This window comes from Helianthus annuus, chromosome 16, assembly GCF_002127325.2.
Source record: "Helianthus annuus cultivar XRQ/B chromosome 16, HanXRQr2.0-SUNRISE, whole genome shotgun sequence".
NCBI classification, from domain to species: Eukaryota; Viridiplantae; Streptophyta; class Magnoliopsida; order Asterales; family Asteraceae; genus Helianthus; species Helianthus annuus.
The window spans coordinates 191,287,487-191,359,575 of record NC_035448.2 but is presented as its reverse complement, the minus strand read 5'-3'; the positions used below and the strand labels follow the sequence as shown (position 1 = coordinate 191,359,575).

The window sequence follows — 72,089 nt, the reverse complement described above, 5'->3', positions numbered from 1 at the left end:
TTATTTTTCTTAGTTTAAAACATTTTTCTCACTTTTTGATTTGATTAGACGTTGAGGATAAACCGGTATTAAAAGCTCTTGTGTCCTTGGACGACCTCGGTATCTTACCAACACTATACTACGTCCACGATGGGTGCACTTGCCCATATGTGTGTTTAGTGTTAGTAAATATCGTGTTTTATAAATTTAAAACTTGGCTAAAAGTGTAAAAAGGGGCTTAAATATACATCTAAAATATATACACACCGACACACATCAATAAACCAGTTTTCAAAAATAATTGTAATGTTCCTATGGCCTTCACTTCTAATTCCCGATCATCCCCAACTTTAAGTGTTCTTTGGTTTCTTCCCAGCTTCCGGATTGAAAGGAATCCCTGAGTAGAGTTAGTTACATGAACCATAGAACCAGAATCAAACCACCAAGAATTAGCAGGAACATTTAAATTAAAGGACTCAAGTATCATGAAAAAATCGTTACCTTTCTTAGCCAGCCACTCCTTGAAGTCAGGGCATTCCTTTTGCTTATGTCATGTTTTCTTACAGAACTTGCAATAGGGTTTGCCTAAGGAGCTCTTAGAGCTGGAAGGTGCACTTGTATTAGGATTGGGCTTTTGGACTTTGGAAGCATCCTTTCTTTGATGATTGTGCTTCCTCTTCTTAGAGTTGGAGGTTGTGAAGTTAGCAACATCAGTAGTGCGATCCATCTTCATACGCTCTTCCTCCTGCACGCACATAGCGACCAGCTCACTCATCGTCCATTTGTCCTTCTGAGTGTTGTAATTGATCTTGAATGCTTCATAGGATGAAGGAAGCGAAGTGATGATGAAGTGAACAAGAAAACCATCACTGATTTCCATCTCTAGCCCTTTCAGCTCATTTGCCATGTCATGCATCATCATGATGTGCTCGCGAATGCCGCTCCTCCCATCATACTTAGTCGTCACCAGCTTGAGGATAAGAGTGCTAGCGTGTGCTTTTGATGTTCCTTTGAATTGAGCCTCCACAGAAGCCAGGTAGGTTTTAGCATCCTCAAATCAGCTTTGGCCAGAACCGTAATCATTTAAGTATGTGTGTAAAGTAATCGTGACAAATCAGCTTTGGCCAGAAATGAGACAATCACTTTAGTTATGTACTTGTCAAGCATGCTAAACATAAATGAATTAAATCAGCTTTGGCCAGAATTAAGACATTTCACGTTTGTAATGCATACTCAACATAGCTTTTATAATACTTGAACAATAAATAGATGTATTAAATCAGCTTTGGCCAGAATTAATACATCAGAAGCTCATTCAAGTTAAGCTATTTTGGTTTCGTAAAAATTATCTGATTCTGATTTAGTTAATTAAGTGTTAACAACACCAAGTATTTAATAGCAAACCACCTGAAACTTAGTTCACATGAAACAGCCTAAGGTAATGGGGTCTCGAGTGAGGTCTCGAGTTAGGTCTCGACTGCGTTATGAGATCTCGAGTCAGTTATGAGGTCTCGAGTCGCAACCTTGGTCTCGAGTCGCAACCTTATGGTCTCGAGTTGTGACCTTGCGGTCTCGAGTCGAGACCTTTGTCTCGAGTCGAGATCTGATGGTCTCGAGTTGTAAAGATTTTAGGCCCTTTATCGAGATCTCAGTGGTCTCGAGTCAAGACTGTTATCTCGAGTTATAAAGTTGTGAGAACCTGATGATTTCGAGTCGAGACCTTATGGTCTCGAGTCGAGACTGATGGTCTCGAGCCCACTGTTAATAGCTGTCATTGTGATAATAACTGAAAACTCGAACTATTAGGGATTGTGGGATAATGTTTCCTATTTTGTTGCTGATCTAAACTTATCAAAGATTTCGAAAATTATAACTGATTATCTTTTAACAGTTTCCGAAATTTTTAACAGATAAAATTCAGATCAAAAACAGTAAAACACACATTAATCCGGGTTATATTCCAAAACTTAATGAATTTTCGAGTTTTCTTAGAACAATATGATGAACCCTAAAAATTAAAATATAATTCTGGGATCCGAAATCTAAATTTTAAGACTTTTGTTAACAGATTTCGGATATTAGGTTTGCCCATTATGGTCTCGAGTCAATTTTATCAAATATACTTTTCCGAAACAGTGATTTCGGTTCGTTGGAACTCGAAACCAGCCACGATTTTTTATAAACTTTCAAAATTCTGTTTTCCAGATTTTGATCCCAGAATAATGGATACGAAAACAGAACTGATTTATCAACATATGCTCTGATACCACATGTTGATCAGTTCTGTTTTAAACATTATGGAAAACATGAATTACATACCTGTTACAGCAGACAAGCCAGCAGAGAATCCAGTCAGAGATGCAGCCATTGAGTTCGACATACTCGTCAGGATGATCTGGTTCCTCCTTAGGGTGTAAAGTTATGATGGTGATGAAACCGAGACTAGGGAAGAATCGGTTGGGAGAGAGAGCCGAGAATAGATGTTATGAGGGTTGTAATTTTGTAACTTGTCTAACCCTTAAACTCTCTAATAATCTCCTTATATATACACCCAAGAGGAAACCTAATTAGTTAATAAGGGTAATATGGTCCATCAACAATTACCAACTAATTATTAATAGGTTATTAATATATTTTGATCTAATATAATATAAATGATTATAATGGCTAAAAGATTAAATATTATATTAATAATATTTTTAATCTCACATGCCAAAGTGAGAACGCGGAAACAACAGCGGTTACCGCAGGCAGCGATGCGGCGCGGCACTGCATCCTGCCTACGAGGCAAGTGGGACTGACACTGCAGTGCAAGTGGGACCAATGATAGTCGCCTGTCAGCCCATACGTAAGCAACAGACTGACACCGCAGTAGGACGTGGCTTCATCTCCACAGCCGACAAGCCTAACACACCTGCAGAAGGGCGGCGCGTCATCAGTCTGTCAACTCAACCATCCTCTTTCACTTCTCGGCTATAAATACCCATCCCAAACCAGGTTTGAGGTATCTCTTCACAACTGTCTCACAACTACTACTATCACACACTTTGCTTCCCAAGCAAATTACTGATTCTTACGCCGGAGAGTGGTAACAAGGAGCACCCTCCACCCTTTCTCCTTGTTACGAGTCACGGTGTGTTTTCCTTGTGCAGGAGGCAGCCCAACTGACGGTCTAGCCACCGATCCTCGGAAAGAAGGGATTAACTCTACTTGACAAGACCAGTGAATTAACCTCTCTTGGTTAACCACTGTTTCATCAGATTCCTATATCATATTTGCGTATAATGATAGACCACAAACCCCATATATATCTCTAACAATCCTAAAGCTCAAATTAGCTATATGAAAAAGAATTCAAAATTTCAAGCTTCTTTCGAGTGATGCATATTTAATCTATAATATAATAAAGTATTGCGTGTAACTGTGAACAGGGCCGTCTTCGAAAATGTTTGAAAATCTTTAAGCCCTAAGCGAACAGAAATACGGGTCTCTTAAATATATTTTTTTAAAAAAATAATATATATAAAAAAATTAAATATATGAAAATGAATTAATGTAACTTGAAAAAATTAGAACCCGTGTATTCTTATTATTAAAGTGACTTTCAAACTATCAAACCAGGATGGTATTTTTCCGATTCATTATTTATATATTCTAACTTTACAGTGACTACTACAAAAAACAAAAAAACAAAAAAAATTGAGCCCACGATGCGTTTCGACCCTGAGCCGTCACCCATCCCGCATACCCTTCGGACACTTCTCCTATGCAAATTCGTTGTTCACTTTTTTGTCGCTTTTTTGTTACAAAACTAGGACCCTTTCTTATACGTCGGAGTTTCATAGGAAAAGTGTCGGCATTTTCATTCGTAAGAAATACGTAGAAAATTTTGGTAGGAATAGTAACATTTTTCTAGTAGTGATAGTAATAGAAAAACATTGATAATTAACAATCGCTCCATAGCGTGAGTTGGTGTCAACTCGTTGTTATTATTTATTAAATTCTAAGCGTGGACTTTTTCATACACTTGCAACATGATATGATTAATCATGGTACCTATTTATTATTTATTATTAGTATTAGGAACAAAGGTCATTCGTTTGTATACACAAACACATATACACAACTAAAGTCATTTGTGTGTGTGTGATCATACATTTTGTTTATTACAATTTTGTTTTGTTGGGTCAATGAAAAACTCAAACCCAATATTTCGTTTATGCTCCAATTAATAGCTTTATTGGTTTTAGGGTAAATTACTTTTTGAGTTCTTGTGTTTTAGTGGTTTTAACTAGTTGAGTCCAAAAGCAAAAAGTTTAACAATCTGAGTCCTTATAAGCATTTTCATTAACCATTTGAGTCCTTTTGAGTTTAATTTTGTTCATTTTATAACGATTTGAGTCCAAAAAATTGGACTCAAAAGGTTAAAATTTGGATTCAAAAGGACTCAAATGGTTAATGAAAATGCTTACAGGGACTCAGGTCGTTAAACTTTTTGCTTTTGGACTCAACTAGTTAAAACCACTAAAACATAAGGACTCAAAAAGTAATTTACGCTTGGTTTTATAACATGCATTTCAACTGTTAGTTTCAAACATAACGGGCGGTTGGACCGTGTCCTTGATTTTAGTGGAGCCCAAGAATCCTCGTTTTGTGAACACTTATGGCGGTAGAAACATTATATTTCCTAATTCATTTTTTTAAAGAAAAAATTGAATTACTAAGACTATGGTGTATGGGGCTTAGATTGGGGCGTGGGTTAGGGGTGACATGCTAGCTGGCTGGCTCCTATTCGCTGACCCAGCCATGTCATAGCGTGCCATATTGACCATTTGAAAGTTTGAATTTTAAATTCAAACCGTTTGGCTACCCCAAACCGCCACCCGGGTCCCAACATCCCCTATAAAAATAACCCCCAACCCCACCGGCTACCCCATCCCAAACCCGTCGCTATCCACCGGCTGCCCCACTTCCAAACCGTTGCTATCCACCGGCTACCCCACTTCCAAACCCGTCACTATCCACCGCTATCCACCCAACCCGAAGAAGATGGCATCTTGGACCCACGAGGAAGAATTGACTCTCGTTACAAGCGTCGTTGACACTATGAAAGCTCGACAACCCGGCCAAACACGATATTGGCCGGAAGCATTCGCAACCTACAAACATAATGTCCGTCACGACCGCCACAACCTCAACGCGTGCCAACATAAATGGCGCGAGCTACGGCCCAAGCTCGATCGTTTCAAGGCTTACTACGAAGCCGTTCCGAGCGGCGATTTAAGCTACGAGGATCGGGTGGCGGTGGCGAATATTGAATTTCTAGGCAAGGAGCGAAAGGTGTTCGACAAGATCGCCCTTTTTGAAATTTATATAACGCTCTAGGTTTGTTATTTTGTAATTTTTAGGTATTATGTAATTTTTAGAATTAGGTAATTTTTAAAATTTTAACGAAATTGTAGGGTTTTTTTATAAATGTTGTGTGAATTTTATAAAAAAAAATTCTAATTTTTTTTTAATAATCTGCCACGCGGTGCACCCAACCCAAGCCCAACCCACGCCCCGCCACACCCCGTGCACACGTCACTAGACGGTGGGGGGGGGGGCTCCCATTCCACGTGTCAACTCATGCCCCAACCCAAGCCCCACCATACCCCACGGTCTAACGAAAAAAAAAAAAACCGGATTAGTGGAGTATCATTGTATCACCAATGGAATTCAATATGAAAATTCAATAAATCTTCTACTAGACTATAATGCATGTATATCAATTTATAAGGAAATTCTATAAATATGAGAAAATATCTCTTGAGAGAACCGAACTCAGGACCTAATGGTCCCTAACCATCACCAAAATGTTACTAGGCTAAATTCATTTAGGAGGGATAATCACATATGTTAAGAATCCAAAGAAATCGATTTTACATTAAGACCATATATTAAAAAAATACGCATGATAAAAAAAATCCATGTCGGGCTTGAAATCAGTAGCGGAGCTTAACTAAAAGTTTCGAGGGTGCGTAAAGTGATGGGACCCAAATTTTTTTTTTTCCTATCGTTATGTTTTGGGTCGGGTCGGGTCGGGTTGGCTATTCGATTCAAGTCGGGTCAAATAATAATAGTTCCAAATAAAACAAAGTGTATATTTACAAAACCACCCATCATTTATATACAAAGTTTATAAATATTCGGGGGGGGGGGGATCCTATATAAACTTAAAATTTTTGGACGAAAAATCGGAACTTATACACTTCTAACCGAAACATTGGGGTGGGCAGGTGCCCCCCCGGGCACCCACAATACTTCGCCACTGCTTGAAATCTAGCTCGATGCCAAATGCAACTTACGGTGCGGGTAGATACAGAGAAATGTGATGCCACATTGCTTATAGATCCATATTTTAGTTTCCCATTAATACTTTGCTCCAATAAGGCTTCATATATGGTTCGAAGTTGGGAATTAGTCAAGTTGGGTTTAGTGTTTGAGTTGGTAAGTACTCCAACATTAATGTCCATTAAACACGGAGTATAAAGAAAATGAATACGAAAGCAAACTTAGTGAAGAACTCTGACATTAATGCTCCAACAGACCAATGAGTTTGTATACAATTGAAATGGTTACTTTATTAATGAAAAAAAAGTTGGCGCGGTAAATATGGAATTTTGTTTGGCGGTATATATGGAGTCAAAATAATAATATATAGTAGGTTTGTTTCTAAAAATTTCAATTGTTAATCTTACAAAAATAGTTTTGGTGGTCAAATGAAAATTCAGTGGCCCAAAAAGTTTTTCTTTGAATAAAAAGTTGTTAGTGTACAACTTAAGTGGGGCCAACAGAAATTTGTTTATATTTTTTACATAATTGATATTTTCATATATGTCAAGGGTCTTATTGTCATTTGGTAAGGAAAAAAAAAGCAATCATTCAATCTATGTTAAACTTTGTGTTTTTCAAACCATGACACTTTTTTTCCCGAGTCTCATTTAACAGGGGAGAGGAAAGAAAAGAGAAGAAATATAAAAAAAATCATGTTCTCGAGTTTTTTTAAGGATAGGAGGGGAGGGAAAATGAGGGTAAAGGGAAAAAATTTTGTCCATATATTCATTCTCTCAAATTGAAGAGATTAGGAGAGAAAATATTATTAGTTACTAAATTGCCCTCATATCTAATTAAAATGTTCAATGTTTTAAAATCCGGTTCTTATATCGTACCGGATTTGGTTCAGAAACGGTTTAACCGGGTGTATCGGGCAGTTCAACCGGGTGTACCGGGCGGTTTAACCGGTTCTACCGGATGGTTTAACCGGTACAACCGGCCGGTTTGAACCGGTTTTTAAAACATTGAAAATATTTTATGTTTAAAGGGTATAATGGTAAAATTGTTATTTTCTTTTCTTTTCCTCCTAACTCGGGAACACATAAAATGTTTAATTTCTTCTCTTTTCCTTTATTTTTCATTAAACTCGGGAACACGACAAAAATCATATCTTTTCCTTCCTTTTCTCTCTTAATATATTTTCCTTCCCCTTCCCCTGTTAAATGAGACTCGGGAACACAAGGTTAAAGAGGGACGGAGGGAGTAATACGTCTGTTTGGTATGGGGTAATGGAATGGATGGGAGAGTGGAATGGACGAGGTAATGGTATTGATTATTACCATTCCATGTCTTGTTTGGTTACCATGTGAGAATGGAATGAACCATTACTTTTTGTGGTTTGGTATGCTAGAAAAGACGAAGGAATAAAATCGGATGGCGGTGGTCAATGATGGGCGACGATGGTGGGTGATGATAGGTGGCAGTTGTAGCGGCGGTGGTGGTGGTGGGTGGAGACGGCAGTGAGTGGAGACGGCGACGGATGGTGACAACAGTGGTGGTGGTGGGTGACGGTGAAGGTGGGTGGCAGCGGTGGTTAGAGGTGGTAGCGGTGGCGACGATGGTGGAAGGTGGTAGCGGTGGTGGTGGTTGATAGCGATGACGGAGGTGGGTGGCGACGGCGGCGGTGATCGGAGGTGGCAGCGGCGATGATCGAAGGTGAGTGGTGGCGGTGATTGGAGGTGGCAACGACGATGGTGGATGGCGGCGGTGGCGGGGATGGAGGTGGGTGGCGGCGGATGACAGTGGTGGTGGGTGGGGGTAACGGTAGTGAGTTGTGGTGTTGTTAATGAAGGGTGAAGAGGGAATGAAATGAAAAAAAAAACAGGAGGGAGGGATGAAATGATTTTGAGGGAATGGAATGCATTTTGGAATAGGGGATTCCATTCCATCGATCAACCAAACACTCTTTTCTTCATTCCCTCTCAATGGTCCATTCCATTCCACCTCTCATTACTGCATACCAAACGCTACGTTAAGAGTAGTTAACTTTTACATTATAAGAAACTATAATTCCATGCGTATATTTTTGTATGATAGCGAATGTGTTTAACTTCTTGCCTACGCTTTATAATTAGTGCTAGATGTTGAAAGAATAATATATTGTATCATTCAAATATCTTTCTGTTATGTTTGTTCTAACCAATTTTTGGTAAGTTGTTATAACAGGTTCTATATTGGAGGGGCTTGTTGTAACTTTCCATATCTTATCGTGCATCTGTGAAAGTGTAAGGGCCTGGATGAAACATAAGATATTTTGAGTATAAAAGGGTGCTTCTCTCTCTTGTTCCAGATTCTTCATCTCCTTCACTCGCTCAAATCACTTTCACTTTTTGTATTACTTGTATTGTACCGATCTGCTTGTGTTGTTGGTGAGATCTCATCTGTGAGATCAAGCAGTGTAGATCAGGTTGTATTTTTCTTATTCTTGTCTTGTATTGCTGTAGATCAACTGATTAAATCAGTTGATCTGAACATTTGTTCATATAGATCTTACAGTTAGTAAGATCATTGGGTATTGGGGGTATTTTTTGGTTTGGGTGAATAATAAGATTTTGGTCACCGTTTTGTCGCTATTGTTGTGTTCTTGTTCTGTGTGTTTGATACCATAAATTTCTACATGGTATCAGAGCTAAATAAGCTCTTGATTGATTGTTCTTCCGCTGGTTCATATCTCTTATTGTGTTTCTTGTAGGTTATCTTAGGGTTTCTGATCTCAAGAAACCCTAGTTGGTCGATCTTGGGCGTGATATCGAGTTAGGGTTTGTGAAACCCTAATCGGAGGATTTGCTTGGTTCTGTTCTCGGGATCTGTGTGAAGATCTGCGTTGGTCTTTGTGGTTGTTTTTTTACCACAGAGCAAACTAACCAGATTTCTTGTGTTGTCTTCTGATCTTAATCTTGTAACCCTAGAAGGTTACGGATTAGATCTGCTATTGGAGGGAGTTAAACGCTTCTGTAAGAGTGTTCTAACTTTCTTTTGTTCTTATATTGTGTTGATCTGTTATATTTTGTTCTCTAGTTGTGTTTATCCTGTTGTTTGTTAGTAGGTTGTTGTCTTGTTTGGTTGTTGCTCCTGTGATACGCTTGTCCAGGCACCTTTTGAGTGACGAACCTGGAATCTGGCCTCTGTCACAGTTAGCTTTTTTTGGTTTGTTGTTTTGTGTCCTACTTGTTGTTGATTGACTGTTGCTTGTTTGTTGAGTATTGATTTTGATCATGGGGGATACTAGTACTTCTGCTACCATGATTAGTAAGCTTGATATTGGAGACCCTTTGTACCTTCACCCTAGTGACTCTAGTACCTTAACTATTGTTAGTATAAAGCTAAAAGGAACTGAAAATTACCCTGTCTGGTCTAATGCTATGAGACTTGCTTTAGAAGCGAAAAATAAATATGGGTTTATTGATGGTAAGTGTATAAAACCAAAAGATGATCAGGTCTTAGCAAATCAATGGGAAAGGTGTAATTCAGTGGTGATTACTTGGTTGTTAAACTCTATTTCTGAGGAGTTATTTCTGGGGCAAGTTTTTTCTAAACTTGCCTCAGAAGTCTGGACTGATTTAAAAGAGTCATTTGATAAAGTGGATGGTTCTGTTGTGTATGATTTGTATAAAAGAATAAATGGTATTTCTCAAAATGGAAGCACTGTTGCTGAATACTATAACAGACTGACAACCATGTGGAAGCAGTTTGATGCAATGGTGCAGCTTCCTACATGTTCTTGTCAGGCTGCTAAAGATTACAACGATTTTTCTACTCTCATTAAACTAATGCAGTTTCTTATGGGGCTTGATGATGTTTATCAGCCTGTAAGAACAAACTTATTAACAAGAGAACCATTCCCTTCAGTTAAGGTTGCATTTTCTATTGTGTCCAGAGAGGAGTCTCATAGGTTGTCTTCAAATGGGTCTAAAGGTCAAAATGTATCGTTTGTAACTAAGTCTGGTCAATCATTTGATTCTAGGAAGAAAAATACTAGAGGTCCTAACCCTAGCCTAAAATGTTCTCATTGTAATATGCTTGGTCATACGGTTGACCGATGTTATGAGATTATTGGATATCCTCCTGGTTTTAGGAAAAGACCAGGTGGACAGGTTCCTAGGTCTAATGTGTCTAATAATAATAATAAAAACAATACTACTGTTGGGTCTTCAAATTCTGTTGGTACTGCTATGCCTTTCACTTCTGAGCAGATTTCTAAGTTGTTGAGTCTTGTTGGGGAGAATTCTGGTGGTGAACAGGCTAAATCTAATATGGGAGGTGAGTCTTCTGTCACTTGTAGTTTTGCTACTGGTTTTGTTAGTTGTTCTAGTTCTAGTATGTTTGAATTTGAGTATAGTTGGATTGTTGATTCTGGTGCTAATCAGCACATGGTCAAGTCTGATAAAGGTATGTTTGATTGGGTTGATGTGTCTGACTATAATTTGAAAGTCAGTCATCCAAACGGAACTGATGTTAAAGTGTGTAAAATTGGTAAAATAAAACTTGTTAATAATGTCATTCTTGAAGATGTGTTCTATGTTCCTGGTTATAGTGTGAATTTGTTGTCTGTCTTTAGATTAGCTAAAGACAATAAGATAGGAGTTTTGTTTAATGAAAATCATTGTTTGCTTCAGGATTTGAGATCCAAGAAGGTCCTGGTGACTGGTAGTCAGGACAATGGTTTATACTTTGTTGGGAAACATGGTAATTCTGCTAATGTGTGTTTGAATAGTGTGTTTAAGTCAAATTTGTGGCCAAGGGGTTTAATCAAAGGGAAGGTTTGGATTTTGGGGAAACATTTTCACCCGTCGTGAAAATGGTAACTGTGAGATGTATTATTGCCCTTGCTGTTCAGAATGATTGGCCTTTGTTTCAGCTTGACATTAATAATGCCTTCTTGTATGGCACTATTAATGAAGATGTTTACATGTGTTTACCTCAGGGTTATTACTCTCCTGATGAGTCTAGGGTTTGTAAGTTAGTAAAGTCGTTGTATGGGCTGAAACAGGCGTACCCATTCGATATCTCAATCGGATGGTTAGGCGTACCTGATGGCGGTAGCGAGGGGTCCGTATCCTCGTCGACGTCCATCTCGTGACCACCAGAAAAGTGGTCCTCCGGTCCAAGTGGGTTATGACCCCCTGGCTCATCCACAAAAGCATCAGGGTTATATAAACCCTGGTAGACTGGTGCTGGATACTGGTGCGGTGACTGATGCAAAGGTATGTAGGATACATGCGAACCATGGGGCCCATTCTCCGAGTGGGGCCCAAACGAGTGGGGTAAAGACGGTGAAGTGCTTGCGGATACCGAGTGTCTAGCAGGCTCGGCGAAAGACCTCCAAAGGTCGTTGGCGGCTGTGTTGTGCGTGGCGGATGGAGCTCGCCTATGTGAGGGCCCTGCCTCATGGTCGTGAGACGTAGCAAATCCTCCTCGACCTCTCATACGGGGCGGCATAGTGATCCTGTCAAAAGTCAAACAAGTTGCACAACAAATATATAAGACAAAGCAAAATAATAAAAATAAATTAAACGAAATGTTGAACATTTCCTAAGTTCTTTGTCTAGACTCGAAAATCGAGGAATGTGCATTTGTGTAACTGAGATTAAACACAAAAGACTAGTGTTTAATTCACTCAGCGTTGGCTCTGATACCAACCTGTCACACCCCGATTTCCACGTGTCACCGGTGGGCCCGGTGTGGGGTACAGTGACGTAGTTGGCATCGTCATAGACAATCAACACAATATAATAATGCACAGCGGAAGCAGAATAGATACATTTCAACTTTAAATAAAGTGCAATAACAAATATCACAGTAGTTGAAATGGATCCACAGGCGGATCAAATAAAATAATGATAAAAATAGTTCAACAGATATATTGTCGTCCGAGCTTGCGAGACTATAGTGGACGCTCTTAGGAAACAACCAGCCTATTTCCGTATAGTACCTGCACTTAACCTTTTGGGAAAAATACGTCAGTTTACACTGGTAAATACAAATCGACTGACTCATTTTGAAAATGATTGAAAATTGATTTAAATGCACAAGGCATAAATGTTTTTATTAACTTGGGATAATTATATAATATAAACTTGTGAACGATTTACATGCACTCGTATCTTTGGTGGCCCGGGATCTGCTGTCCGGGCTAAGAATTAAATGACACACCACATTAAAGAGTTATACACGACGAGTGTACGCCTACACCCCGTGCTCTGGTCGTGGCCATCTCGTAAGATAATGCCAAGGATATCCGGGACACGGTCAATAACCCCCCAAAGCCTTTAAGTAAGACAAGACTGTTTAAACGAAGTCGCACAAGCTATTCAAGACTGTACACCCATAAGGAGCAGGACTTGTGCGCCCGATCAAGCGGTATTTTAAATACCGTACCCCAAGCCCGTATAGGGAAAATAAGTCAAAATGTATTTACCTGAGCAAGTATAAGTCACAAATGACAAGTGTTGGTAGCTTTTACCGGGCCTCCTAATCTGGAACAAAGGTTTATAATTAACCTATTAGATTCCTAACGGGTCTTTTGTTTAAGCCTAAGCTTTGACCGGTTAGTTTTAAGAATAATACGGTTTACGCACGATTAAGCGAAAGACCGGATAGAATGTGATTTAGACCCGACAAGTTTGAATACTTGTATATTATGGGTATACTAAATACATTCTGGATTTTGAAATAAAAATGATAACGTTTGACCCGTTTCGGTCAATTTACGCAAACTAGTTACGTAAACCGAATCGAACGCGAAAAGGGCGATACGGGTAGACAAATGATTCAAATGCAAGTTCCCTGATATATATGCTTTAAATATGATATAATATCAGTAAGTTATGTTCTATATTGCCCGGAATAATTTTAAACCCGATTTGTGCCTTAGAAGGGCATTTTGGTCATTTAAAAGATAATAAAAGAGTAAAATTAGAAATCTGAGTTTCGGGTCTGGTTCATACAGTAAATATACTTAATATAACATATTATATTAGTAGGGTATGACCCATATACCAAATTTATCATTTAAAACCAAACTATGCACCGTAGGGGTATTTTAGTAATTTCACAAGGGCTAAAAGTGCCAAAACTGGAAGTCTGAGTTCATATACTTATACTTACTGTTTTTATATGAAAATATGCTAAACACATCAGTAGGTATAGGTCTTATATGTTTAAAACAAGTATAACGCTCAATATGCGCTTAAAACGCTAAATATGCGATTTAAGGGCGTTTTCGTGTTTTCAAATTAAATCTGAGATTTTTATATTTCCAGAATACTTAAAATAATTTATTCATCATATAGAATCAGTAGAAAAAGGTTTCGGGTCAAAAGGATGTGTAAAACTCATTTTATGACTAAAACGGTCAAACCGACATAAGCCGAAATGACTAGGCGATCTAGGATCCGCTCAGCCAAAAATTAATTAAAAATCATCAAAATTCCCAGAATATTATATTACTTCTGTTGGTAAAGAGTTTCGTATCAAAACGTGGCCAGAAACGGGTTCTACGCGAAAAGGACCGTGTATGTAAATTTATAATATAGTTTTACGCTAATGGCCATAACTCACAATCTGGACCGCCAACTGATCCGAAATTTTCGGTGCAAGTTTATATATTAGAAATAAAGATTTCTACTCTTTCACATTTCCAAAAATCACGTTTTATATCAAAAAGGGCAAAATAGTCAACTTTATGCATAAATCGGAAACATGCATTCGAATCGGCTAAGCATAGACTTATGACATAAAATTTCCAGAAAGTTTAACTAAAATGCCAATGGTCAAAAATGCTCTAAAATACAGATCTCACACATGCATGTACGGATCCGAACCGATAGTTTACGAAAAAGTCGTTTATTAAGACTTTCGGTTCCAATCCGGGTTTACACTAAAGATCGTCGAGTTGACCGTGGTAAAATACATTCTTATATTCATAATAAAGCTTTCTATGAAGATCAAACAGATTGCATGTCATCTATATCATTATTCATGTCATTTTTCACAAAAATTGCTTCTGTTGACTTTTTAGAAATAGGTTTGACTCGACATTTAGCATGCATGTAGTGGGAATCAGAGAGTACCCTTTTGAGGGTTTGTTTCCCATAATATTACCAACATATATCAGGTTTCAATTCGAGAAATGACTGATTGAAACTTATTTAATCAGAAAGTCAAAGCTTATGAACAACCAGTTTGACTTTTAGCAATAATCACAACAAGAACGGATTAAAGATTGAATTGAGAGCTTACAAGAGTCCTATAGGTGTTTAGTGAACACTAGAATCAGCTTTGATGATCGGATTAACTCCAGAAGGTCTGCCTTGAAGGTTCTTGCAAGTGAGAGCTTTTGGTTACTATGAAAATGCTCAAGAAATGGCCTTGCAATCCGATTTAAAGCTGGAATTTGAGGCTTACTGTTTGCCTAGCCATGCATGGCATTTGATTGGAGCAAAAGGAGGCGAGTAACAGCTGTTTACAACCCAAAATCGGACCCAAATCAGCCCCAATGCGAATTTCTGTCGCTGGCAGACCCAGGCGGCCCGCTTGGGTCAGTCCAGGCGGGTCGCCTGACCCCCTGTTCAGCCAAACAAGTTTCAATTTTGGCAGAAATGGTCCCTGAGCTTGTACGCGATGTTTCGGCTACTTTTCTCGACCCGTAAATCCCCAAACTTAGTTTCTAAGAACCTTAGGACTTTTACCAACATGGAAATGTCTTCGGAACATTTTGCGCTCAACCGAAAAGCCCTGAAATTCGACGTTGACGCTTTTAGTCCTTTAAGTACGGTTTTGGCCATAACTTTCTCATACGTTGACGAAACCTCATGAAATTTTTACCACATATTCTAGTGAGTATATTTTAGCTTTACAAAGCTTCGGGTCTGCCAAAAGTTCACTCAGAGGTATAAATTAAACATGTTGACACTTTTGGCCCCTATAGTTTGAAATACTTCACTTTTGTGCAATTTCCGCGTCGTATGATCCATGAACCATCCGTTTAAGGTTATAAACATTATGTAGGGTTATCATAGAGCCTATTTATCCATTGTTGACACTTTGGACCCTTACGTTCCATAGTTTTCACTGTTTGTCACTTTTAGTCCTCCTAAAGTATGTTTTCACATACCGGAACCTTATGACACGTGTCAAGACATTATTGGACGAAATTTTTCGAGGTGTTACATCCTCACCCCCTTAAAATAAATCTCGACCCCGAGATTTATTCAAACAAATGGGGATATTTTTCTTTCATCGTGGATTCCACTTCCCACGTATATTCGGGTCCTCTACGGGCATCCCATTTGACCTTAACAATAGGCACGTGCTTCCGTCGAAGCTTCTTTACCTGTCGATCCTCAATCGACAAAGGTTTTTCCACAAATTTTAGACTTTCGTCTATGTGTATATCTGTATGCGGTATAACCAGTGAATCGTCAGCGAAACACTTCTTCAAATTACAGATATGGAACACATTATGAATGGCACTAAGTTCTTCAGGCAAGTTTAACTTGTAGGCGACTGCCCCGACACGTTCGATTATCTCGAAAGGTCCTATATATCTCGGGCTTAGCTTGCCTTTCTTTCCAAATCGCATTACACCTTTCCAAGGTGATACCTTAAGCAACACTTTTTCACCCACATCGAAGTGAAAATCCTTGCGCTTAGGATCCGCATAACTTTTCTGCCTATCCCTGGCAGCTTTCAAATGATCACGGATCTGAACGATCTTGTCTGTCGTCTCAAAGACGATATCTGGTCCAGACAACTGGACATCTCCAACTTCTGCCCAACAAATGGGCGATCTACACTTTCTACCGTATAGGGCCTCAAAAGGTGCAGCCTTTATGCTGGAATGGTAGCTATTGTTGTAGGAGAATTCAATCAGTGGTAAGTTCTTATCCCAACTACCACCTAAGTCGATCGCACATGCACGAAGCATGTCTTCCAAAGTTTGAATGGTACGCTCACTCTGACCATCAGTCTGAGGATGATAAGCCGTACTAAAATTCAAACGAGTGCCCAACGACTGTTGGAAACTTTTCCAAAAATGCGACGTATATCTAGTATCCCTATCAGAGATAATAGATATAGGTATACCATGTAGCGCTACTATCTTATCGACGTATAATTGAGCTAACATATCTGAGCTATACGTCTCTTTGATGGGTAGAAAATGAGCTGACTTAGTCAGTCTGTCTACTATGACCCATATGGTATCATTTCCCTTTTTCGTCTTCGGCAACTTGGTGATAAAATCCATTGTCACCATTTCCCATTTCCACTTGGGAATTTCAGGTTGCTGAAGCAAACCTGACGGCTTCTGATGCTCAGCCTTGACTTGCGCACAAGTCAAACATTTGGCCACATACTCGGCCACGGACTTTTTCAAACCAATCCACCAGTAGTTTGATTTCAAATCCTGGTACATCTTATCAGCTCCAGGATGAACGGAATATTTAGAGCTGTGGGCTTCCTGGAGGATAACATCCCGAAGTCCTCCATATACTGGAACCCATATTCGTCCGTTTAGGCGTAGCATTCCATCTTTATCGTAGGATAACTGCTCCTCAGTTACTCCTAACTTTTCTGCAGGATAGTTAGCTTCCAGCACAGCTTCCTTCTGTGCAGCTAACACCCTTTCATTCAAGTTATTTCTTATTTCAATGCGCTTGGCATTGATTCTGATCGGTTTCACCCTTTCCTTTCTGCTTAAGGCGTCGGCAACCACATTTGCCTTGCCTGGATGGTATCTTATCTCACAGTCATAGTCATTTAAAGTTTCCATCCATCGCCTTTGACGCATGTTCAATTCCTTCTGATTGAACAGATGCTGAAGACTCTTGTGGTCTGAATATATTATACACTTGGTTCCATACAAGTAGTGTCTCCATAACTTTAAAGCAAATACAACTGCACCCAATTCCAAATCGTGGGTGGTGTAGTTCTTCTCGTGCACCTTTAGCTGTCGAGAAGCGTAGGCAATGACTTTGCCTTTCTGCATGAGTACGCAACCCATGCCAGTATGTGATGCATCACAATACACCACAAATTCATCTATACCATCGGGCAACGTCAATACTGGCGCATTGCTCAACTTCTGCTTCAGAATGTCAAAGGATTCCTGCTGCTTAGGGCCCCAATCAAACTTAATCTTCTTACGGGTCAATGAGGTTAGGGGCGCAGCAATCCTTGAGAAGTTCTCGATGAATCTCCTATAATATCCTGCCAATCCGAGGAAACTGCGAATCTCGGTAGGAGTCTTCGGCTCCTGCCAGTTCATGACTGCTTCTACTTTAGCGGGATCTACTTGGATACCACGCTCGCTTACAATATGTCCAAGAAACTGGACTTCTCGAAGCCAAAATTCACACTTCGAAAATTTGGCATAAAGCTTCTCTTGATGCAGAAGTTTGAGAATACAACGAAGGTGTTTCTCATGATCAGCTTGGCTCTTCGAGTAGATAAGAATGTCATCAATGAAGACGATGACGAACTTATCTAAATAAGGTTTGCAGACGCGATTCATGAGATTCATGAACGCGGCTGGTGCGTTAGTGAGCCCAAAAGGCATCACTAGGAACTCGTAATGTCCATAACGAGTCCTAAACGCTGTCTTGTGCACATCTTCATCCTTGACCTTTAACTGATGATAACCTGACCTTAGGTCAATCTTGGAGAAATAGCTTGCTCCTTGCAACTGATCGAACAGATCGTCGATCCTGGGTAACGGATATCTATTCTTGATAGTGACCTTGTTAAGCTCACGGTAATCGATGCACAGACGCATCGATCCATCCTTCTTTTTAACGAACAATATTGGCGCTCCCCAAGGAGACGAGCTAGGTCTAATAAAACCTTTGGCTAAAAGCTCATCCAACTGCGTCCTCAACTCCTTCATCTCCGTTGGTGCCAATCTGTATGGTGCTCTTGCTACAGGTGCTGCACCTGGAATAATGTCTATCCGGAACTCCACTTGTCTATCCGGTGGCAACCCGGGTAGCTCTTCAGGAAATACTTCAGGATATTCCGAAATAACAGGGATATCCTCAATCTTCGGCTTCGGCTCATCTATGGTAACTTGTGCCATATAGATGATACATCCCTTCTGCATGCATCTGGATGCTTTGAGCATGGACACTTGCTCGGGCAATCCATGCTGGGTATCTCCTTGAATAGTAAGTGACTCACCAGACGGAGTCTTAACTATTACTTGCTTTCTATTGCACAGAATCTGGGCTTGGTTACTTGACAACCAATCCATGCCTATCACTATGTCGAATCCAGCTAACTTAAAGGGAAGCAAGGATAACGGGAAAGAATGATTCCTAATGGATATAACACATCCATCTAGAACAGTTGAGGCGGTTTCTATGGTTCCATCGGCTAATTCCACCTCATATTTCACACTTAAGGTTTTAACAGGAAGGTTCAACAGTTTACAAAACTTATCATCTACAAACGACTTATCGGCTCCTGAATCAAACAAGACTCTAGCAAAAACATCATTTACAAGAAACGTACCGGTAATGACGTTGTCGTCAAGGACTGCTTCCTTAGCGTCCATTCTGAAGACTCTCGCATTAGTCTTCTTCCCATCATCTGCTTTCCTCGCATTCTTTGGGCAATTTGGCCGGATATGCCCTTTCTCGTTGCAATCGAAACAAGTTGCATCCTTCATTTTCTTGCAATCCACAGCTTTATGATCTGTGGACTTGCAGATCCCACAACGTTTTTCTGAAGACTGGGATTTCGTCTCCAAACGACATCTCCCAAAGTGGTGCCTCCTGCAGATCTTGCATCTGGGTTTCTCACCCGACTGATGATCACTTTTCCTAGACCCCGACCCTTTCCTGTGGTCGTTGTTCCCTCTATGTCGCTTCTCAGACCTTCGTGAGGTGTCATCCTCACGTTTCCTTTTGTTCTCCTCCGAGCTCTTCATAGCTCTCAATCTTACCACATCCTGAGTGAGGGAGAGGGATAGATCTGCTACGGATCTAAATGTAGTAGGTCTTGAAGCTTTGACGCTTGCCTTTATCTCCGGTGCCAGACCCCCAATAAATCGAGCAATTCTTCGCGGCTCCGGGGTCACCAGATAAGGCACTAACCGAGATAAGGTGTTGAACGTAGTAAGATACGCTTGACAATCGAGATTCTTCATAACTAGAGACACAAAATCCGATTCAATTCTCTCAACCTCATGCTGCGGGCAGAAGTTCTCCTTAATCAGGGCCACAAACTGTTCCCATGACAAACCGTACAGTGTGGCCTTACCGGCAGCTTGTAGGAGTGACTTCCACCATGCTAACGCATCTCCCTTGAATGACTGGGACACGTACTTCACGACGTCCCTATCAGCACACCAGCTGATATCAACCACAGTATCCATCTCATCAATCCACGTCATACAATCGACGGCTCCCTTTTCCCCAGTGAAATGTCTGGGCTTGCAAGATACAAAATACTTGTACGTACAGGACCTGCTGTACGTGTCATGTTTCAGCTTAATCTCCTGCTTTGGGACGCTGCTGTGGTTGGAGGAGTGATTATCATCCTCAGCTTTCTTCGGCTCACTCTTTTTAGAGGGTGGCTTACTGTGAGCCTCAGAATGAGTCTTGGGCTTTGCGTGCGTTTCTGTTCGGGTCCTACTCCGAGTACCACTAGATTCCCTGAATTGCCTATCCATAGCTTTGGCAACAGCGTTATCTATCAGTGCTTGCAACTCTGCACCAGTAACGTGAATCTTTGCATTATCTGAGTGTTCCCCAGAATGACTGTTGGTCTCCTCCGATTTGGCCATTGTAGCTTTAAGCTACAATAAGGGACAAGGTCTAATTTAGAACCTAACAGTATTATCGTTCTAGACGATTTATTAACCATGGTATCAAGAACCTTAGCAGTTAATTTGATAAATTCCATTCAGGCTCATATTAGCAATCAAGGAATGAAAATATATATATATTGGCACCATAGGCCTAGTCACATGGACAATTACTAAATTATAAATTTAGATTTTTACAGGATTATAAATTGTATAATTAAACAAATAATCCTTTACTAGACAGAGAGTCATAAACCACAACTGTCACTATATGACATAGTCATAACCCGTAGGTATCAAGTCATTAATAGACTTGTATACAGATATAATCTGTAGATAAATTATTAAAAAGGGTGGCTTGTGTGATTTTACAGATCACGCTTGGCCAGGAATGTTAACATGTTTTCAGATGTTAACAGGGAGTTGAATCTTTTCAACCAGGTTTTACCATCATGGCCAGGCCTGTTAATAAGGCATTCAAGCTAGGTTATACCTTACTAAGATTCTTATAAAATGGCAAATCAAATAAAAATTGATATTTTCCATTATTTTAATATTGTATTCCTGCATATAAATAAAATGAGAAATTCAAATTAACCATTTCAAATTTCAAATAAAGTACTAGTACATCTTTGCCCTAAACGGGACTTTGAAATAACATGAATAACATGAATAACATGCCCACGCAGGGGCTAAACAACTAACAACAACAACAAAATAAAACAAACCCATGCAGGGGTTAACAGAACCACATACCCACGCAGGGGTAGAATAAGATAGATATACCCACGCAGGGGTAGAGTACAAGGATAGATGTCCACGCAGGGACATGAGTACATGAGACAAAAATCGAAGGATTCAATGATCCCTCTTGCTCTTACCCTTGAGCAGGTCAAACACCTTCTTGAACATGCCACTGGTGCGATGGCGATCAGCTCGCATCTCGTGTTGAAACTCACGTCGCATGCTATCAATCCCATGCAAGATTTCCTGAACCTGCGGCGGCGACATCATAGGCGCCGGTGGCGGTGGCTGGTACTGCTGTGGCTGCGGTGGCTGGTACAGCTGCGGCTGCGGTGGCTGCTGGTAACCCGGAGGGTAACCAAAAGTAGACTGCCCAGCAGCCCAAGTGTCTCCCAATGGACCACTAGGTGGGAGTGAGCTGTAGTTCACAGCTTGCCAATAAGGGTCTCCTGTGTAATCATAACCCTGAGGGAAAACATGCTCGAACGGGTTAAACTGAGCTGCACTAGCATAAGCCGGAATCGGCTCTCCATAGTTCTGCGGCGGCAGAGGCGGGATCGGTACTGAAGTGACCTCCGATACGGGATGCTGAGACTCCCCCGTCTCGGACTCCCCGGGAAGAGACGTGTAGCGGCTGCTACCAACATGTGGAGGGGTGCCTATGCGAATCCCTCCGCGCGTAGACATGCGCGCATTCCTCCTTGGCCTCTGAGGCGGAGGAGGTAAAACTGGTGGCGGCGGTGGTGACGGAGTGATCACGTCACGCCATAGGGCCTCAGATAGGTCCTGCGGTAGAGGCGGCTGCTGCTGAAGCTGCTGCTGCTGCGAGTGGTGCTGCGAGTGCACCGGCGAAACCTGGTGAGACTGGAGCATCGGAGAGTTGTGGCTGGGGGTGTAATACCAATCATGCTGCTTAAATCTCTCCTGAAAGCTGTCCCCACCATTGTAGGGTGATCCCCTAAATGGCGACCCATCCGATATCTCAATCGGATGGTTAGGCCTACCTGATGGCGGTAGCGAGGGGTCCGTATCCTCGTCGACGTCCATCTCGTGACCACCAGAAAAGTGGTCCTCCGGTCCAAGTGGGTTATGACCCCCTGGCTCATCCACAAAAGCATCAGGGTTATATAAACCCTGGTAGACTGGTGCGGGATACTGGTGCGGTGACTGATGCAAAGGTATGTAGGATCCATGCGAACCATGGGGCCCATTCTCCGAGTGGGGCCCAAACGAGTGGGGTAAAGACGGTGAAGTGCTTGCGGATACCGAGTGTCTAGCAGGCTCGGCGAAAGACCTCCAAAGGTCGTTGGCGGCTGTGTTGTGCGTGGCGGATGGAGCTCGCCTATGTGAGGGCCCTGCCTCATGGTCGTGAGACGTAGCAAATCCTCCTCGACCTCTCATACGGGGCGGCATAGTGATCCTGTCAAAAGTCAAACAAGTTGCACAACAAATATATAAGACAAAGCAAAATAATAAAAATAAATTAAACGAAATGTTGAACATTTCCTAAGTTCTTTGTCTAGACTCGAAAATCGAGGAATGTGCATTTGTGTAACTGAGATTAAACACAAAAGACTAGTGTTTAATTCACTCAGCGTTGGCTCTGATACCAACCTGTCACACCCCGATTTCCACGTGTCACCGGTGGGCCCGGTGTGGGGTACAGTGACGTAGTTGGCATCGTCATAGACAATCAACACAATATAATAATGCACAGCGGAAGCAGAATAGATACATTTCAACTTTAAATAAAGTGCAATAACAAATATCACAGTAGTTGAAATGGATCCACAGGCGGATCAAATAAAATAATGATAAAAATAGTTCAACAGATATATTGTCGTCCGAGCTTGCGAGACTATAGTGGACGCTCTTAGGAAACAACCAGCCTATTTCCGTATAGTACCTGCACTTAACCTTTTGGGAAAAATACGTCAGTTTACACTGGTAAATACAAATCGACTGACTCATTTTGAAAATGATTGAAAATTGATTTAAATGCACAAGGCATAAATGTTTTTATTAACTTGGGATAATTATATAATATAAACTTGTGAACGATTTACATGCACTCGTATCTTTGGTGGCCCGGGATCTGCTGTCCGGGCTAAGAATTAAATGACACACCACATTAAAGAGTTATACACGACGAGTGTACGCCTACACCCCGTGCTCTGGTCGTGGCCATCTCGTAAGATAATGCCAAGGATATCCGGGACACGGTCAATAACCCCCCAAAGCCTTTAAGTAAGACAAGACTGTTTAAACGAAGTCGCACAAGCTATTCAAGACTGTACACCCATAAGGAGCAGGACTTGTGCGCCCGATCAAGCGGTATTTTAAATACCGTACCCCAAGCCCGTATAGGGAAAATAAGTCAAAATGTATTTACCTGAGCAAGTATAAGTCACAAATGACAAGTGTTGGTAGCTTTTACCGGGCCTCCTAATCTGGAACAAAGGTTTATAATTAACCTATTAGATTCCTAACGGGTCTTTTGTTTAAGCCTAAGCTTTGACCGGTTAGTTTTAAGAATAATACGGTTTACGCACGATTAAGCGAAAGACCGGATAGAATGTGATTTAGACCCGACAAGTTTGAATACTTGTATATTATGGGTATACTAAATACATTCTGGATTTTGAAATAAAAATGATAACGTTTGACCCGTTTCGGTCAATTTACGCAAACTAGTTACGTAAACCGAATCGAACGCGAAAAGGGCGATACGGGTAGACAAATGATTCAAATGCAAGTTCCCTGATATATATGCTTTAAATATGATATAATATCAGTAAGTTATGTTCTATATTGCCCGGAATAATTTTAAACCCGATTTGTGCCTTAGAAGGGCATTTTGGTCATTTAAAAGATAATAAAAGAGTAAAATTAGAAATCTGAGTTTCGGGTCTGGTTCATACAGTAAATATACTTAATATAACATATTATATTAGTAGGGTATGACCCATATACCAAATTTATCATTTAAAACCAAACTATGCACCGTAGGGGTATTTTAGTAATTTCACAAGGGCTAAAAGTGCCAAAACTGGAAGTCTGAGTTCATATACTTATACTTACTGTTTTTATATGAAAATATGCTAAACACATCAGTAGGTATAGGTCTTATATGTTTAAAACAAGTATAACGCTCAATATGCGCTTAAAACGCTAAATATGCGATTTAAGGGCGTTTTCGTGTTTTCAAATTAAATCTGAGATTTTTATATTTCCAGAATACTTAAAATAATTTATTCATCATATAGAATCAGTAGAAAAAGGTTTCGGGTCAAAAGGATGTGTAAAACTCATTTTATGACTAAAACGGTCAAACCGACATAAGCCGAAATGACTAGGCGATCTAGGATCCGCTCAGCCAAAAATTAATTAAAAATCATCAAAATTCCCAGAATATTATATTACTTCTGTTGGTAAAGAGTTTCGTATCAAAACGTGGCCAGAAACGGGTTCTACGCGAAAAGGACCGTGTATGTAAATTTATAATATAGTTTTACGCTAATGGCCATAACTCACAATCTGGACCGCCAACTGATCCGAAATTTTCGGTGCAAGTTTATATATTAGAAATAAAGATTTCTACTCTTTCACATTTCCAAAAATCACGTTTTATATCAAAAAGGGCAAAATAGTCAACTTTATGCATAAATCGGAAACATGCATTCGAATCGGCTAAGCATAGACTTATGACATAAAATTTCCAGAAAGTTTAACTAAAATGCCAATGGTCAAAAATGCTCTAAAATACAGATCTCACACATGCATGTACGGATCCGAACCGATAGTTTACGAAAAAGTCGTTTATTAAGACTTTCGGTTCCAATCCGGGTTTACACTAAAGATCGTCGAGTTGACCGTGGTAAAATACATTCTTATATTCATAATAAAGCTTTCTATGAAGATCAAACAGATTGCATGTCATCTATATCATTATTCATGTCATTTTTCACAAAAATTGCTTCTGTTGACTTTTTAGAAATAGGTTTGACTCGACATTTAGCATGCATGTAGTGGGAATCAGAGAGTACCCTTTTGAGGGTTTGTTTCCCATAATATTACCAACATATATCAGGTTTCAATTCGAGAAATGACCGATTCAAACTTATTTAATCAGAAAGTCAAAGCTTATGAACAACCAGTTTGACTTTTAGCAATAATCACAACAAGAACGGATTAAAGATTGAATTGAGAGCTTACAAGAGTCCTATAGGTGTTTAGTGAACACTAGAATCAGCTTTGATGATCGGATTAACTCCAGAAGGTCTGCCTTGAAGGTTCTTGCAAGTGAGAGCTTTTGGTTACTATGAAAATGCTCAAGAAATGGCCTTGCAATCCGATTTAAAGCTGGAATTTGAGGCTTACTGTTTGCCTAGCCATGCATGGCATTTGATTGGAGCAAAAGGAGGCGAGTAACAGCTGTTTACAACCCAAAATCGGACCCAAATCAGCCCCAATGCGAATTTCTGTCGCTGGCAGACCCACGCGGCCCGCTTGGGTCAGTCCAGGCGGGTCGCCTGACCCCCTGTTCAGCCAAACAAGTTTCAATTTTGGCAGAAATGGTCCCTGAGCTTGTACGCGATGTTTCGGCTACTTTTCTCGACCCGTAAATCCCCAAACTTAGTTTCTAAGAACCTTAGGACTTTTACCAACATGGAAATGTCTTCGGAACATTTTGCGCTCAACCGAAAAGCCCTGAAATTCGACGTTGACGCTTTTAGTCCTTTAAGTACGGTTTTGGCCATAACTTTCTCATACGTTGACGAAACCTCATGAAATTTTTACCACATATTCTAGTGAGTATATTTTAGCTTTACAAAGCTTCGGGTCTGCCAAAAGTTCACTCAGAGGTATAAATTAAACATGTTGACACTTTTGGCCCCTATAGTTTGAAATACTTCACTTTTGTGCAATTTCCGCGTCGTATGATCCATGAACCATCCGTTTAAGGTTATAAACATTATGTAGGGTTATCATAGAGCCTATTTATCCATTGTTGACACTTTGGACCCTTACGTTCCATAGTTTTCACTGTTTGTCACTTTTAGTCCTCCTAAAGTATGTTTTCACATACCGGAACCTTATGACACGTGTCAAGACATTATTGGACGAAATTTTTCGAGGTGTTACAATAACTGCTAAGATAACAAAAAATCAAAGTTTTTTGAAAAATGTCACTGGTTTTCAAAAACTGATTGGTAAGCTGATCTATCTTTCTTTGACCCGGCCGGATATCAGTTATGCTGTGCAGTTTCTGAGTCAGTTTATGCACAGCCCAACTGAAATGCACTTGGAGATTGCCTTAAGGTTGTTAAGGTATCTCAAGTCAGGTCCAGGTTGTGGTTTGTTGTTCAAGAAAAGTGATAAACTGGATTTAGTTGGTTATGTGGACTCAGACTGGGCAAAGTGTCTGTCTACAAGAAAGTCTGTAACTGGTTATTGTGTATATCTTGGTGGTTCATTAGTTTCTTGGAAAAGCAAGAAACAGAGCACTGTTTCTAGGTCTACAGGTGAGGCTGAGTATCGAGCCATGTGTTCGGCAACTTGTGAGATCATGTGGTTGCTGAACTTGTTAAGGGAAGTTGGTGTTAACTGTGAGTTGCCAGTTAAGTTATATTGTGACAGTAAGGCTGCTATATCTATAGCAGCCAATCCTGTTTTCCATGAAAAAACCAAACACTTTGAGGTTGATCTTCATTTTCTAAGGGAAAAGGTTGGTTCAGGGATTATTGAAACTGTTAAGGTTGACTCTGAGAGTCAACCTGCAGATGGTTTTACTAAAGGGTTAAGTGTTGAGCAGCATAAGATGTTTTGTGAAAAATTGGGGTTGGTAAATTGGTTTTCGTATTTGAATGAAGAGGGGATGTTGAAAGAATAATATATTGTATCATTCAAATATCTTTCTGTTATGTTTGTTCTAACCAATTTTTGGTAAGTTGTTATAACAGGTTCTATATTGGAGGGGCTTGTTGTAACTTTCCATATCTTATCGTGCATCTGTGAAAGTGTAAGGGCCTGGATGAAACATAAGATATTTTGAGTATAAAAGGGTGCTTCTCTCTCTTGTTCCAGATTCTTCATCTCCTTCACTCGCTCAAATCACTTTCACTTTTTGTATTACTTGTATTGTACCGATCTGCTTGTGTTGTTGGTGAGATCTCATCTGTGAGATCAAGCAGTGTAGATCAGGTTGTATTTTTCTTATTCTTGTCTTGTATTGCTGTAGATCAACTGATTAAATCAGTTGATCTGAACATTTGTTCATATAGATCTTACAGTTAGTAAGATCATTGGGTATTGGGGGTATTTTTTGGTTTGGGTGAATAATAAGATTTTGGTCACCGTTTTGTCGCTATTGTTGTGTTCTTGTTCTGTGTGTTTGATACCATAAATTTCTACACTAGATGCATAAAAAAAATAGTTTCGGGTATATATGTTCAGGTATAGGTGTATATGTTTTCGGGTATGTGGGTATATAACTTAATCCCATACTCGAATACTCATCCTATGTATTTCGGGTCTACCTACTGGTTTCATTGATTGCCATCTCATCTCTAATCCCCTGTAATGGTTCAACCAGTCCGGTTAAAGGCAAATTATATAATTACAAAATGAGGTACAAACACGATAGCAAGATGATATCAGTACAACCCAGACACCAGTAAACTATCAAGAGGACAACATACTTCACTAACTGAAACGGCAATTGCACTAGTGAGACCACTCCATGCTTTCACTTCCTAGCCTGTATTTCACCCATAAGAAACCAAAAGAGTCTTGACGTCCTCAATGATCTTATATATGGAAGACTGTTGGATGAGAAAAAAAACTTTTTAACAGTTTTCCATAAGCACCAACACATACTGTAAAAATGAAAACTGAAGGTATCTTGCACCATTGGTTGATAGTAGCTAGACCACACCATGTTAGCGATCGAGCATGAAGTATCTGCTGTTTCTGGCATATCCCAGCATAACGGACAATTTACAATCCTAAGCCAATGCTCCTTTCGCCAACTTGACCAAAGTGAGTGATCTCTCTATCTTTGATCTCCACCTAAACATGTCGATTTTTAGGAGAACCCATTTGTTCCGGTCAAAGCTATAAAGAGAACTAGAGCACCTTGCTGGTTAATTCTATTTATAACAGTTTTGACAGTGAACGATCAATTTTATATACCGGGTTTTTGATCGAGTGATTACGTATAAATTGGAAACCATGTCACAACATTGAGTTCGGTAAGGTGGTAAACTATTCTTTGACTTTGGATTTATGGGAGATTTACCAGCCAAATTAAAAAGCCGGTATTACTCCTTGCTCATGTGGAAACCATATATAATCAACTCCAATAAATGAAATTACGTTGCTTCATACCAAAAACACTAATTGATACAAATATCTTTTGTTAACATAATCAGTACCTATTATGTATAAACCGGAAATTACTAACCATGCACGCAAAGTATTTGATCAATTTCCTCAACCAACTTTTTTTTTTTTCAAATGGAACATGTTTTCAACTTATTGGAAATTTGAGAACCTACTGTAAATTACAGACCCGATGTATTCAAAATCACAAACATTAATATAATGTTTGGAAAAGAGATACCAACAAAACTTATCATCCATATATTCTCTGATATCCACATTAATAAAATCTAATCAACAAATCAAATATCATCATCCATTTAATTCACCAAGTCTAACATAAGGAACTCTAATATTTCAACAAGAATCAAGAACTTGATAAGCCATCAAACTGCGTTGTTCACAACTCCACTGGTACAATGGCAAAGCATAACTTTCGGTTTTTACGAAACGCCCACACTTGAATCATCGTATCTTTCTTCAGATCCTCATTATCAGCCACAAATTTGTTCCAGTTTGTCTTCAACACATAGTTGTCCGTCTGTTGCAAATGCCACTTCTTCAACCACAGCGGTCGCTCATACATTCGCAGCTTTGAACCCACAACTCTAACCTCCATACCATCTTTACTTTCATCAATCATTCTTATCTCCTCATCCGTCAAGAACTGATGTGGTTGTGTTTTCAGTTGCAATATCGGCATGTTTAACCTGCTTTGATCTTTTTTCATATCACTTTCATACAAGACTTTCTGGATCACAAGCTTCATGTCTAGACCACCCATCTCACCCGTGATGAACCGTTTCAACTGAACGATTGATTCGTTGTTCACCACCGGCACATGCTCCTTCTTCTTTGGCATCTTCCTCTTCTTTTTGTTGTTATTGTCCTCCTCCGTCAACGAACATAATTTGCGTTTCTTGATCATTACTTTGTTGGTTGCTAACGTGTTCGCAATAGCAAACAACTCCCCCTTCGTATATGATGTTTTTATCTTTTGGTGATGATCATGACCATCTTCATCTTCCAACTGTAAACTACGATCATTGAACAATGCCGGTGTGGCGAATGGAGCATGAAGGTTGAGGGACAGAAGAAGATTGTTCATAGTTGTTTTCGTATATGCAGAAGAAGAATGTGTAATGTGTGTGATTATGATGATAACCAATTAGCCTGAGTGCTCATATATATACATATGGATAGGAGTTTGATCCTTGTTGGTCAAGTTTAAAGATTCTAATTAACAACGAGAAAATCTGAGTACAAGAATGTAATTGTTATGGAAACTATATGTTATGCTTATCCTATTTCCAAATATTTATTATGACTTCTTGATTTAAATTTTGAAATTTATTTTTATATTTTTAATTATTAAATTGTAACTAAAATGGTTAAATTCAGTTTGTTCAATCAAAATTGTGTATCAAATGTTATCGAATAACAAGAAAATCTGCCAATAAGATTCTAATTAGAGTTAACTGCCATTTTCGTCCCTGTGGTTTGGTTACTTTGGCCATTTCAGTCCATTTTTCAAAAATGCGCCATTTTCCTCCCTGACGTTCTGGAAAGGTGCCATTTCAGTCCAAAAATCATAACCCAGTTAAGTCGGTTAGTAAATAAGGACTTATTGTGTAAATTTGTAACATAAAGGACTGATTGTGTGAATTTGTAACACCACCACCACTAGCCCTGCCACCACCACCACTCCGCTGCCACCACCCCCACCACCCCCACCGCCGCCGGTTCTCTCTCCCGCCTCCTTCTCTATCTCTCTCTCTCTCTCTCCCCGACTGTGATGATGATTGATGAAGATGAGTTGCAGGTACCCCGCCACCACCACCCCCACCCGTACACCGTCATTCACCACCATACCCATCATCCGTTCAAACCGTGTCAAACCACCACGTACCCCATCGTCTAACCCCACCATTGTTTCACAAGTTAGAGAGAAAAGAGTAGAAAGTGAGAGTGTAGATCAGTTAAAAAAAACAAACCACCATCTTCATCTCCACTACACTGCCACACCACTCGAAATCTCCACGTTCGTTCCTCCTCAGCCGTATTCCACCACCATAAGCCTCTACACACCTGTAACCCATTCTTGTGAAGTTGCTGCTGTTGTGATTATAAAACATAGCAGAATAGAGAGAAAGGGTTTGCTGTTGTGTGCTAGGAGAGTAAGAAGTGTGCGAGCGGCTGATGCTTTTAGATTTTTAAGGTTTGGGTGTAAAGATGATCTAGAGAGAGAGAGAGAAACAATATTGGACGGTTGGATCTGGATGTTTTGAATATTTAGGGTTCCTCTTTTTTTATTTCTCTTTTTATGGTAATGGTAACATGCATTTGCAGCTTTAAAAATTTTCTGCCATTTTGAATGGCAAATTGTGTAGCTTTTCAAAAATTTCGCCATTCCAAATGGCAAAGATGCAGATTTTGAATATTCCTGAAAACTTATGACATAGCCTAGGACATGAAAGAATTCGCCATTCCTAATGGAAATGGCATCATTTGTGAAAGTTTTTTGAAACCGGCATTAGTTGTGATCATGCTTTGAAAATTAGCACTACTTCTGCAAAAAAAAACTCTCACAACGATCACCAAGCACATCACCACCGCTGTGTTCGGAGTTCTCGAGACCACCGTGCCCGATAACCACCTGAACTTAACCTGAACCTCACTCCGGTCATCGTTCACCACCATTGTTCACCTCCGTTCATCGTCGTCATCCTCTCCGACAACCCTCGTTCACCGCCGACCTCCGCGGTGAACGAGGTGGAGATGGTGGTATGAGATGGTGGCAGATCGGAGTGGTGGTGGTGGCAGTGGCTGTGGTGGCGGTGGTGGCTGTGGTGGCGGTGGTGGTGGCAGCGGAGTGGTGGTGGTGGCAGGGCTAGTGGTGGTGGTGTTACAAATTTACACAATCAGTCCTTTATGTTACAAATTTACACAATCAGTCCTTATTTACTAACCGACTTAACTGGGTTATGATTTTTGGACTGAAATGGCACCTTTCCAGAACGTCGGGGAGGAAAATGGCGCAGTTTTAAAAAATGGACTGAAATGGCCAAAATGACCAAAACACAGGGACGAAAATGGCAGTTAACTCTTCTAATTAATTAAGGAAACTATATGTTTACTTATCATATTTTGAAATATTTATTATGCCTTCTTAATTTAAATAAATTTAATTTTAAATTCTTAACCTTAAAATTGTAACTTAATAGTGGGTTGCACCCACACTTCGCGGCGGGGCGAACCATTTTCTAACAAAAATTAAAAGGAAACATTGATAGAGTGGTAAAAATAGCTTGTTTTACATCGAGCAAAAAGCAAAACAAACACTAAACCCGATTTTGATAATACCAATACATGGATGCCGCAACGGAGACTCGGTTGTAATTATATTTCAGTGCACTCCTTATACTAAATAACAGAGAAAACTAAAAAAAATACAGGTGTAATATGACTAAAAGAGTATAAACACTAAATAACAAAGAAAGCTAAAAGAAAATACAGGTGCAATATGACTAAAAGAGTATAAACACGTGTTCATTTTATTGTTTTTAGCTAGTTTTAGTTTTTTTTTTTTTTTTTAATGGTAAATTTGGATCACTGATTGACCACTAGAGTGTTATTGTGCCACCAGCGGAACCATCCAATCATATCATCCATCTCCAGTAGGCGTAATATCTATACACCAATTCAGGAGGAAACCCAATAAATGTGACAAAACCCCCTTATGAGAATCGAACGCAGGACCTACTGGTCCTAAAGCCTTATCTCACCCCAAAGATGCCACTAGGCTATAAAGCCATGAGCTTTAGCTAGTTTTAGTTATTAGATAATAAAAGGGGAAAACATTTCTAACATTAAACAAAAATTCTCTCTTTAAATTTAACTAAAAAAACATGACACATCTAAAAATACCAAAATAAATTCGTTTCCCCCTGGGTTTTGTACTTTTTTGTCCGGAAAAGTTTGGTGAACAGTAACCATTTTAACATAATAGTTTTATTTTTTACTTACAACATTTGTCCGTTTGTCTTTTTTAGAAAACTATATACGCTGGTGCATTTTATTTTCTTCTCGACATTATAATTTTTTTTATCAAGATTTTGATATAGTTTAGTGAAAACGAACTTGTATTTGACACAGAGGTACAGACCGTACGGTGACGAACCAAGCAGGTGCCGACTGAATAACATCATTACCGGTATCGGTGTTATTAAAAATGGTATCGGTATTTATTTTTATGGTTACGATCAATTTAAAACACAACTTTATTTTTTAGATCACATTATACATTTTTTTAATATGTATATAAACCTTTTTCTTATACGTCGAAATCAAGGCATACAAAATTTGAGATCATCGCCATAAGGGGGCGGGTAGGCCTCCCCGGGTTCCAACCCAAGTCAGCAAACCGCCGCCACCCCGATGAGTTGGCTTGGCCAGCACCCAAACCCGCTTGACATTCGTTTTGTTCGAGATTTTTTTGACCGTTTAATTTAATATTTGACCGTTTGATTTAAAAAAAAAAACAAATATTCAAATTCAGATACTTACCTTTCCTCTATATAACCACCCATACTATCCAACCAAACCACAAACTCTCTACATTTTTATATTTTCATATACCTCTTCTCTCTTTCACATTAACACAACCTCTTCTATCCTTCACATTCACAAAAGTATGGCAATCCCCGTCGTATAGCTAACGTATGGCGGTAGCTATTGAGGATTGGAGGTACGGAGCTCAAAGCCTACATATGATATGCCCATAGGTGTACGGTACCCTACTTACAATTAGTATTGACTATGTTTCATCTTCAAACATTTACATCTCCCCAACTTACCTACAACCAATGCGACTCAAAAGAGAACAACATATAGATCATGTTATAATTAGGTTGAAGCTAGTTCACCAAAGCAAAAACATAAACCACCTTTTGATTTTCATTAATTTTCAGTTATGAGTTACATAACCTGTTTGTGACCCATATAATCACTTTTCCCCTAGTGATCTTAACACAAACAAATTAACCAGCAAACGTACCTAATAAATCATACTTATAGCAAATTATTGGTAAGGTTCGAGTAGGATGGGATGAGGCAAATATTTCAGCAAATCATCTCAACAAATCCACATAATCATGTTCACCATTAGAGTCACCAAATGTGATGACATGCTATTGTGATTCACTAGTCTCAACATAACATACATTCATATACTTTTATCTATATTAATTGACACACCACGCTGTTGGTATGAAGAATTTGATAAAACACAGGAATTTGGTATAGAAATTTGCGGTGATTAAAAACACGAGTATATATTAAGAACAAAGATTAGACAGAAAATTTATTAACCAAACCCGCACCACATCAGTCATATTCCTTTGTTTCGCAGCGCAGGGTAATTATTAACTACCCAATAAGTGGTATTAACTGTTTAATTTTCCTAACCATAGTTTTAACCCTTATTTACACAATAACAATGCCAACATACAAATACAATATAAATACACAATCTAAGTTTAATATTCAGTAACATATAAGCATCAAGTTCACACAGTATAACCAAATGATCAAGAAATTAACTAAATGTTCAAATAAAACATATGAATGGTAAATAAACATAAACATAATGCATGCATCCTCAAGAGTCAGAATCCACGACTTCAACAACTGGTTCCTCCACACAAACAACGGCAAAACACAACTTCTGATCCGATCCACGAAACGACCACACTTGAACATTCGAGTCTCTCTTCAGATGCAACTTATTCTCCGACCAAAATCTATACCAGTTAGTCGCAAACACATAATTGTCAGTTTTTTCCATGGGCCACCACCTCAAACTCATCGGATCCTTGTACATCTCCAACGTTGGCCCCAACAACCGAACCTCAATCTGGTTTCCTTTTTCTTTCTTAAGATGATCCTTCTCATCCTGCGTCAAGAACTCATTAGTCTGCAGTTGCTTAAGCGGCATGTTCAACCTGTTTAACCCATGCCTGGTATCCGAATCAAACAACTTCTTCTGTATCACAAGTCTCACGTCCCTACCCTTCATCTCATTCACAATAAACTCTTTCAACCCCTCCGTTATCTCGTTCACCACCACCGGCTTCTTTGGACGGTCGTCTGCCTTCTTTGGTACTTTTCTTTTCTTACTACTGGCTTCTCCGGTGGACGGTGGCCGTTTACTCTTTGATATCTTCTTCTTCTTCCCGGATGTACGGACGGATTTAGGGTTTGACTTGTTTGTTTCTTGTTCACGTAACTCCTTGTCACGAAAGAATCTTAACTTCTCGTTCGCAAGTTCTTCTATCTTGCGCAGGTAAACACTGTTTTCTGTCGTCAATCTTTTCGGGTTACGTGATCTGATCACGGGTGCAGTGTCTGACATGATCACGACTGCATCCGCCATGAGTTCTTCTTGAGTTTGTGAATCAAAGAATGCAGGAGATTAAGCGAAGTTTTGATTAGAATTTTGTGGGTATGCAATTAGTTGTGAATATGGATGGGTACTTATAATAGTGAGTTGTATTTGTGACGAAAAATCTGGTTCTGTACGATATAGATTTGCATAAGAATAATATTAAAAGGAATTTTAGGAGTACAATTAATGAAGTTAATAAGTTTGGGATCTCTTTCCATATATTCGGTATTTTTTTATATACAATATTTAATGAGTAATGTACAACTTTTTGTTGTGATTCTGTATGATCTTCTATGTTCACGCGAATAATTTACGATATTTTAGGAAGAATAGGGTTTCCTTACAAATACCAAGATAATTATACAACTAGGGAGAATAGGGTTTTCGTACAAATACAAGATAATTATACAACTAAAATTTGGTCATGGTACAGCCTTTGGTGCATAGGGTACAACTAGTTATAACTTAGTGGGTTTAACATAAAGGAGATTAAAATAATAAAAAATATATGATATGATGATTAATATAAACAATTTTTTATTATGAGATTTGAATAAAACAACAACTTTTGTTTTTATCAATATTTTTTAACCCTAATATCAGTTATCTATTTGTAAGAATTTAAACCCATAAATCTATATTTGTAAGACTTTAAACCGGTGTCTTTTACGTTTGTATCAAACGAGTTGACGCTAATTAACCCGCGCGTTACGACGGATTGTTGATTATAAATGACTCTTGTATCAGCATATGAGATGACTTCATAAGTTTTTATAAAACATTCTTTTTCATTTTGACCAACCTCCAGCCTACAGCATCACACAAAAGCGTTTTTAATTAAGTGTTTTGCCTAAGCATTTTAGTGATCTCGTTTTCACAAAGCAAACCAAATTAAACCCTTTTTAATTAAATTAACAAAAAAAAGCCATTTTTATGACGTATGTTCAGTTTGTTAAAAACATTTTAAAAGCTATTAAAAAAATATTTAATGAAAATTAAGTTACATAATTTCTTTTAATTAAATATCAATTTTATTAGCAAAATTCAAATATAATTATAAAATTAAACTAACAATGCAGAACATTTCCTAAACACTATAGCTTATAAATACATGCTTCTTAAAATACAATATTTTATTGAAAAAAATTGTTTAGAAAATCATTACTTTCAAATCTTAATGTCCAATATTTAACATAATAATATAGTTTTCTTGTAGGTAAAGAAAAAAAATTCAACTGTGACAAATATTTTAATATTTGGTTAATAAAAAATTGAGACATAATGATTTAACATTTTGACATGTATTTTTAACTTATGCATAATTTTCAGTTACTTTCTATACTACTACATATAATATTTATGTTAATCTGTTTAAAAACAGAATTCAAACCCAATTATAAACAACGATATGCATCTTACTTCTTCCTTCCGGTTTGAATATATTACATAACATTTTTTTAGAAATAAACTTTTAAATATTTTTTTTTCATAATGATACTTTTTTTTTGTTTAATCAATCTCTTATAATAAAGCAAAATAATGTTGACTTATTGACCATGATGTGGCATAGCTATTTAGGCAGATAATTAGATTTTGAGCGGCAATCTTCCTTACTCTCCATTCTCCTTCAATTTCAATTTCATAAGCGGCAAAAAGGTTTTCTCAATTCTCCTTCAATCAATTTTGTAATGTTCTTCAATATGGAAACCTAATCTCTTCTCAATCAATTCCAATCATATCCAAAATAATGAATCCGTTCCCATTATCAATTGTAAACCCTTGATTGATAACCAGATTCTTCACATGGCTTCTCAAAACCATTATTTTGATTCCACGCCACTGTGCTCTCCAACAATCCCTTCAAAAGCGGCTACACGAGAGGATCCCTGATTCCATTCAAAGCAAGCAATGATGTTCAACGAGCCGAGTATCAGCTTCGTTAAAGCTCTCAGGTTTGGTTTGGTTTGATTTCAATTTTAGGTTAATTTGATTTCTCATTTGTGTTTTACTTTAGATCAAGTTGTTCTTTCGATTTTGCATTTCTTTTTCACCATCTAAACGAAGCAAAATAACTCTAAAAATATAATGGGATAATCAATTGTTGATTCTGAGATAATGCGCATATAATTTTAAGGGAAACCCTAACATCAAATTACAACATTATGAAGAGATTTTATTGATTCGTTTGGTGAATTAAAAAGATGTAGGCAAATGCTGGATTGGTGGTTGGATAGCATAAGAGGGATGAGTTGATCTGCGGAATGATTCCGATGTAGCGGTATGTGTTTTTTATATCTTCTTCGATACCTTTTGTGTAGATGTAACAACTGAAACACCAATGTGATAGAAAAATTACATTACAGACTTTATTTCGATTTGAGCTAATTATATTAGTGAAACACCAGTATGGTTCTGTTTTACGTTTTATGTGAACGATTGGTTAATTAAGGGTATGTATGTTATATGTGATTTATTAACATAAACAATCATTGTTTACAGATTTGTGTATGGTACTGGCATCACATTATGGATATGGCTGAGAAAGATGATACAGAAGGGAGGTGTCCAGCGTGTCGTACGCCTTATAACAAGGAAAAGATAGCGGGGACTGCATCAAAATGTGAAAGGTTTGGTCTCACACATTTGTTACATCGTAAGCTTTGACTTATATTTGTTCTAGTGGTTGACGTTTGACTTCTCTACTGTGCTATCAGACTAGTGGCTGAAATGAGTGTGGAGAAGAAACAAAAGTCTCAAAAGGGGAAAACAAATGCTTCTAAAGGTAGAAAGCATTGCGGGACTGCCTCTTAATTTAGCAGATGAAGAGGTAATCTCTTTTTTCATCCTTACAAATTTACATTTGTGTGTGTGTGTTTTTTTTCTAAAATTTTTGTAGTTTCTATATCTCGGACAGCAGTTGGCGCCATACATCATTTTGCAAACAATACTTGTAGCTTGTAAGTCCAATGTTCTTGAGTGATCATATATTTGGCATTGTTAGTTTCTTTGGTATGAGCGATATTTATCTTTGTAATATTTACACTATACAAATATATTACTTACTCAAAGGAGGATGAAGCGGTTCGAAGTATACAGTCAGTACATGGGTTTGTTTCGGAGGGTAGACCATTGAAGTTAGTATCTAATAACACAAACCGAGAGTTTCTTTTTTATATTTTAGGTTAACATATTGGAGTTTTATTGCAGAGCCTGTTTTGGGACTACAAAGTAATGTCATGCTTTCAGGTTTGATTTCAGTTTTAGGTTAATTTGATTTCTCATTTGTGTTTTATTTTAGATCTGGTTGTTCTTTCGAGTTTGCATTTCTTTTTCACCATCTAAATGAAGCAAAATAACTCTAATATTATAATGGGATAATCGATTGTTGATTCTGAGATGATGCGCACATGATTTCGAGGGAAACCCTAACACCAAATTACAACATTATTGATGAGATTTTATTGATTCGTTTGCTGAATGAAAAAGATTTAGGCAAATGCTGGATTGGTTGTTGGATAGCATAAGAGGGATGAGTTGATCTACGGAATGATTCCGATGTAGCGGTATGTGTTTTTTATATCTTCTTCGATTCCTTTTGTGTAGATGTAACAACTGAAACACCAATATGATAGAAAAATTACATTACGGACTTTATTTCGATTTGAGCTAATTGTAATAGTGAAACACCAGTATGATTCTGTTTTACGTTTTATGTGAACGATTGGTTAATTAAGGGTATGTATGGTATATGTGACTTATTAACATAAACAATCATTGTTTACAGATTTGTGTATGGTGTTGGCATCACATTATGGATATGGCTGAGAAAGATGATACAGAAGGGAGGTGTCCAGCATGTCGTACACCTTATAACAAGGAAAAGATAGTGGGGGCTGCATCAAAATGTGAAAGGTTTGGTTGCACACATTTGTTACATCGTAAACTTTGACTTATATTTGTTCCAGTGGTTGACGTTTGACTTCTCTACTGTGCTATCAGACTAGACTGGTGGCTGAAATGAGTGTGGAGAAGAAACACAAGTCTCAAAAGGGGAAAACAAAAGCTTCTGAAGGTAGAAAGCATTGTGGGACTACATCTTAATTTAGCAGATGAAGAGGTAATCTCTTTTTTCATCCTTACAATTTACATTTGTGTGTGTGTGTTTTTTTTTTCTAAAATTTTTGTAGTTTCTATACCTCGGACAGCAGCGGGCGCCATACAACATTTTGCAAACAATACTTGTAGCGTGTAAGTTCAATGTTCTTGAGTGATCATATATTTGGCATTTTTAGTTTATTTGGTATGAACGATGTTTATCTTTGTAATATTTACACTGTGATATGTTTAGGCTCTTTTGCAAGTTGAAATCAGTCTATTGAAACATAAATAGAGGCAGCAGCACCTGTTGTTGACTGTGAGTATTTGAAGGAGATAGAAAGGAGTCGTCGTGATCTTCGTGCTCTCATCTCCAACAAAAATGTGCTCCTATCATGCTTTGCTTAGCGTACGTGCTTCATATCATTTTGTAAATCAAACGATTTCATTATTAAACAATATAGCTAAAACAAGACTGTTTTGATATGTAACTGATCCTTAATGTATTGATTGAATTGAGAAATACAACGCATAGCTCTCCACTTAGGAGACTAGAATTAAACAATAACAGAATGTACAAGCTAATACTGCATGGATAACAGAAAAGTACAAGCTAGAACAACTAGGAGCTAACTAAATAACTGAACATGTGACTCGAATAATAACTGTCTGATTTTTATAGGGAGTATGGGGGGATCTGTAATATGGTTATGCATTATATGGTTCTTATTCACTTGCTGGTTCCCTTTGGTTGTTTAAGAATTTGGAGAGGTAAATAACTTAGCGATTCACAGGTTCATTGGTTATTTAAGAACTTATTATGTTAGTAGGTTATTAGTTTATTTGCTTAGTGACAGGATTCTTTTAATTCAGCACATTGGGGATTCAACTGACCTGACCTTGAGATAAAGGTTATCTTTTACAACTACGTTGTGAAGCGCCAAATCATCAACTCACGGTATCCGATGTCCAAATAGACAAGTAGTTTAAAACTGAAACCGAACACTCTTTTGGAGTATTCTTGAACTGTGAATTAATTTTGTGGTATCTTTTTGCAGCCTGATAATTGCATCACAGTTATTGCTTGTGGATGAAGTGATTTGTGCAGGTCACATATCTTAATCTTGTAAGTCTATTTTGACTTAAATCAAACGAGTCAAGTTAAAAAATTAGTTAAAAATAGAATGGCTTAAATTGGTCGAACAAATCAAATAGGTTGAAAATACTCCCATATGGTTAAAAGGCTCAAATTGTACGTTTAAAAGTAAAATAAGTATTATAAATAATGGATACAAAAAACTTGATTTTAAGGTTGTAAATGAATAAATAATATTTATAAGTTTGTTACATATAAGTTTGATTTTTTAAGTCAAACTTGTAGAGCTAAAGTGAACAACAGGTCCATCTATATTTCTTCTCATGGACCTGTGTATACATCTTTTGTTTCTTTTAATTTTAATACTGTATAAATGAGACCTGCAAAATGAAAGTGTAGTTTAAAGCAACAGGTGGTGTTAATTTTTTTGAAACATTACTCATTTATTTAAAGCAACAGGTTGAAGTCATGCTTTTATTTACTTTGTCAAATTATCTTAAGAACACCCGTAGTTGGGGGTTTTGGGGCGTTTTTCCCTAAAAAAAACGCCCCACAACGCCCAAGGACCGCCCTCTGGGGGCATTTTTTCAAAAAAATTCTCCTAGGCGTGCTTTTATCAACGCTTCTCTTTAAATTGTTTGGCCAATGAGATCATTCCAAATCAAAGATCATTAGTTTTAAATTAAAAAAAAACAAGAACATAATAATTGGGTAATCATTGATGGGGCATTATTTGGCATTATCCCACTATGTCCATTTGTGAAAAATGCCACATAATGCCCCTTTGCTGACTGGGATAACACGTGTCACACAATGCCATGGATGGGATCATTATTCATGTGTACCACTACGCATGGTGTAAGGCTTGGTTATTTCAAACCAATTTTACACTTATTTTTTGTAATCAAATTCTTTCTCAATTTCATGGTGATACTCTACACTTTGTTCTTGCCCAAATCTTAAAAATATACCCACATATTCATTTTTTTATAGCTGAAAACTTTTTATAAGTGAAATCTATGTAAAGTATTCTTTTATTTTGTTGCAGGAGTTTTGTTTAATGAACAGCCGGTGGTGGTGGAGGGAGGATGGGATGAAGGAGACAGAGAAGTTGGCGAGAGACTGGAATAACAAAATTGGTCAAAGGGTTGTGTATCAACTAAAATCAGACCTGAAACCGTAAAACAATGGTATAGTTGTTTACATGTGTGATTTGGTGTATATGTGTTTGTTTGTAGTAATTCTATTCAGTTTTGGACATGAAATTATATCGTGTTTGATAAAGCTGATTCTATCAATATAACTCCGTTTACTCGAGTCATGAACCGGCCGTGCTCATGCGGTTAGTATCAGATAATTAGTGGAATGCGCTAAGTCCTTTTAAAGTAAATAATGATCACTTTGTTTTAATGAGTTTGAATTTGTATATTAAAGTAGTTATTTTTCTTATTAGTCACCCGTGTGTCACACGTGAACTTAGACTAGTATATGTATAGATTAGAAAAAATAAATTTATAATTTAACTATGTACATTAATGTCTTATACAAATAAGTAAAAAAAAAGCATCTCAATAAATGTGGTTTTAATTGTTAACTCAATTAACCGTTAAAATGGGTAAATCACATTTTTCGTCCTTTATGTTTGTACCAAATTACAACGGATAGCCTTTAACTTCAATAATTACACTCACAATCCTTTATTTGTAAAACTCATTACACCGTAGGTCCTTTGTTACTAATCAGGTTAAAATTTTCAGTTAAGTTTATTCACTTAAGGGTATTATGGTTAATTCATGTTTTTATTTAAATGCTTAATACATAAAACCAAAAAAAATACATACACACATCTTCTCCCCCAATTTTCTAACTCTAAAACCTAACATCCACATCTTGCCGCCACCACCTCATCCTGCTGCCACCCTACCCCAAAGATCAACAAACACCCTACCTGAATATCGATAATTTTGTTGACAAAAGGTGATTTTTTAGTGTTGTTAGTGCCAGATACATCTACGGGTTATGATTGCTTTGCTGCAAGTGGTGTTGCGAGAAAGAAGACGGCAGGTGGCTGATGTAGCAGGGGGTGGGGTGGTGGCTGGTGGCGGGGAACGCAGATCCGGCGACCGGAGAACATAATTAGTAGGGTGTTTTTGAATATAAATTTAGATCATATCTACTCTATATTCTCTTGTGTCTCCCAATCTCTGCAATGAACAACCCCTCATTTCTTTTTTAACTTTGACCATGCACCTCCCTTTTTTTGTTCCCGTTGCCATTGCAAATCAAACAAATAGAACCCAAATCTGTCATAAACATCAACTAAACCCATATTAAACCAAACCCAAATTTCCCAAATCTCCAAATCTTTCATGTAATATCCAAATTAAACAACATCTAACTTGATTCTCCTTTTTGCAAAACGTCATCTAATTTCCGTTAGGTTTCTGTTTGCTCAAATTTATGGTTTCATTGAGCGATGGCTTCGAAGCTGTCACACCCCGATTTCCACGTGTCTCACCGGTGGGCCCGGTGGGGGATTACCGTGACGATGTTGGCAACAATATAGTCAAACCACACAATTATATAATGCACAGCGGAAGCTTAAGATAAATATATAAACTTCAACCTCTGGTTGTAATATCAAATGTATTACAGAAGTTGAATATATCCACAGCGGATCAAAAATCATAAATATTGTTCATTCAGATGCAACATCGAGTTTGCGAGGCTATGTACGATGCTTAGGACGCCTATACCAGCCCATTTCGTATAGTACCTGCACTTAATCTTTTTGGGGAAAATACGTCAGTTTACACTGGTAAATACATTCAACTGACACATTTGAAAATGTTTATTTAAAATTGATTTGAATGCACAAGGCACAAACTCTTTTATAACTTGGGAAAATTATTAAAATCTTGTGAACGTTTTACATGTTCTTTTATGCGTTCAGTAGCCCGGGTCGTGCCGGGTTAAAGATTTATAGACACACCACATTGCGTAAAACCGTAGTATAAAAACCAACGGCTACGTCTTTTAATTTAATGTCGACAATGTATACCGGGTGTACGCCTACACCGGGATGTCGATGGTCGTGGCCATTTCGTAAAATGATGCCAAGGATATCCGGGACAACGGTCATTAAACCCCCCAAAGGCTTTTAAGAAACAAAACTGTTTAAATGAGCCGATCATATTATTTAATTAACCACCTAAGCGATGGAAAAATATAATGCTCAATCAAGCGGTATTAACATACCGTAACCCAAGCCCATATAGGGGAAATAAGTTAAAGCATTTACCTTTGCAAGTATATTTCCTTAATTTGATTAAATCGCCGATAGCTTTTACCGGGGCTCCTAATCTGGAATGAAGGTTTTAATTAACCTCTTAGAATCCTAACGGGTCCTTATATTAGCCGTAGCCTAGACCGGTTGGTTCCGATATATATAGATATGGTTTAATCGCGCGAAAAGGCGAAAACCGAGAATGGAGTGTGATTCTGACCCAACAAGTTCAGAGACTTGTTTTATATGAGTTTATGGTTCACACTCTGGATTTTGGGGTTCAAATAATATAATTTGACCCGTATCGGCTAAATTATGAAAACTAGTTTCATAAGCCGAACCGTGCGCGCAATAGGCGAAACGGTTAACCATGAGAGTCTTACGCTTATTTCCTAAGTCAATACGCCTTAAAGAGGTTGTGGTATCAGTAGGATACCTTCCGTGATGCCCGTAACGAGTTTAAGTTAATATTATGCCCCGTAGGGGCTTTTTGGTCATTTTAAAGACTTTTAAAGAGCTTTTCGAGTTCTACAGGGAATCTGAGTTTCCCGAACAGCTTATAAAGCTTAAAATACTTTATTTATTATTTGGAACCAGTAGCAACTAGAATCGGGTCAAAAGACCTTGTAGAACTCATGTTTTGGCCGAAAAGGGCATATTCGGTATTTACCGAACCGTAGCCATAACCGCAGGTTATGAGTAGGGTAAAAATTATTAAAAATCTTTAAAATTCCCAAAATATTAATTTATAACAGTGGGTAAAAGTTTTGGTGACGAATTCTTGGTTTAGATGGGCGTTATGCTAATTGCGCCATTTATTACAAAAGTTTATTTAAATTACGCTAATTAGTATAACTCTCATTCTAGACCTCGGATTGACGTGAAACTTTAAGGACATGCTTATAATTTAATAAGCAAGGTTATGGTCCGTTCACGAGTCCGAAATACTCGTTTTATTTTCAAAATGGCGTTACGGTCAACTTTTAGGCGATTAACGGAAACACGTAAAAGACTCGGATAACTCATGAACCGATCACAGAGGTTTATACCAACATGTAACCTGGTCCTAAGAGAGTCCTAAGGTATATCTATACCTCACTAAAACGGGTCAGAACTGAAGTCAAAGCAAAAGTCAAACTTTTGCGACATTCGGCTCCGAACCGGGTCAATATAGCAAATGGTCGATTCAAACGAGCGCAAACAAGTTTATATGCTTAATATCATGTTTTATGAATGTAACATTCCCAGAATTTTTATTTATATAAATTATAACTTATATTATTAAAAGGATGCATCATGGGTAAATTGACCAATGGAAATATGAGGTATTTTGGGCAAGCGTAGGAACCATTCAATAATTAAATTATAAAAATACTTTATATTTGAACCTATTCCGTTTTTAATGAAACTTAGACCCAAAGGTAGACAAAAATATTCGCATTCTAATGGCATATTCATTATTTTGTAAAACGTCACATTTTAGAAGCTATAAGCGCCAAATGAATGAAGCAGTTAAAATTATTTATAAATTAATAATAATAAATCATCATCCACGTATGGATGATATAAATAAATTAATTATAATACTAAACTAACATATTTACATATATGGTGGTTTTGTGGGCAATAAAAGAAATCAAACAGTGCATTAATTTTATATGAATACGTGCATGAAGGAGGCTTATTCTACGTGTCTAAATTTGAAACATAAATTCTATGTTGATACGTGACCAGGGGCAAGCAGTAGCCTCCAAGTAAAACTCTAGTATAAATAGAAGTTCAAGGCTTCAGCTTCAAACTGCTTAAACCTTTCCTCTATGTTGCTCTCTCACACTATATTCTTTTTGGTTTAGTAATTCACCCCTAAATCCTACAAAGCCCTGCCCTATTTTAAGTATTGTAACCCCCGATCACCGATACCCTATCCGACTGACGTAGGGCCCCGTAACGTATGTCAAGGCTCTGCCTAAATTCGTTGGGGTTCTGTCTCGTGACGTAGGGATAACATGAAATTGGGTTACCATACTTAATGTGAGTGCACTATATATTTTATTAAATAACCCAGGAGTGATACTCGAAATATAACAACTCTCCAAAAACACCTCTGATACCCTACACTTCCTAAAATACACCCCGTATGTGAAAACCGAGCCCGGAATACAATATAGCATTTAAAATAAATTAAAAACAAGAAAATATAAGTTTACGCGGGCCGCGTAAAGATCCTCGCTTAGTTAACGCGGGCCGCGAGAGGTTAGAAAGGTGGCGCAGCCCTGGGCCGCCACGTGGCACAACACCCGTCAAGCCTATACCTCAACTCAGCATAGCTATACGTTGACTTTGGGTCAACGCGGGCCGCGTAAGACCTGTTCTTATTTGACGCGGGCCGCGAGAGAGTTCAGTATCAGCCCTATAAATTGGATCGTCGAGCCTTCAGTCCGATCGTTCATTTCTTTCTTTCTCTCTCTTAATTTCTGAGTAGTAGAAGTAATACCCGGGTATAATGCCCCCCTAATTAGCGAAGCTCTGCCTCGTTGTAAGTATCATAACCCCTGGATACGTATTAGATACTCTGCCCGATTGATCTAGGGTTCCGTAACGGCTGTCGTGGTTCTGCCCGACGTAGTCGTTGGAATACCGTCTCGGGTAGGGTATTACTAATGTTAAAATGGGTTATTATACTAACGCGTGTGCATTGTTTATTTAATTAGACTATAACCAGGGAATCACAAAGGAAAGCCCTATAATAGCAATGTGAGTTGATCCTTCTTTTTATGTACTCATTTTTGTGAGTAATCTCCTTTTTGTTAAATGTTTTTACAAAACCTTAAATACCTTTCCATGCAAATGACAGTTATTGAGTATTTGTGAAGAATACAATTAAAGTGGGTATGTTGGGGTTTTGTATACAAAATTGGTTACTGGCGTGGTAACATCCCATAAGTTGAGTATGACCGTACCACTGATGTTAATTGTGATGTCTTGGATACAAATGTAATTGCGGATGTGCCCTCAATACTGCAAATTGGTTTTAGTTAAACTTGATTAAACTGGGATTCACTCACCAGTATTTCTTGCTGATAAAATGTTTTTAAACACGTGTTTCAGGTAACTTAGTGTGAAGCCAATAAAAGCCAGCTGGAGAGCACTGAAGGCTTGGGAAAGTGGCAATAAAGTTACCTAAAATAAAATAGATGTTTTTATTAAACAAAATAGGATTTATTCCTATGAAAATGTGTGTACTACAAACTTGGGTTTTACCCATGTGTTTAATATTATGAAAATATGGTGGTTTTACTCTGATAAAAATATTTCCTAACTACGGTCCTGATGAAAAATTCCGCTGCCAAATTAGACAATACACGATACCACCGAAACTGGCTCACGGCCGCCCGTTCCTGAGGGGTCGGGGGTTGTGACAAAAGGTGGTATCAGAGCTATGCCACTGGTTCAAGCCAAAGAAGTGTTCTGCTGACACTTAAGTTTTAAATTCTGTGTTAGGAAATTAATATAACAATTTATGTGTTATTCTGTGTAGATAAATCTTAATATTTATATTATGGTTTTTATGTTTTGGAGTTCAGAGTATGAGTAACCAATATGACTAGACGTACCCATAGGCCACCTTGGCAGATGTATTATACTACATTCTTATACAATTAGTAACTTAAGGTATCACCTTGAGTGAGACCTCTTCTTAAATAAATGAATGTACCGTAATATATATATATATATATATATATATATGTATATATATATATATATGTGTGTGTATACTACTATGTGTATATCAACCTTACTAGGAAATATTAATACACGTTCATTTTGTAAAAATACTCATAGATCATGAGTATAAATTTTAGATATTAAATCTAAAATCATAATTTATGGTAAACTTACATAAGAAATCGAATAACATTATGTATCCTCCTTAAATAAATAAAAGTATGTTATTGTAGTTGATTCATAGACTTCATGATCTATACCATGATCTATCCTTATGAATGGTGGTATAGATTATGGTAAATTCCTGAATTGACCTTAAATCCAGAAGTCGTGTTAATATACAATACTAATTGTATGTAAAATAATATACACGTTGTAGTATAGTATACTTATAATAAACATGCGTTATAGTACACCATTAAAAAAAAATGGGTCTGATGGTTTGTACAATCGGTATAAAAGAGAGTTAATAGTTAATGTTTTTTTTGAAGTAAAAATAAGGGAACCTCATTTCAACCAAATCCCTCAGGATACTCAGCAGATACTGAGAAGAAAATTTTATTCGTAAGGCACAGTCTGAGAAACTATTTACCACTAAAAAAGAGAAGTAGGATTACTAGAAGAAAAAAAAAAGTCAAGAGAAAATAAAGAAGTCACAACCAAAGGAAGTAATAATTCATAAGGGAACAAATGCACAAACTCAGGAAACAGGCAATAACCTACCATGGGAAGATAAATGGGTAAATCTCCATATGTTAGCCACTACAGAAGTAAATATTAACTTATATTAAATAGTTGAACCGCAAAACCAGTACCAGCACCCATGCTACCTATGAGCCAGAAATTTTAAAAGAAATTTTGCCCATTAAATAAATAACCTAGTAAAAGAAAAAGATAGAATAAAACCATACATAAAAGTATGTTGAGCATAATACTCCTATAACCTAGATAGACTAAAATAAGTTATGAACGCATAATTCCTAGTATATTTTGAACCCCAGTTGTAGTTGCAATAAATATACATATATATATAAGTCGCAATGTTCGCCGTTTTTAATCAATCTATTTTTATGATGGTACCCAAATATTTATACTAGAAATTTGTCTGTGATAATTAATACCACCTACTCAAATAACATTATAATATACATCAAACTAAGTTAGTTGTTAACAAAGCAGTCATGTTTATGACTCTCTTTTGAAACCAATCATTTACTTTGGTTTAAAAATATATATTGAAATATATGGTATAAAACTTTAAAACTTTATGGTTTTAATAATAGTGTTTCAAAATAATTTATATTCCAATAAATTAAACCGAAGCTATTAAATTAACCGAAAGGATTTTAAGAAATGATAAAATCTTTAAAAGATTGCTTTAGTGGATCTAGCCAAAGCAAGTTTTGAAACCCAGGTGTACCAATTTCTCACTCTATTTTATCATTTTTGGTTTATAACTAGTTGACCATAAGACTTCATACTTTCATAGTTTTATGAAATAACTGATGTTGGAATTACTTGTAAAAGTTTCTATTAAAATACTTAGTAATAAAATAGATGATTAAATGAATATGATTGGTATTCATGATTTAATAAAATCATTTAAAATTTTAGAGATTTGGGTTGGTTAGACTATGTAGAAAGGCCTAACTAAACATTGAAAGCATTTCTACAAATCTCTAATATTAAGATATGTCCAAAATAGGTCTTATGCCTGGAAATAAGATTAACCAGTCATATTAGTGATAGGATTGTGTATCCTAAAGAAAGGTATTCGAGTCACTTGGCTGATGTATAATAGCTAAATAATACAATATTAGTAAATGAGTTGAGTTGATAAATTGGATGCTAAACTTACTTTAAGTAGTTTCGAAGTTCTCATAATTTAAAAAGACTATAATACAGATAAAGGAGATGAGATTGGATTGTGGTTGGTTAAACTTAATACTAAAAGAGTAATAATGGAGATGGAGATTCTCCTAAAATAACTGTGGTAATAAAATATCAGTGATGTACCTGTGACACAAATAAATTATATAAAGTCGGTTACGTGAATCTATAGAAGATCTATTTAATTGAATACTTGAAAAAAAAAATCTCGAATATATGCAAAGTAAAGTATTAATTTTAACATATTTTGAATATAAAATAAACATACTTTGATAGTATGGGATGAAGTACGTTACACAAGGTTGAAAAAAAAAAAATTAGGTGTTTTAAGTTTATACTATATATTAATATTTAATATATATATCCGTTACATTGCTATAACTAAAGTTTTCGATTACAGAAAGTAATTTACATATAGTATATATATCTCTGGGTAACCCATAAATACCATGTCATGAGTCATATATGCACATAGTCTTCTAAATAATGCTTTTCAATCTTAAAAGTATCTTATGATTGATACAAAAGGAAACAGGTAGGAATGTGAAAATTGGAATAGATATATAGATAGTTACTTGAGGAGAAATTATTGAGGTAAAATAAATAAAGAGCCTGGTATAGTTTAACCCATTAGTTAAAAATGAAATTGTTCTTATGAGTCCACAAAATTTATATTTTGAGTAATTTATTTCCATAAACTTTTAATTCCAGAACATTATATTTGATAAGGATAACATAAAGTCATGGAAATAAGCTTGATGATTGGTACCATCGGATGTATAGTTATTACTTTATATATGTGCGTATATATATTACATAAGTTTAAATATTAAACTAGAAATTTGAAAGTTTGGTTTGTTTCTAAATAATAAATATACACATGTATATACATGATAGAATTTCTTAATGGTACACCCAGCATAATATCTTTTGTAAGATAAATATAAGAGGAAATATCATTGGTGATTTTTATGAAAACACGAAGCCATTATAATAATAAATCCTGAAACATATTATGTTTTAAAATACTATCTGTCTCAATAAAATATTCCGTGCATCGGAATCTCATAATATATAAGCATGAATAGAGTTAGCTGGAAGCATACTTATTACGTTGAACCTAGCTATAATATCAATGGAGACAATGATATAATTGAAACTCCATTCTCCAACCAAAAGAAAACTACAACCATAATAATATCTATGCTTAAATGAAAGAGTTACGATATTGATATTCACTGGTAACAACCAGGACAATATTTAGACTTGAATCTAAGAAAAATACCTTAGTGTAAAGCTTTGAGATAAGCCAAATATTTGTGTAGATAAAGTGGGATGGTTATTGGTATCCCGTGAGGATGATGACTAGAACAGTGCAAGTATGATAAATAAGCGATAACAATTGGCCACTGTTATTTCTTGTTTATTAATACTACTCGGTTCTAGAATATGATCCATCATGAGAATACTAATTTCCTTGTTTTTTGATATAAGTCAAAATAAATGATGCACTTTTAAAATCATGATTTGAGAGAAATTCTATTTAAGGGAAATACAATGATAATTACCTCTCCAGCAAGACTGGTAGACTCTCCAGCTTGTCCGGGTGAGATGGGGGTACCTCTCCGGCAAGACCGGGTGGGATGAGGTATATGTTATGTTAATGGAATTCCCTAAATAGTACCATGACTTGATGTCTGACCTGTTTTTGGAAATATGAATCTGTTAAGTACACTGACCTGATGAATGGTGTGTATATAACAGTATGTGAAATATATGATTATATAGATATGTATATCTATGAGGAAATCCAAAGACCATAATGATTGACAATTAGGGATAAATCACGAACAGGTGTGTCAATGATAATTTTAGATTTAATCAGAAATCTCTCGTATACGTCTATAATTCCGATATCAAACACTATTTCGTTTGATCATCAGTCTCGAAACTCATGTGACAAGAAGAACGACGGGAACCCTATAAGTTGGGATGCCATGGAAAGTATAAGATTTCCCTTTGCGATTATTAATGCAGGAAGCCTGTAAGCAAAAGTTGTGCTAAGACACAAAACATCTAAAAACTAATAGAGAGTCGTTTTACCTTTATTAAAGAGCTCTTGAGAAAATACGAGTAACCACGACTAGATATACTTACAAGAACTCTTTTTCCTACAATTCTACTAAGATTTACCATTCGAAACCCTTAAATTTATTTGAAATGACAGGAATACATACCTAACTGATAAATCTTTAGTTCTACCTCTTCAAAGTTATAGAAGTAAATGAAGAATTTAAATCAATTAAAGGATCATACAAATTAAAGGTAAGAATCTCAAAGCATAGAGAATAGTTCTGGTCAAAGAAAAGTGAGATTCAAAACAAAGACCAGAATATACCTAGAAACTAAATTAACTAAATATTCCTCCATATTTCAGGGAATCTCGAGGACGAGATTTAAAACAAGGTAGGGAGGATGTAACATTCCCAGAATTTTTATTTATATAAATTATAACTTATATTATTAAAAGGATGCATCATGGGTAAATTGACCAATGGAAATATGAGGTATTTTGGGCAAGCGTAGGAACCATTCAATAATTAAATTATAAAAATACTTTATATTTGAACCTATTCCGTTTTTAATGAAACTTAGACCCAAAGGTAGACAAAAATATTCGCATTCTAATGGCATATTCATTATTTTGTAAAACGTCACATTTTAGAAGCTATAAGCGCCAAATGAATGAAGCAGTTAAAATTATTTATAAATTAATAATAATAAATCATCATCCACGTATGGATGATATAAATAAATTAATTATAATACTAAACTAACATATTTACATATATGGTGGTTTTGTAGGCAATAAAAGAAATCAAACAGTGCATTAATTTTATATGAATACGTGCATGAAGGAGGCTTATTCTACGTGTCTAAATTTGAAACATAAATTCTATGTTGATACGTGACCAGGGGCAAGCAGTAGCCTCCAAGTAAAACTCTAGTATAAATAGAAGTTCAAGGCTTCAGCTTCAAACTGCTTAAACCTTTCCTCTATGTTGCTCTCTCACACTATATTCTTTTTGGTTTAGTAATTCACCCCTAAATCCTACAAAGCCCTGCCCTATTTTAAGTATTGTAACCCCCGATCACCGATACCCTATCCGACTGACGTAGGGCCCCGTAACGTATGTCAAGGCTCTGCCTAAATTCGTTGGGGTTCTGTCTCGTGATGTAGGGATAACATGAAATTGGGTTACCATACTTAATGTGAGTGCACTATATATTTTATTAAATAACCCAGGAGTGAAACTCGAAATATAACAACTCTCCAAAAACACCTCTGATACCCTACACTTCCTAAAATACACCCCGTATGTGAAAACCGAGCCCGGAATACAATATAGCATTTAAAATAAATTAAAAACAAGAAAATATAAGTTTACGCGGGCCGCGTAAAGATCCTCGCTTAGTTAACGCGGGCCGCGAGAGGTTAGAAAGGTGGCGCAGCCCTGGGCCGCCACGTGGCACAACACCCGTCAAGCCTATACCTCAACTCAGCATAGCTATACGTTGACTTTGGGTCAACGCGGGCCGCGTAAGACCTGTTCTTATTTGACGCGGGCCGCGAGAGAGTTCAGTATCAGCCCTATAAATTGGATCGTCGAGCCTTCAGTCCGATCGTTCATTTCTTTCTTTCTCTCTCTTAATTTCTGAGTAGTAGAAGTAATACCCGGGTATAATGCCCCCCTAATTAGCGAAGCTCTGCCTCGTTGTAAGTATCATAACCCCTGGATACGTATTAGATACTCTGCCCGATTGATCTAGGGTTCCGTAACGGCTGTCGTGGTTCTGCCCGACGTAGTCGTTGGAATACCGTCTCGGGTAGGGTATTACTAATGTTAAAATGGGTTATTATACTAACGCGTGTGCATTGTTTATTTAATTAGACTATAACCAGGGAATCACAAAGGAAAGCCCTATAATAGCAATGTGAGTTGATCCTTCTTTTTATGTACTCATTTTTGTGAGTAATCTCCTTTTTGTTAAATGTTTTTACAAAACCTTAAATACCTTTCCATGCAAATGACAGTTATTGAGTATTTGTGAAGAATACAATTATAGTGGGTATGTTGGGGTTTTGTATACAAAATTGGTTACTGGCGTGGTAACATCCCATAAGTTGAGTATGACCGTACCACTGATGTTAATTGTGATGTCTTGGATACAAATGTAATTGCGGATGTGCCCTCAATACTGCAAATTGGTTTTAGTTAAACTTGATTAAACTGGGATTCACTCACCAGTATTTCTTGCTGATAAAATGTTTTTAAACACGTGTTTCAGGTAACTTAGTGTGAAGCCAATAAAAGCCAGCTGGAGAGCACTGAAGGCTTGGGAAAGTGGCAATAAAGTTACCTAAAATAAAATAGATGTTTTTATTAAACAAAATAGGATTTATTCCTATGAAAATGTGTGTACTACAAACTTGGGTTTTACCCATGTGTTTAATATTATGAAAATATGGTGGTTTTACTCTGATAAAAATATTTCCTAACTACGGTCCTGATGAAAAATTCCGCTGCCAAATTAGACAATACACGATACCACCGAAACTGGCTCACGGCCGCCCGTTCCTGAGGGGTCGGGGGTTGTGACACTGAACATCAAAACAAGTTTCATAACGTATACATTACAGATTATGTAGAAAATGGCAAAATGACTTTCTGTTGACTTTTTAAGTGCGCGTTTGACTCGATATTTGACATAGTTAGAGTGGTGATCAGGGGGAACCCTTTTAGAGGTTTATTACCCACATAAATACCAACTCAAAACCACTTTTGATTCGTCATAAGACTGAACCATTTGCAAGTTGTTGTAATGACAACCGTTAGTTACGATGGTTGTGTTTATAAGCTATAACTATGGAAATGCAAGACCATATTGATTGTGAACGACTTACAGAAGTTATTTCTTGTTTACAGAGCAGAGATGGATGCTTGGGAGCTCCTTAGAATGATCAGAGAAGTTGATTTGTGTTGTGTGAATGTTATGAGCCAAATGTGGCTATTTATAGTGAAATTTGGGCTCTAGGATCATTACAACTCATGCTACACTGAGTATGGATGATGGGCAGGTGCCCCTAAGTGGTATGGGTCGAGTAGGGGGCGCCCATGCCTCATTGATTGAGGTTTTGATCATTCACAAGCTCAAAAGGCAAGTAGTTACAAGCTTTCTGCATCTGGGCGTCCCACGCGGCCCGCATGGGAGTTCCATGTATGTTTAATGCGGGTCGCCTGATATTCAAATATCAGGCGCGTATAATAGGAGGCTCGCGGCCCGCCTCGACTTAACCTTAACCATCACGCGGGTCGCGAGAGGCTTGGTTTCCAGAAATTTTAAATCTTTTGAAATGATTACGAAATCCTGGTAATTAATAACGAAATCTTTCGTAATGATTTACCTGACCTTTCGGGTTTGAAGGGGTAACTTTGCGGTTTGGCCCTCGGTTATTTACCGATAGGGGCCTCGTGTTATTTACCCGCATTATTAAGTCCCCGATTAGTTTATTAATTATTTGGAAAGCCTTAACTTTCACTGTTGACGCTTTTAACCCTTCTCATACGAATTTGAGTATAACTCTCTCGTTTTAAGACGGAACTTCGCGGAATTTGTACAGTATATTCTAGTGAGCGTATTGCTCGCTAGTTGCCCCCCTTTTTCATGGAGATTTACCCATCACAGAGATGCATAGAGGAACAGAACGAACTTTCCATAAGGAGGATTCCTAACTTCAAAGTTGCTAAAACACCGTATTTTTTATAGCTATTCAATAGTGTTACGAAGCCTTGGGAACGTTAAAGGGTCACTCAGAGGTATAATTAAACATGTTGACACAGTTAACCCCTGTAGCTCGTAATCTCTCACTTTCTTCCGCGTTTCGCTTCTATGATTTATTCGTTTGAAGGTACAAGCGTTATTTAGGGTTACTATACAGTATATTTACCCTTGTTGACATTTATAACCCTCGAATTTATATACTTTCAAGGTTTGTCAAAATTAATCCTTTATTCAATATTAATGCCACGTGTAAACAAATGACACGTGTTAACACATTATTGGACGCAAAAATTCGAGGTGTTACATCCTCACCCCCTTAAAATAAATCTCGACCCGAGATTTACTCAAATAAATAGGGGTACCTTTCTTTCATTGTGTCTTCGACTTCCCACGTATATTCGGGACCTCTACGAGCATCCCATTTGACCTTTACAATCGGTACGTGCTTTCTTCGAAGTTTCTTCACCTGTCGATCTTCAATTGACAATGGTTTTTCTATGAACTTCAAGCTCTCATCTATATGCACATCTGTGTGTGGGATCACCAATGATTCATCGGCGAAGCACTTTTTGAGATTGCAGATGTGGAACACATTGTGAATTCCATTGAGCTCTTCAGGCAAGTTCAACTTATAGGCGACTGACCCGACCCGTTCAATGACCTCAAAAGGTCCTATGTATCTCGGACTCAGTTTGCCTTTCTTGCCGAAACGGATCACCCCTTTCCTGGGTGATACCTTAAGCAACACTTTTTCACCTACTTCGAAGTGAAGATCCTTACGTTTTGGATCAGCGTAGCTTTTCTGCCTATCGCGCGCAGCCTTGAGACGTTCCCGGATTTGGAAAATCTTGTCCGTCGTCTGGAAAACAATCTCTGGTCCTGATAATTGGACCTCTCCTACTTTCGCCCAACAAACAGGCGATCTACATTTCCTACCGTATAATGCCTCGAAAGGCGCAGCCTTTATGCTGGTGTGGTAGCTATTGTTGTAGGAGAATTCGATCAGGGGTAGATTCTTATCCCAGTTACCGCCTAAATCGATTGCACATGCACGAAGCATGTCTTCTAGCGTTTGGATAGTACGCTCACTTTGACCGTCCGTCTGTGGATGGTAAGCCGTACTAAAGTTTAAACGCGTGCCCAAAGATTGCTGGAAACTCTTCCAGAAATGAGACGTGTACCTGGTATCCCTGTCCGAGATAATGGTCACAGGTATGCCGTGTAAGGCTACAATCTTATCAACATAAAGTTGGGCTAACATATCGGAGCTGTATGTCTCCTTGATGGGTAGAAAATGAGCTGATTTAGTCAGCCTATCGACTATGACCCATATTGTATCGTTTCCTTTCCTGGTTTTGGGTAACTTGGTTATGAAATCCATAGTTACGCATTCCCACTTCCACTCGGGAAGCTCAGGCTGTTGTAGCAAGCCAGACGGCTTTTGGTGCTCGGCTTTGACTTGAGCACAAGTCAAGCACTTTGCTACGTGGGCGGCCACAGACTTTTTCAAGCCTATCCACCAATAATTTGCCTTTAAATCTTGATACATCTTGTCAGCACCAGGATGGACTGAATATCTGGAACTATGGGCTTCCTGGAGGATAACATCTCGTAGTCCTCCATAGATCGGAACCCATATACGTCCGTTCAGTCTAAGGATTCCATCCTTGCTAAGAGTCAACTGCTCCTCAGTTACTCCTAACTTTTCATTAGGATAATTAGCTTCCAACACAGCCTCTCGCTGTGCAGCTAATATCTTTTCAATTAAATTGTTCTTGACCTCAATGCTTTTGGCATTGATTCGAATAGGTTTTACCCTTTCTTTTCTGCTCAAGGCATCGGCGACTACATTCGCTTTGCCGGGATGGTACCTGATTTTGCAATCATAGTCATTCAAGGTCTCCATCCAACGGCGCTGCCTCATGTTCAACTCTTTCTGGTTGAACAGGTGCTGGAGGCTTTTGTGATCAGAATAAATCACGAATTTAATACCATAAAGGTAATGCCTCCACAATTTTAGTGCAAATACAACGGCACCCAACTCCAAATCATGGGTGGTGTAATTCTTTTCGTGCACTTTTAATTGCCTTGAAGCATAGGCAATTACCTTGCCCTTCTGCATAAGCACACACCCCATGCCTGTGTGTGACGCATCGCAGTAAACTACGAATTCATTTGTACCTTCAGGTAGTGTCAACACAGGTGCATTGCTTAGCTTCTGCTTCAGAACTTCGAAGGACTCTTGCTGCTTTGGGCCCCAAATAAATTTTTCTTTCTTCTTGGTTAAGGAAGTCAAGGGCGCAGCAATCCTCGAAAAATTTTCAATAAACCTCTGGTAGTATCCTGCTAATCCTAGGAAACTACGAATTTCGGTAGGCGTCTTTGGCTCTTTCCAGTTCACGACCGCCTCTACCTTAGCGGGATCCACTTGGATACCACGCTCACTCACAACGTGACCTAAAAACTGAACCTCTCGTAGCCAGAATTCACATTTCGAGAATTTGGCGTAGAGTTTCTCACGCTGTAGTAATTCGAGAATGCAACGGAGGTGCTTCTCGTGGTCAGCTTGGTTCTTGGAATATATAAGGATATCGTCGATGAAGACTATGACAAATTTGTCCAAATACGGCTTGCAGACGCGATTCATGAGATCCATGAACGCAGCCGGTGCATTTGTGAGCCCAAAAGGCATCACTAGGAACTCGTAATGACCATAGCGAGTCCTAAATGCTGTCTTATATACATCCTCATCTCTGACTCTTAGTTGATGATAGCCCGACCTCAAGTCGATCTTCGAGAAATAGCTTGCTCCTTGCAGCTGATCGAATAGATCATCGATCCTCGGCAAAGGATATCTATTCTTTATGGTCACTTTATTTAGCTCTCGATAGTCGATGCACAACCGCATCGATCCGTCCTTCTTCTTTACGAATAGGACTGGTGCTCCCCAGGGAGATGAACTAGGTCTGATAAAACCTTTCGCCAGCAGTTCATCCAACTGGGTCCTCAGTTCTTTCATTTCCGTTGGAGCTAGCCTGTAAGGTACTCTTGCTATCGGAGCCGCTCCAGGAATGATGTCTATTCTGAACTCCACTTGTCTATCTGGTGGCAAACCAGGTAGTTCTTCAGGAAAAACCTCGGGGTATTCAGAAATGACAGGAAGATTCTCGATCTTCGGCTTAGGTTCTTCTATTATCACCTGAGCCATGTAAATTACACAGCCTCTGTTTAAAACACCTTGAAGCTTTGAGCATAGATACGTCCTCGGGTAACCCGTACTGCGTATCTCCTCGAATGGTAAGAGATTCACCACTCGGAGTCTTTAAAACTATCTGCCTCTTGCCGCAAATGATTTGGGCCTGGTTATGGGATAACCAGTCCATGCCTAGCACAATGTCAAAACCCGCTAATTTGAAAGGGAGTAGAGATAAAGGAAAAGAATGGTTCCTAATGGACATTTCACATCCGTCTAGAACAGTTGAGACGGTTTCTATCGTGCCGTCTGCTAACTCTACTTCGTATTTCATATCAAGGGTTTTGATAGGCATATTTAGTAGTTGGCAAAATTTCTGGTCTACAAAGGATTTATCGGCGCCAGAATCGAATAGTACTCTTGCAAATATATTATTTACGAGAAAAGTACCTGTAAGCACGTTGTCGTTCTGGACTGCTTCCTTTGCATCCATGCGAAAAACTCTCGCATTTGACTTCTTGGTCTCTTCCGCCTTCTTGGCATACTTAGGGCAGTTACTCTTGATGTGCCCCTTTTCGTTACAACCATAGCAGGTTGCATCTTTGATCTTTTTGCACTCCACAGTCTTATGATCCTTGGACTTGCATAGTCCACAGGAAGGAGTCTTTGATTGTGACTGTGAGTTTGATGCAAATCTGCACTTCCCAGTGTGGGGTTTCTTGCAGATTTTGCAGTTGAGCCTTTCACCAGCTTGCCCATCTTTCTTTGTCTCCGACCCTCTTTTGCCTTCACCGTTTCCACGGTGCTTCTTCCCTGATCTTCGTGAGGTATCATCCTCACGTTTTCTTTTCTCAGCCTCCTTGCTCCTTAGTGTCCTCAGACGGACAGCGTCTAAGGTGAGAGACAAGGAGAGGTCAGTGACTGACCTGAAGGTCGTCGGCCGAGAGGCCTTTACACTCGCCTTTATCGCGGGCTCCAAGCCCCCAATGAAACGGGCAATTCTTCGAGGTTCTGGGGTCACAAGGTATGGGACCAGACGAGACATTGTATTGAAACTCGTCAAATATGCCTGGCAGTCCAGGTTCGTCATCACCAGTGACACAAAGTCAGCCTCGATCTTCTCAACCTCATGCTGAGGGCAGTAGTTTTCCTTAATGAGAGCAATAAATTCCTCCCATGTCATCTTGTACAAAGCAGACTTACCAGATGCCTGCACCAACGCCCTCCACCATGCCAGGGCCTCGCCCTTAAATGACTGGGACACATACTTCACCACATCCCTCTCTGCACACCCGCTGATGTCCACAATAGTGTCCATCTCATCTAGCCAGGTGATACAATCCACAGCACCTTTCTCCCCTGTAAATTCCCGGGGCTTACAAGATACAAAGTATTTGTAGGTGCAACCCTTAGCATTGGATGCATCAGTATATTCTCTATCGCGATGAACGTTGTTCTCAGTGGATGAGTGTTTGTCGTCATCTTTCTTGGGTTGAGAGGGTGGTTTGGAGTGTGTCTTTGGTTTGGAGTGTGTCTTTGGTTTGGAGGGTGGTTTTGATACGGTTCTGCCTTGGGACTCAGTATATTGACGATCAAGAGCTGCCTGAACAGCATTGTCAATCAGAGCCTTCAGTTGTGCGCCTGTCAAATGCACTGGTGTATTGTCGTAGTCATCTTCATTAGTATGGCTATTCTCTCCGTTGGGATCCGCCATTGTAACTTGAATCTGTTACAGAAGATAACAAAATTTTATTCAGGAGATTATTATATAATTGTCTTTTATGACAATTTGTCAACCAAGGTACAGAGACCATATTTGGTTAACTTATTATTTCATTACATATTAGGATTTGAATATATCCTATTTCAGCTATATAAATAGTATTGGCGGCATAAAGCCTAATCACGAGGATGTTTTATATTTTTAGCCGAGATTTCAGAGAATCAAAGGCATAGAGATTTGAACCGTAGTTCTTTTATCTCTTTCTGACAGGGAGTCATAGACCACCACTGTCTTTTGTCATTGTAAGACAATTATTACGGCCCATAGGCACTACACCTCTAATGGATGTTTTAATATGGTTGGCCCGTAGGCACTACATCTCTAATGGATGGTTTAATATGATTGGCCCGTAGGCACTACATCACTAATGGATGTTTTAATAAGGTTGGCCCGTAGGCACTACATCACTAATGGATGTTTTAATAAGGTTGGCCCGTAGGCACTACATCACTAATGGATGTTTTAATATCATTGATCACCTTCATTGGTGATTTAACCCACGATTTATAAATCGTTTAGTTGGGTTTTGAAATCCTTAAAGGATTATTGTATAAGAATGACGTGCGTGATTTTAACGAATCACATCTGCCATGAATGTCAACGTGCTTGCAGCGGTTAACAGGGAATCTGAATCTTTTAATTAAGTCCTACCATCTTGACCGGATCTTAAAAGACACCAGGCTAGGTTTCACTCGTAAGATTCTTTATCTAGGCAGATCAATTTAAAAGGAATGGTTTTGATTTATTTCATACATATTAAAACAAAACTCATAACATACATTCCATAATCTTAAATACAATTACATATTGCCCTAAACGGGTCTTTCAAATAGTACATACCTCCATAGAGGTATAAAATAAGTGACAAGTCCACGCAGGGACTAACATAAGATAAGTGTCCATGTAAGGACTAAAAGATAAGTCCACGTAGGGACTGAAATGCGATAAGTGTCCACGCAGGGACTTATTTCAAAATAGAAATTACATTAGTACAACTATTAAGGGCTAATGGTCACGTTTCTTCTTCTTTCCCTTTAGTAGGTTTGCCAAGCCTTTGAGAAATCCTCGGTGGCTTTTCTTCTCTTCCTCGAACTCTCTCTCCACACGATCTAGTCGATGGAGTATCTCTTCCTGGTCAGGAGGAGAAAATCGTGGTTGTGGCGCGTGTTGCGGAGCTGGAGGTCTGGGAGGTATTGGATACCCATGAGCTGAGTAGTCCGGTGGTCCCATGTTTCCATGTGCTCCGTCAGGGTAGCGCGCATTATATCTAGCCGACACCACATACGGGTCGCGCTCATAATCGTAGTTGTATTGTGCTTGTGACGGTTCGAACGGGTTGTACGCCGTTGGACCCGTGTAAGCAGGTATGGGTTGGTCATACCCAAATGGTGGCGAATTTTGTGCAGCTGGTGCGGAGTTCGCTTCCTGTATAGGACTTGAAGGTCCTTCTTCTTGTAGTGGCGGATAGTGGCTACTACTAGAATGTCGAGGAGTGCTGAAGTGGATACCCCCTCCTCCTCGTGTAGACATACGAGCATTTGTCCTCCTACGCCTTGGCGGATCAGGTATTACTTGTTGCGCCGGTGGCGGAGGTGGTGGCGTAACTGCCACAAAGCGTGAATCCTCAGAGGGATCCTGTGGATGTCGCGGTTGTTGAGATGTCTGTTGAGGTGGCGTGTAGTACCACTCATGTCGGTCGAACAACGCTTGGAAACTGTCTGGTCCCTGGTAGGGTGTGCCATGGAAGGATGACCCATCAGAGACTTCTATCGGATGCGTGGGCGTACCACGAGCAGGCTCAGTTGGATCAGTATCTTCGTCCATATGGTCTTCGGAGAAGTGATCTTGTGGCCCTAATGGAACAAAGCCTGAAGGTTCCTGTATGTAGTCAGCCGGATTAAACTGACCTATGAAGTATGGAGTAGGGTCGTCGTAATTTCGGTGTGATACCGAACGTTGTAGAGGTATGAAGGAAGGTTGTGGGTTGTTGGGATCATTCTCTAAGTTTGGTCCAAAGGAGTGCCGATAAGATGGCGTCGAGCTGTGCGAGGTGGAATGCCTCGCAGGTTCATACAGATCTCTTCGTCGTTGTGGTTCTTCACTCCGTGTCATTGAAGGATGTCTTGTACCATATGGTCCAGCTTCGTTATCGTGATGTGTCACGATATCTCCTCTGCCTCTTCTTCCCCTTCCTCTTCCTCGGAATATAACAGGTGGCATTTTCCTGCTTTATAAAACTTTAAATTCCAATAGTAAAAGAAAAAGACAAAATTGGAATAACAATTCGAATTTGTCCTAAGTTCTTGTCTAGACTCAAGTATGTGCAATTGTGTCATTGAGATTAAACACAATAGGATAGTGTTTAATTCACTCAATGTTGGCTCTGATACCAACCTGTCACACCCCGATTTCCACGTGTCTCACCGGTGGGCCCGGTGGGGGATTACCGTGACGATGTTGGCAACAATATAGTCAAACCACACAATTATATAATGCACAGCGGAAGCTTAAGATAAATATATAAACTTCAACCTCTGGTTGTAATATCAAATGTATTACAGAAGTTGAATATATCCACAACGGATCAAAAATCATAAATATTGTTCATTCAGATGCAGCATCGAGTTTGCGAGGCTATGTACGATGCTTAGGACGCCTATACCAGCCCATTTCGTATAGTACCTGCACTTAATCTTTTTGGGGAAAATACGTCAGTTTACACTGGTAAATACATTCAACTGACACATTTGAAAATGTTTATTTAAAATTGATTTGAATGCACAAGGCACAAACTCTTTTATAACTTGGGAAAATTATTAAAATCTTGTGAACGTTTTACATGTTCTTTTATGCGTTCAGTAGCCCGGGTCGTGCCGGGTTAAAGATTTATAGACACACCACATTGCGTAAAACCGTAGTATAAAAACCAACGGCTACGTCTTTTAATTTAATGTCGACAATGTATACCGGGTGTACGCCTACACCGGGATGTCGATGGTCGTGGCCATTTCGTAAAATGATGCCAAGGATATCCGGGACAACGGTCATTAAACCCCCCAAAGGCTTTTAAGAAACAAAACTGTTTAAATGAGCCGATCATATTATTTAATTAACCACCTAAGCGATGGAAAAATATAATGCTCAATCAAGCGGTATTAACATACCTAACCCAAGCCCATATAGGGGAAATAAGTTAAAGTATTTACCTTTGCAAGTATATTTCCTTAATTTGATTAAATCGCCGATAGCTTTTACCGGGGCTCCTAATCTGGAACGAAGGTTTTAATTAACCTCTTAGAATCCTAACGGGTCCTTATATTAGCCGTAGCCTAGACCGGTTGGTTCCGATATATATAGATATGGTTTAATCGCGCGAAAAGGCGAAAACCGAGAATGGAGTGTGATTCTGACCCAACAAGTTCAGAGACTTGTTTTATATGAGTTTATGGTTCACACTGTGGATTTTGGGGTTCAAATAATATAATTTGACCCGTATCGGCTAAATTATGAAAACTAGTTTCATAAGCCGAACCGTGCGCGCAATAGGCGAAACGGTTAACCATGAGAGTCTTACGCTTATTTCCTAAGTCAATACGCCTTAAATAGGTTGTGGTATCAGTAGGATACCTTCCGTGATGCCCGTAACGAGTTTAAGTTAATATTATGCCCCGTAGGGGCTTTTTGGTCATTTTAAAGACTTTTAAAGAGCTTTTCGAGTTCTACAGGGAATCTGAGTTTCCCGAACAGCTTATAAAGCTTAAAATACTTTATTTATTATTTGGAACCAGTAGCAACTGGAATCGGGTCAAAAGACCTTGTAGAACTCATGTTTTGGCCGAAAAGGGCATATTCGGTATTTACCGAACCGTAGCCATAACCGCAGGTTATGAGCAGGGTAAAAATTATTAAAAATCTTTAAAATTCCCAAAATATTAATTTATAACAGTGGGTAAAAGTTTTGGTGACGAATTCTTGGTTTAGATGGGCGTTATGCTAATTGCGCCATTTATTACAAAAGTTTATTTAAATTACGCTAATTAGCATAACTCTCATTCTAGACCTCGGATTGACCTGAAACTTTAAGGACATGCTTATAATTTAATAAGCAAGGTTATGGTCCGTTCACGAGTCCGAAATACTCGTTTTATTTTCAAAATGGCGTTACGGTCAACTTTTAGGCGATTAACGGAAACACGTAAAAGACTCGGATAACTCATGAACCGATCACAGAGGTTTATACCAACATGTAACCTGGTCCTAAGAGAGTCCTAAGGTATATCTATACCTCACTAAAACGGGTCAGAACTGAAGTCAAAGCAAAAGTCAAACTTTTGCGACATTCGGCTCCGAACCGGGTCAATATAGCAAATGGTCGATTCAAACGAGCGCAAACAAGTTTATATGCTTAATATCATGTTTTATGAACATCAAAACAAGTTTCATAACGTATACATTACAGATTATGTAGAAAATGGCAAAATGACTTTCTGTTGACTTTTTAAGTGCGCGTTTGACTCGATATTTGACATAGTTAGAGTGGTGATCAGGGGGAACCCTTTTAGAGGTTTATTACCCACATAAATACCAACTCAAAACCACTTTTGATTCGTCATAAGACTGAACCATTTGCAAGTTGTTGTAATGACAACCGTTAGTTACGATGGTTGTGTTTATAAGCTATAACTATGGAAATGCAAGACCATATTGATTGTGAACGACTTACAGAAGTTATTTCTTGTTTATAGAGCAGAGATGGATACTTGGGAGCTCCTTAGAATGATCAGAGAAGTTGATTTGTGTTGTGTGAATGTTATGAGCCAAATGTGGCTATTTATAGTGAAATTTGGGCTCTAGGATCATTACAACTCATGCTACACTGAGTATGGATGATGGGAAGGTGCCCCTAAGTGGTATGGGTCGAGTAGGGGGCGCCCATGCCTCATTGATTGAGGTTTTGATCATTCACAAGCTCAAAAGGCAAGTAGTTACAAGCTTTCTGCATCTGGGCGTCCCACGCGGCCCGCATGGGAGTTCCATGTATGTTTAATGCGGGTCGCCTGATATTCAAATATCAGGCGCGTATAATAGGAGGCTCGCGGCCCGCCTCGACTTAACCTTAACCATCACGCGGGTCGCGAGAGGCTTGGTTTCCAGAAATTTTAAATCTTTTGAAATGATTACGAAATCCTGGTAATTAATAACGAAATCTTTCGTAATGATTTACCTGACCTTTCGGGTTTGAAGGGGTAACCTTGCGGTTTGGCCCTCGGTTATTTACCGATAGGGGCCTCGTGTTATTTACCCGCATTATTAAGTCCCCGATTAGTTTATTAATTATTTGGAAAGCCTTAACTTTCACTGTTGACGCTTTTAACCCTTCTCATACGAATTTGAGTATAACTCTCTCGTTTTAAGACGGAACTTCGCGGAATTTGTACAGTATATTCTAGTGAGCGTATAATACTGTTACGAAGCCTTGGGAACATTAAAGGGTCACTCAGAGGTATAATTAAACATGTTGACACAGTTAACCCCTGTAGCTCGTAATCTCTCACTTTCATCCGCGTTTCGCTTCCGTACGATCTATGATTTATTCGTTTGAAGGTACAAGCGTTATTTAGGGTTACTATACAGTATATTTACCCTTGTTGACATTTATAACCCTCGAATTTATATACTTTCAAGGTTTGTCAAAATTAATCCTTTATTCAATATTAATGCCACGTGTAAACAAATGACACGTGTTAACACATTATTGGACGCAAAAATTCGAGGTGTTACAGAAGCGGATCTTGAAGGAGCTCGAGGATCTTCAGAAAGATCCTCCTACCTCTTGCAGCGTCGGTACCGATCTCTTAGATACTCTTTTCGATGCTTTTTTTTACGAACATTTGATTTGATTTCTCGCCTTTTGTGTTGAATCGTTGAATTTGGCTTTGGTTTGTTGTTTAAGATCAGAGGGAAAACATGTTAGAGAGGGAGAGAGAGAGAGAGAGGTGTGGTTATCAAGATCTGGGTTGGTTGATGATAGCATTTGTGATAGATCAGATTTTTATGAAGTGCAGGACCAATTACAGAAGTAGTCCTTAGATAGGTTAAAAGGACAAAATTACCCTTATGTGCATATTATATTTCATATTTAACTGTAAATTTAAACCTGGTTAATAACAAAGGACCTAGGGTGTAATAAGTTTTGCAAATAAAGGATTGTGAGTGTAATTATTGAAGTTAAAGGCTATCTGTTGTAATCCGGTACAAACATAAAGGACGAAAAGTGTAATTTACCCAATTTATTAATCTCAAATCATTTCTTAACTGTTAAAATTTACAAAATGTAGTTTTAATCATTTTTATTTTCAAAATCCAAGGATGGTTTTGTAAAACCATCAAACACCATCCAGGTTTTGTGAAACCATCAAACACAAATAAAACCATTATCTTTTATCTCACTGTATACACACACATTTGCATTTTAGGGAGAGAGAAATCATAGATACAAAGAGAGAAGTTGATATGCAAGAGAAAGAGCGAGAGGCCGACCAGAATCCGCAGCCATCCATAGAAGTCAGGTCGGTGATATCCGACGGTTCTCCTTGGTGGAAGAAGTCGACGGTTTTAGGCAATCCGGCGAAATGTTCAAACCACTCAGGCGAGCGATGAAGAGTTCTGATCAAACGAAAGCGTCGGCGTCGACGATTCAAAGATGAAAACACAGAAAATGTTATTTTCTCTCTATCTCACACACTCTCTCTTTCTAGATCCCATCCCGGTCACCGGCGAATATGGTGTCGCCGTCGTTGTCTTACACATCTCTCTGTTCACCCACTCAGCGTTGCCTTGGTAGTATCGAAGAAGTTAGGCGTCGTTAAATCGATGGGAAGAAAACAATTACAGATACCTCGCCGCGCGCTGATGATGATTTGCAGAGACAAGGGGGAGTTCAATCAAATTGTTGCGACATGAGATGTGGTTTTGTGGTGGTGGTGATGGTTGGTTATATAGGGTAGTTGAAAGGTTGCAAACGATTGGAGGAACGGCAGTGGGAGGAGGCGCGTCGTTTCGGTCAGTGACGATGATAGTTGAATCGTTGTGTCTATTCCGTTAAGGTGTCTCCACTTTAATTTGGGGGCGTCGGTTAATTCACGGAGTTGGTTAATGTTGATTTGCAATGCTTGGTGGAGTTGCTTTTTTATATATAAGTAATTTATTAATTCCAAATGTTATAATTTAAACGGTGTGTTTGTGCGGACACGACCCTTGTTATGTTAGTGGTGTCCCAAGTTATTTTTTGTAGGGTTATGTATTTACAACTGCTATCCTTTAACTAAAGAAATTATAGGCTCTGTCCTTTATGTTACCAGTTTTTAGCATGTTATGTCATTTAGCCCTAACCTAGTTAAGTTTTTTGGTTAACTCTTACCATGTGCCTCTCACATGAGGACAACATGATCTTTTCATCTCAATTTAACATGAATTTTGATTTCCCCCTTGCATCTGATAACTTCTGATTGTTCATTATAGCTATTGTCTATGTCTCTCAAAACTTCGATAAAAAACCCTACAGAAAAAGGAACGTGAATCAGACCTTGCAATGGGTGCCTTCTACATACGACAAGCACTAGAACAAAACGACATCGATGAAATTTATGGTAAGCTTCCAACATCATCGTAGTCAGTTCTTTTGATTGATTTGACAAAAAAAACAAAGATTAATTCTAAAATATTGTTTATTTATTGGTTTAAAAAATGGAGGGGATAAAAGAGATTTATTAATTTATTTTGTTAATATATAGTTGGAATGAAAAGACCATGCTACCCTCATGCGAGAGGTACATAGTAAGACTTACCCAAAAAAAAAACTTAACTAGGTTAGGTCTAAAGGACATAACGTGTGTTAAAAACCGGTAACATAAAGGACAGAGCCTATAATTTCTTTAGTTAAAGGACACTAATTTTATGCAAACGTAACTGGTTGTAATTTACTCTATATTAACATATGAATGAGTTAATAATGTTTTAAAAATAAAGGGTAATTCCATTTTAGTATAACTTTCTATTTAATGTTGAACATACATTACAAAAATGCATTAGTCTAGTTATATCATCCATTAACACCATTAATCCAAAGGACTAGAATCTTCACATTTTTAGACACAATGACTTTTAGTTAAACCCCACCCAAAGAAATTGTTTAGGTTGTGGGGTGTAGGAGTGGGGGAGGTGCTCATGGAATTCAATGCAAACGTGGAAATTTCACTGATCTCCCTGATGTGGTGTTGATGATTGGTGAACCGTTCGAATGAAAGTTTGTTTATATTCTTTCGTTTAGTTAATAAATGAACATGAACAAGAAATTATGTTCGGTTAGTTAAATGAACGAATAAGAAATTCATGTTCGTTTTGCTTTCGTGAACGTTTGATAATGTGTTCGTGAACATTCGTTCATGTTCTTTTGTTTATGTTGTTTATTAAAGTTTTTTATGACATTTATTTATTTTATCTAAACTTTTTATATTTTTTAATTCTTATTTATCTCGTTACCCAAACAAATAAAATAGGAAACCTTATCTCCACCTAGTTTATGCACCGTTCCACTTTCCTTTTCATTATTAACATCGAAAAATATTCTCGACCTTCATTTAACGATTAAGGCTTCAAGGTATAGCGTCGCTCCCTCCCGCCATACACCTCTAGCCACCGATGTTTTCGTCGATTTTATATGTGTTTGTTTGTGATCGCGAACCGTTCGTGAACACGTTCCTTTCCTTAATGAACGAACACGAACGAAAATTCTCGTTCAGTAAATGTTCATGAACCCTTCATGAACACATTATATCTTTAACGAACGAACACTAACAAGTCCTTGTTTGATCGGTTCATTTACAGCCCTAGTACACCCCCCCCCCCTTTAAGGGTACATGAAACCACACCCCACACCTTTATGCATTAAGACCAGTGGCGGAACTAGAACAGTAATTCAGGGGTATCCCAAAAAAAAAAATTACCGTGCAATCATACAATATTAAAAAAAACAACAATACATAAATAAAATAAAACAAATACCTAACAGATTTGTCCTCTTCTTTTTTTCATAGCTTGAAATCGTTCCATCACATCGTCGTCTTTTACTTCACTTAAAAAATCCTTTTCGATCGCACAAACCATAACATTGTTCAAGAATTCCGGACCAATTCGATTGATTAAATCCGTCTTCACAAGCTTCAATTTCGAAAAACATCTTTCAACGGTTGCGGTTGCCACCGGTAAAAGCAAAGCTAGCTTAACTACCCGATAAACTGTAGGACAAGAACTATGCGTTCCCGTTTCAACCATAATACGCGCAAGATCACTTATTCCATTCAAGTCTTCAAAGTTATCATCATCGCTTATCGTGTGACGAAATGACTCAATATCACCCAAAAGACTCCCTATTTCTTGTGTAGTAAAATCATCGGGGTACATCTTAGCAAACGCCAATATCTTCGATGGGTCAAACTTAGAAAAACCGTTAGAAGGATTTAAACCCGACATATTTTTTGTCAAACTAGTTGTTATCTCACTAAACCGATTTCCTAATTCTTGAATTTGCATGTCTAAAACCTCATTAAACATGTCTACTTCAAAATGATGTCGATTTGTAATGACATTCTTTTGGTTTCTTGGATTACCATAACTTTCTGTTATGTCCATGTCATATATTTTACAAAAGGAAGTCATTTTTTCTAACATCGGCTCAAACTCATTTTGTCTTAAAGCATTTAATGCTCATTTTGTACCATTTATCAAGTTGGCCGCTTTTGATAAATCTTTACCTTTTTGTTGAAGGTGTTTTGAAAGAGCATTTGTGTAACTTAATATATCTCCCATCAAATGCATATAAAAAACAAACTCGAGATTTTTAAAATAGGATAGAATACCTTTTGCATTTGTCCGTTGTTGACTGCAATCTCTATTTTCTTTAACATATTGAAGTACGGTAACAACTTCCGGAAACAATCTAAGCAAACTGATGATGTTCTATGATGTGAACCCCATCGCGTATCACCGGCTCATGCTAGGGAAACCTCTTGGTTTAATCCTTTACCCATTTTAATTTCACCTTCAAGTATCTTTTTTTCCACTCTAGCCTTTTTTTCCTCCCTTAACATATCTTTGTGTTTGCAAGAAGCTGAAACCGTAGTGACAACCATGGAAAGGAATTCATAGAAAGTTTTCACACCGGCATGTTTTTTTGCAACAGCGACTATAACCAACTGAAGTTGATGAGCAAAACAATGGTTGTAATGTGCTGACGGGTTATCTTTCAAAATCAACGCTTTTAACCCATTAAATTCTCCCCGCATGTTGCTTGCACCATCATAACCTTGGCTTCTCACCTAAAACAAAAATAAATTATAACATAAAAAAAACAATGATTATTATAATAATGTAAAGAAACTATGAATTTTATTACTTACTTGTTTTATGCTCAACTGGTTGCTTGCTAATAAATCATCAATGGCTTGTTTAAGAGTTGTAGAAGCCGTGTCTTTCACATGAACAATTCAGATAAAACTCTCTCTAACAGCCCTATGTTTATCAACAAATCTAACAACTACAGCCATTTGCTCCTTCAAAGAAACATCAATTCTGTGATGCGATGACAATATGTTCGAGACTTCGAGTGTTCGTGATATCCTTGTGTTCGACAGCAATTGTCGACAATCCACAATCGACCTTTGATATCCCTGCATAATTCAATCTGCCGCCCAAATGCCCAATACACTGTTGGGTTATTTTTTTGGTTATTTGGGCTAACTAATATTGGGCTATCATTTGGTTATTTAGGCCAATATATTCAGAATTATTTGGGCTTAATATCAGTTTCTAAATTTTTTTTTTGAGGGGTGTCCTAGTAGTTGTTGAGGGGTATCCTTAGTACAAAAGTCGGAAAAAAAAAATTTACACTACCGATTAAAAGTTGAGCCGTAGCCCGGGCTACGCCTTCGACTACACTAGGTCCACCCCTGATTAAGACCAATCAAATAATCCTGTTTTAATCAATGTAGCGTCGTAAAAAGTGTATACTGGCAAAAAGTAGTTAGCTACTTATATATGCTTAACATGAGTATATATTACTAAGGTGTTGTTTGTTTTTTCAAAAGTAAAACGTCTGCAGTCTGCGCACCATATCTGCAGACATCTGCAGCTGAAGAGCTGGACCAAACCTTTGCAGTCTGCAAGAAGAAGACTGTTTGTTTTTTAACTTCTGCAAGCTGTTGAATAAACTGAAATATAAATAACCTAATTTTATTTAACTAAAAAGAGTTTTTTAACATTCAAACAAAAATAATAATTATACAATACTGAAATAATATTCATAAAAGCCTTATTCAAAAAATAACAAAATCAAGCAAAAGATTAGAAAGAAGCACTAATGTTTTGTAGAAATTCACAGACCCATTATAAATTGGGATGATTTAACAAAGTAAAACATAAAAACCCTTATTCAAAAAATAACAAAATCAATCATCTAAATACTTTCCCCAAATCATGAAACTGTGATAAATAACAAATAAAAATAACAAATAAAATAACATCATTCATCTCTGGGTTTAAATTATATATATCTATGGATCCCATTAAGTCTAACCACTTTTGAAATCCATCTCCACCGTCGGATCATGCTGAGATTAAATCTTAGCCCTTTAAACTCACAAAAAACTGCTCTCATGGCGGTTCATGGCAGTTTCCAAGCTGGTGGTTTTGCTCCACATTATTCTGCCCATGTTCTCCACTTCTATGGTGGTTGAGATATAGTTCTCTCCCACCATCAGCCCTCCATCCAGTTTGACAAAAAACTGCTTTTTAGATGATCTGGCGGTCCAAACACGCAGTTATTTCTGAGATTAAATCTCAGCCGTGCTAACCCTTAAAATTTGGCAGGTTTTTGTCTAGAGAAGTTAGAGCGGTTCTCTCCCATGATCCACGCAGAGGAGCGTCTTCTCCTCCGATATAAGATCTGTTCAATTGCATTTTTCGTTTCTTACTTCTCCTACACGCTCCTCAAACCGCTCCCTTAAATGTATCCCAATTAAACCGCCTTCCCTTCTCATACTCCTGAAGAATCATGGTGGAAATTGATAGTTTCTACCATGGAAGCAACCGTGATTTTGCAGCCATGGTGTTCACCATGCTCACTACTGAGTTACCTTGTCACTCACTTCTGTGAATACCTATTCAAATTGCAAATTAGGGTTTCAAATTGGGGTTGATGATGTTCTACAACAGTGGCAATTATACGTGGTCATTGATTCTGGATTTTGCAAACACTCGCCCAAATTTACTTTCCCACTTCCGATGTGTCATCAAAGTTTTCAGAGTCTTCACACCACCGGTTAAATCAGTCAAGCATATAGTGTAAAATCATATGCTTCTTGAAAGAAGATGTGTTTAACTCTTGA

At 38.1% G+C, this 72,089-nt stretch overlaps 3 protein-coding genes and 2 long non-coding RNA genes across 6 annotated transcripts; 3 read left to right on the top strand and 2 right to left on the bottom strand.

Annotated features, from left to right (window-relative positions):
* Nucleotides 1-8,447: 8,447 nt before the first annotated feature.
* On the top strand, nucleotides 8,448-11,062 carry LOC110915016. Of its 2 annotated transcripts, none has more exons than XR_004883285.1 (2): nucleotides 8,448-9,308; nucleotides 10,971-11,062. XR_004883285.1 is itself a non-coding variant. In XM_022159635.2 (2 exons), exons 1-2 carry the CDS (start codon nucleotides 9,570-9,572, stop codon nucleotides 11,003-11,005), a joined length of 1,080 nt encoding a protein of 359 aa, XP_022015327.1. In that variant the 5' UTR covers nucleotides 9,340-9,569; the 3' UTR covers nucleotides 11,006-11,062. The 2 variants fall into 2 exon arrangements, 1 of the variants encoding a protein (XP_022015327.1); XM_022159635.2 differs by lacking the exon at nucleotides 8,448-9,308 and adding an exon at nucleotides 9,340-10,614.
* A 17,626-nt stretch (nucleotides 11,063-28,688) lies between these two features.
* On the bottom strand, nucleotides 28,689-29,396 carry LOC110920259 (B3 domain-containing protein At2g31720). Its single transcript, XM_022164479.2, has one exon. It carries the CDS (start codon nucleotides 29,394-29,396, stop codon nucleotides 28,689-28,691), a length of 708 nt encoding a protein of 235 aa, XP_022020171.1.
* Nucleotides 29,397-33,947: 4,551 nt separating this feature from the next.
* LOC110917551 (putative B3 domain-containing protein At2g27410) lies at nucleotides 33,948-34,721 on the bottom strand. Its single transcript, XM_022162078.2, has one exon. It carries the CDS (start codon nucleotides 34,719-34,721, stop codon nucleotides 33,948-33,950), a length of 774 nt encoding a protein of 257 aa, XP_022017770.1.
* A 10,282-nt stretch (nucleotides 34,722-45,003) lies between these two features.
* Nucleotides 45,004-46,819, top strand: LOC118488022. The gene is made up of 3 exons (XR_004883284.1): nucleotides 45,004-45,746; nucleotides 45,922-45,964; nucleotides 46,319-46,819. It is a non-coding gene; the product is annotated as an uncharacterized LOC118488022 (long non-coding RNA).
* Nucleotides 46,820-51,857: 5,038 nt separating this feature from the next.
* Nucleotides 51,858-53,379, top strand: LOC118488021. The gene is made up of 3 exons (XR_004883283.1): nucleotides 51,858-52,604; nucleotides 52,780-52,822; nucleotides 53,177-53,379. It is a non-coding gene; the product is annotated as an uncharacterized LOC118488021 (long non-coding RNA).
* The last annotated feature ends 18,710 nt before the right edge of the window (nucleotides 53,380-72,089 follow it).

Excerpts from the sequence above, each read along its gene's own strand:
- LOC110915016 (XM_022159635.2), top strand. The coding sequence starts at position 9,570 with ATGGGGGATACTAGTACTTCTGCTACCATGATTAGTAAGCTTGATATT. Across the intron at positions 10,615-10,970 it reads GGCTAAATCTAATATGGGAG|GATTTGAGATCCAAGAAGGT; the intron begins GTGAGTCTTCTG and ends TGTTTGCTTCAG.
- LOC110920259 (XM_022164479.2), bottom strand. The coding sequence starts at position 29,396 with ATGAACAATCTTCTTCTGTCCCTCAACCTTCATGCTCCATTCGCCACA.
- LOC110917551 (XM_022162078.2), bottom strand. The coding sequence starts at position 34,721 with ATGGCGGATGCAGTCGTGATCATGTCAGACACTGCACCCGTGATCAGA.